The sequence below is a fragment of the Humulus lupulus genome, chromosome 4, assembly GCF_963169125.1.
Source record: "Humulus lupulus chromosome 4, drHumLupu1.1, whole genome shotgun sequence".
Lineage (NCBI taxonomy): Eukaryota > Viridiplantae > Streptophyta > Magnoliopsida > Rosales > Cannabaceae > Humulus > Humulus lupulus.
In genome coordinates, this window is record NC_084796.1 from 136,110,191 (window position 1) to 136,182,279 (window position 72,089).

The 72,089-nt window shown below is 37.6% G+C and overlaps 1 non-coding gene across 1 annotated transcript; it reads right to left on the reverse strand.

Moving 5' to 3' along the window:
- Positions 1 to 35,109: 35,109 nt before the first annotated feature.
- Positions 35,110 to 35,217, reverse strand: LOC133833433 (small nucleolar RNA R71). Its single transcript, XR_009892813.1, has one exon. It is a non-coding gene; the product is annotated as a small nucleolar RNA R71 (small nucleolar RNA).
- Between the last annotated feature and the right edge of the window lie 36,872 nt (positions 35,218 to 72,089).

The following is a 72,089-nucleotide window of genomic DNA, read 5'->3' on the forward strand; positions in this document are numbered from 1 at the left end:
ACTGACAGTATTTACCAGGGTCTCTCTTGGACCGGTCCTTTCTCATTGGTGGGGGTCTTTTGAAAGGAACTCGATCTTCATTGGTGAGGTAAATGTGCTCCCTGGTGTCTGTGAGGTCTGTGTAGTAAGTGTAAGCCGCTTGCCTGCGATCATTCCCATGTTGGGTTTTCCTCTGGTGGTCATCTCTTGATCCATCGTATGCCCTTTTCTTTTTTGCTACATTCGACCCGTCGTTAGCAGGGGCTCCTCCTTTCCTGCCTTCTGGTTTGCATGGCCATCCTCCACGCGGATGTACTTCTGCGCTCTCTCATAGAAGTCGTCTAAGTCGGCGACTTCCCTCTTCAACATGTTGTCCCACAACTTGCTTCCTGGGAGCACTCCAGCGGTAATGGCCATTTTTAACTCTCGGCGCGTTAGGCTCCCCACTTTCGCGGCCTCCATATTGAACCGGTGAATGTAGCTCTTCAGGCTCTCATTCTCCCCTTGCTTCACGTTGGCCAGGCTGGTACCTGGCATCGTGTAGTCTCGCACGGCATGGTGCTGTTGGAGGAATTCGTCAGAGAGTTGTTGCCAGGACCTGATGGACCCCGGCCTTAGTCTTTTGAACCATTTGTAGGCGGGTCCTCTCAGAGTAATAGTGAAATAATGGCACCTGGCACCACTTCCGATCCCCCTCAGTTTCATCAGATCATTAAACGCGTCCAGGTGGTACTTTGGATCCGTGCTCCCTTCGTAGGGGGTCATATTGGGCTCCTTAAAGTTGGCAGGAAGTCGGATGGCCTGAATCTCCCTCACGAAGGGCGACTCATGGTCGAATTCTTCCTCATAGATCGGGCCGCCTGATGCGGTGACGATCTTGCTTCGCAGGCTCTTCATCTCCGTGTCCAAGTCCTGCCTCCTCTTGCTTAGAGAGTCCTTCAAAGCGGACGGGCTAAGACCTGCCTTTCCCTTGCCCTCCCGAGGCGCTATAGGGGGTATGGTGCCTTTGTCCGCCCTCTTTTTATTGAGCTCCTCTCGTAAGTCTGAGGGGGCTTTTTTAGAGGTGACCTCGTCCTCATTGCGAGGGGCAGCGTTGGCCCTTGGCGCTGGTTTTTGGGCCTGCTTAGGCGGTTCGGGGTGATCACGTTGCTTCGTTCGGGGGGTATTACTGGTTGAATGTCGGGTTCTCCCATCATCTACCGGTACAGTGGTCTCCACCCCATCCTTACCCTTCTCCTTCCTCTTAGGCACAGTTACGCTGGACTTACCCTGCAGCAGGCCATTAAGGACCTCTTGCATGTTTTCTAAGGTGGTTTCTAATCTTTGGTTTTTGCGGTGGAGCTCACGTATCTCCTCTTCGTAGAACCGGGATTTCGAACTCGAGCTCACGGAGTGGACCCAGGGGTGCTTATCATGCCTACGGGCAGAAGGGCCCGGGTCTTGCCGGCCAGAGTTCGGTGCCTGCGGCGGTTTTGGAGGAGGGAACTCGTCGGCGTTTACCAGTGGTGCTCTTGGAGGACTTCCTCCAGGTGGAAGGGCTGGTGATGAGGCCACCCTATCGCCTCCGTGAACCTCAGGGTCTCCCGGGGGCTCCACGTCTCTTGGTGGAGGAGCGTCCTTCATGGAGGCCTTCAGTTGGGCTCCGCTCAGGTGAACCTCTACCTCTCGTGGCTCCCTCAGCCGCTTTGAGCGTCTTGGCATCTTCTTCTTGCCAGAAACAATGGTGGAACAGTAGCTTGAAATTAACGTTCCCACAGACGGCGCCAAACTGTTGACGGTAAGAACTCGTCAACGAAATTAAGTTGGAAAAATTATCAAATCAATATCACTGATCTGAAAACTATAAAAACTTGAACAATAACTCAAGAACAATGATAGAACAGTTATGGAGAATTCAGTCTTTCATTCACACTCAAACCTCTGCTACAGTCAAATTTCCAACCCCCTTTCAGGTGGTTTTAGAGTTCATTTTATAGTAGGCTCTAATGGCCTTAGGTACATAGTGGTCCAGGGGACCAAGTGGTACATACGTACTGTGTCAGGGGAGTGGCTCCAGAGGCTGTGGTTGTACACCCCGTACAGGAGCAGGTGTCAGGAGGATGTCTCCACTACTTGTCTGTATCCATGTCTGATGCGTGGTGGCAGGCGTAGTGGCGCAGGAGGTAGTGGTGTCGGCTCTGACCTATGGCCGTAGACGTACGGACCATAACTCCTATCCTTGCATACCCACTCCTGGCATTCCCACTACTTTTCTGGTAGGGGTACTATATCCGTACTCTGACTTCTTTAGGTTTGTAGGCACATTCCATATTCATGCATGTACCTTGCCCCTTGTGAGTATTCTCACCTCCAAGGCCATGGACGAGGCCGTGGGCGAGGCCATGGGCGAGGCCACGGACGAGGCCACGGACGAGGCCACGGGCGAGGCCACGGACGAGGCCACGGGCGAGGCCACGGACGAGGCCACGGGCGAGGCCACGGACGAGGCCACGGGCGAGGCCACGGACGAGGCCACGGGCGAGGCCACGGACGAGGCCACGGGCGAGGCCACGGACGAGGCCACGGGCGAGGCCACGGACGAGGCCACGGGCGAGGCCACGGACGAGGCCACGGGCGAGGCCACGGACGAGGCCACGGGCGAGGCCACGGACGAGGCCGTGGGCGAGGCCATGGGCGAGGCCGTGGGCGAGGCCATGGACGAGGCCGTGGGCGAGGCCATGGACGAGGCCGTGGGCGAGGCCATGGACGAGGCCGTGGGCGAGGCCATGGACGAGGCCGTGGGCGAAGCCATGGACGAGGCCATGGGCGAGGCCATGGGCCGGCGAGGCCACTTGGGAGGTGTGGCCTAGGCATCTCGCGAGGCCCTTTGGGAGGTGTGGCCTAGGCGTCTCGCGAGGCCACATGGGTGGCGTGGCCTAGGCATCTCGCGAGGCCACTTGGGAGGCGCGGCCTAGGCATCTCGCGAGGCCGCTTGGGTGGCGTGGCCTAGGCATCTCGCGAGGCCACTTGGGAGGCGCGGCCTAGGCGTCTCGCGAGGCCACTTGGGTGGCATGGCCTAGGCATCTCGCGAGGCCACTTGGGAGGTGTGGCCTAGCCATCTCGCGAGGCCACTTGGGAGGCGCGGCCTAGGCATCTCGCGAGGCCACTTGGGTGGCGTGGCCTAGGCATCTCGCGAGGCCACTTGGGAGGTGCGGCCTAGGCGTCTCGCGAGGCCACTTGGGTGGCGTGGCCTAGGCATCTCGCGAGGCCACTGGGGAGTTATGGCCTAGGCATCTCGCGAGGCCCTTTGGGTGGCGCGGCCTAGGCGTCTCGCAAGGCCACTTGGGTGGCGTGGGCTGGCGAGGCCAAGCGAGGCCATGTCGCCTCGTGCCTAAGCATCCGAGCGGGGCCGTGCGAGGCCATGACATCTTAGCACCCACACCTTGTAAACCGCGTGTTTTCCCTTGATGAGATTTTGAGCATCAACAGGCAGTACTTGCTGGAATCCCTCTTGGACTTTTGATTCCTCATTGGGTCCGGACGCCTGAAGGGGACCTGGTTTTCATTAGCCAGGTATATATTTTCCCGAGACTCATTGAGCTTGGTGTGTACTCTGTATACGGAGTAATACCTTTCTCCTTTCTTTTTCTTTCCCCCTTCAGCCTCGGGGTTATTTCCCTCGCTCTTTTTCCTCTTAGAGGGATTCTCTTTGATAGGCTGTGAAGTTGCTGGGTCAGTCGAGGTTGAGGCGGAGTTAATGTTTATTGTTGTAGTTTCGGTTTGCGAGGTCGCTTTTATCGTTGACCTCGCCTCCTCTACATTGACAAATCTCTGTGCCCGTTTGTTAAACTCGGTTATTGACCTCACCGGTTTCCCTTGCATGTCATCCCAAAGGGCGCTTCCAGGCAACACACCAGCTCGGATAGCCATCAAGTGTCCACTGTCGTCCACATCTCGTGCCCGGGCGACCTCTAGACTAAATCTTGTCAGGTAGCTTTTCAGTGTTTCGCCCGGCTGTTGCCGGACGTTAGTCAGAGTGGACACCTCTGGCTTGACTCCCATCATAGCTCGGAATTGCTTCTTGAAGTCTCTAGACAATTGATCCCACGAAGTTATCGAGTGTCTCTTGTACTTCTCGAACCAACTCTTGGCAGGTCCGGCCAATGATGTCGGAAACAACATGCATCTGAGCTCGTAACCTACATTACTGGCTCTCATAATTGTGTTGAATGTACTCAGGTGGCTACATGGGTCGGTTTTTCCTTCAAATGCTGGGACGTGAGGAATCCAGAACCCTTGAGGAAACTGAGTGTTAGAAATATTGGGAGCAAACGGCTCGAGCTCCTCATCAGAGTCCTCGTATCGACCACTCCCTCGTTCATTCTTCAAAAGCCTAAAGGCTTTTTCGAGCTGATCAATCCTTTATTGGACTGGGTCCTTAGGTGTAATGACCCACTAATCTAGACTAATTGGACCATTATCGAAACTATACATAAAACTTACATTTTTACGAAAATACCATAATTTATTGAGTAACTTGAAAATAAGAGTTATTTACAAATAAACAGAATACTAAGAAGGATTTTGGGATCCCATTGTCTTTAAAACAAAACAAGATTTAAAATAAAAGACATTACATAATAATGCGGAAAATACACATAAAAACCATAAAAACATAAAAGGAAGACTATATCCTCGAATCGAATAACGCTCGGCCCCTTGACTCCATTCATCATCGATACACATTCTCCAAGCGTCACGAATCTTTCCGCCTCTAAACTTATTTTCCTGCACATAAACAGAAAGGAGTGAGCCTAATGCCCAGTAAGGAAAATCTAACACAAAGTCACATACATAATTTCATAAGAAAACATAAAGACTTAACATAATACATATAACATACACTTATTATAATGGCCATTATTACTTGGGGTCCCATAGACTAAACAAGCATATGCCCATGGGATTAGTGGGGTCCTACTAGCTAAGTAGGTCATATGCCCATAACCCATTTGGGGTCTTGCTAGTCATATGGGTCATATGCCCAAGCCTACAAACATACACTTTTAATAACATAAAACATATAGATAACATAATCACATAACATGTTGATTCTAGCCTATTTCCTTACCAAAGTTACCGAGATTATGGACTGAGTTGGGATTGTTGGAACACTCCTAAAACCATAAGAAAGAGTAAGTCTAAAGAAAGGAGATGAAATGAAAGAGATGGAAAGACTAAACCATAGAAAACATACTTACCGACTTATATGCTTAAAAGCTTGGATTCCCTAACCAAAATAAGAATAAGGTTAGGGGACTGAGTAGAAGGTTTTGAGAAAGGAAATAACATAAAAATACAGAAAAGAACTAGAGTTATGGGTTTACCTCAAAGATTGCAAGATCAATCTAACCTTCACCGAAATACTATAGAACTCACTTCCCAAAGTGTTTGATAAGCTTATGATGTTTAAGCTTATAGTTTTTCCCCAAACCAAGTGTTTACACTCTCACACTCACTTAACACTAGCAGCCTCTGAACTTAGAGCAAAAGGTGAATAATGGCTGGGTACTAGGTCCTATTTATAGAGTTTGGGAATGAAAATATCTTGATTTTACTTGAATAAAAATAATGGCTTTTTAAGTGAAAATCATTTGAATAATCGTTCAGCAGAGGCTGAAGACTCGTTCAAAAGATGCTGGACTGTTGAAGGAGTTTGAATGGCTGAAGGGAAAAGAATTCAAAAGTATTTGAATTCATGCTGGTGGAGGCGATATATCGCCCCCTATAGGCGATATATCGCCTGGACCTTTGTTCCCGAGGCGACCGTGCATCGATTCGTGTTTTCCGTATCTACAAGCTGCGATATATCGCCCCCTATAGCTGCGATATATCGGCATACGCTGAATATTTAAACACGAATTTACACATTTTTAGCTGAGTTTGAATGGAGTAAACAGCCTTGACTAAGCCCTCAACGTGCTCAAAGCTGCTGACTGACCCTATACATTCAAACTTTTACCCTTATTTAATTTAATCCTCAAAAAATACTTAATCCTTAATTACCATTCAAAACATGTGCTTAAAATCCTATTGGTTGATGTCTAAACCTTATAATATAATAATATAATCCTTAATATCAGTCACATTAATCAAACCTTAGGTTATACTTAATATTCTTAAACTATAGGTTAAACTTAGATAATCTATAAGTACTACTATGAGTGTCCAAATAACTCCCGGTCTGAACCAAAAATCCATAGTAACAAAGATAACACTAAACATACTATAATACTACTAAACAATTAGCTAAGTAAAGTTCTTGGACTCTACATTAGGTGGTGTTTGGAATTGATAGTCATTAATCGCGATCCCAGGCTCGCGTCTCCGTGAGGGATCTCTACGCCCATTCAGATGATTCCTAAGATCCGGATTTGTCTGATCTCCCTTTCCCCTGCTCTGATTCAGATGATTGCGCAGGTCGGGATGGCTCTTGTGATTTCCAGTATTTTTACGACCCCAGTCGTGTTTACTGACGGACCTAGTTTCTCCGGACTCATCACTGGTGAAACTCATTGATCGGTCATTTCGTGGTGGATCCTTTCTACGTCGCCTTGTCTCTGCAGTGCGAGATCGGGACGTCTGACTTCTCTCGGATGGCGCGCCTTTCCGCCCCTGGAACGTCTCCCTGTTTCCTTGTCTTTCCCCTGTACGCCCTTGATCCTGATCTCGACTAGGTTGAGCGTTTCTGCGGGGAGGTGAAGGATATCTTATGGGAGACGGAGGGAACCGTATAGGTGACGGTGGTTGTCGTCCTTGCCTCGGCCTGGAGGGTCCAGAATTTGCCCGAGATGGGCCAGTTGCGCTCGGTGCACTACCAGGAACCTGAGTCCGAGCCTCGGCAGGAGCTCGGTTGTTCTCAGTTCCTGCAGGCACTTCCACAGGTGGATTAGGCGGGACCCGAGCTCGGGTACTCCTCTGAGGCCTAGAAGGAGCGGATGGCTCTGTTGGTGCTGGAGGTTGTGCTGGCCTCCTTGTGGCAGCATTTTTTCGTGGACGTCCACGGGGCCTCCAGGGAGGAACGTGCACGTCCCTTGGAGGAGGGACTTGGTCTTTGCGCGGAGGCGGGGGCTGAGCCACCTGCGCCTCTGCGGCTATCCTAGTTAACTCCTCGTTACGTTTGTTGGCTTCTGCCAACAGCTGTTTCAGCTGCCGATTTTCCAATTCTATAATAGGGACATAACGCTCAGGGTTATAGTACATGTCCTCATCCCTTGGTTGTGGAGGTGGTCCCCGGGAATCAGAGGACCCACTCCTTTCTTCAGCGTCCGGGTTCTCCATTGGTTGTTTTCCAGGACTCCTTGGGTAATTTTCTTCAGGAGTGTTCTGATTGTTTGCAGCCATGAATCTCTCAGGGATGGATGCTTGAGGCTCTCAATGAAAGCACCAAACTGTTGACGCCGCTTTTCGTCAACAGATAAAAGAAGAGAGCACGTAAACAATTAAAGACAATGGCCAAAAGAAACAAACGAATCAAACACACGGTTTTTTACGTGGTTCAGCAGTTAAATCTGCCTAGTCCACGAGTCTCTGTTATTAATCTCAAGATTATCTCTGAACAATTCTTTAGCATGAATTCTCTAGAGTTTTCTCTCAAGGATCAGAATTTCGGTCCTTTACAATGGTGCATGACCTCTCTATTTATAGAGAAGGATGCAGAATACTATCCCACATATTTTGGGTAGTTACTCTTTTGTGAATAAAAATAAATGGCTTTAAATGCCAATAATCAGATATAAAAGGAAACGTCCCCCAAAGATCAGGGGGCGTATAACTATATTGAATAATGTCCCACAATTCTTGGGGATTTACATCAATTAATGAGGACTACATCTCATAGTTATAATACTTGTAGATATTCAAGGTGGTTATAGCGTATCTTCAAGGCTCCAGCATTTCTGGTCTCATGTCACTATGCGAGCCACTGACATCCCACCGAGCTAACGTTGCTGTCGAGATGGGACATCGAGCTCAAGACCCATGCTCCGAAGTTCCTGAGGATGAAGGTGTTCTCGGAGCTACCTTTCGAGATCGAGATCATTTCGAGGTCACCTCATTCGAGATCATACATCATACTTTGCAGGCTCGACTTACAATCCTAGATCACTCTAATCCTCACAAGACCATTTATTGCGAACTCAGCTTCGAGGTCATATTTACTATGGCTCGAAATCTGGGTATAACAAGTAGCCTATTGATTGAAACAAAATGAGGGAATATATTACTTTGACACATATGCACAGATAGCAGGAACTACTTCTATTAGATTTTTATTTGCCTTATCATCTATATATAAATATTATGTTCACCAAATAGATGTCCAAACAACATTCCTAAATAGAGATCTCAAGGAGGAGCTCTATATGGAACAACTGGAGGGAATTTTTCTTCAAGGAAACAAACATAAAGTGTGTAGACTTGTAAAATTATTATATGGTTTAAAACAAGCACCAAAACAATGGCTTGAAAAGTTTGATAAAGTCATTGTTTCAAATGGATTTGGACACAACAATGCGGACAAGTGCTATAACGCCCTACTAAACCAGGACTATTATACCGTGTGTTTAAAACTCAATCACGCATACAGATAATCAATATATTACAATTATAAACAAATTGCTTAATAATTAATAACAATACTCAACAATATTCAATTTATTCACCCGAACATAGGGCCACCCAAGTTCGCACTGCACTTGTTTTGTTTAGACAGATACAGAGTTGGGCAGGCATAACTCACACTCCAGTATCTTTTCAAGCGGCCATAGAGTCATACCAGTGCTTCCTGCACTTCAAGATATTAACAAACATACAATGCATGCATAACTCAACTATGTAAAGCATAGTTTTTCATTCTCAACAAACACATCAAGACCGAGCCATAGCTAGCTCAATCACAGGGGCTCAAGCCCTAATTTCAACAAGGATGTAGTTTTCTTACCTAAGATTTGTGCGGATGACGATACGACCTCAAGTATGATCCTAATCCCGAGCCTTGTAGTAATCTAGTCACAACATATTAATAGATAATCATCAAGAATTTAACCAATTAACAACTTCAAGGTTGAGTCCTAGCCTTCTGGACAACGAATTCTACTAAACCGGGTAGTAGAATCCTTCACGTGCCCTTAAGTTTGAGTTCCCATACTCAAAACCCCTCTTTGGATAAATTTCACAATTTGAGACATGCTTCCCCTCATTATGTTCCGTGGCGCTCCACAAGTCAGAAAGCCCCAACCTTCTTTCCCTAGGCACGCGCCGCAGTGTAGCCCACCAGGCGTTGCGGCGCCAAGGCGATTCAGAGAACTGCCCTAGTTTTCTAATGTTTATTAGTTCTGAAGGCTTTTCTTAGCTTACTAACTTATCCTAAGGCTTGGAAAATAATAAAACGCCCCTAGCCTAAATCCTTACTCATTAATGCCTTTAAGGGAAAAATTGTCTTTTTCTACCATTTTCTCACTATACCTCAAATTTTATTTTTAATTCCCAATTAATCCCACAGATCTTCCAAACACTATTATTTTCCCCAAATTATAACTCGTACTCTAAATATGCCTGGTAATTCACCAAATTACTAAAATACTCCCTAGGCTCACCCCGTGCCGAGTATAAATCCCTGACGTGACTTTTCTGCCAAATTTCTCACTAGGATTGCCTCGTGCCCCACATCCATATATATTCATATAATAATATGGTCTCACTCACAAAGCATATATAATTACAATTATACCCTCAATGGGTCAAAATTACGAAAATGCCTTTTTTCACCAAAACGGCCTCATAATCACATTTAATACACATAAGCATCATAAATAGTCATATTATATTACAACTCATATTTCACATAATCACACATATATTCAATTAAATTCACATATAAATGCATTTATTCCCTCCCGACACGCTAATCAAGACACTAAGAATTATTAGCAAATTTGGGACGTTACAACTATCCCTTCCAAATGAAAATTTCTTCCTCGAAATTTACCTAAACAAATCGGGATGCTGATCCTGCATATCTGATTCTAGCTCCCAGGTCGCCTCCTCGACCTTGCTGTTTCTCCGTAGAACTTTAACTAGAGGAATTCTCTTGTTTCTCATAACCTTGTCTTTTATATCAAGGATCTGAACTGGCCGCTCCTCATAAGACTAGTCTGCCTGTATCTCCAGATCCTCATAATCCAGCACATGGGTCAGGTCTGAGACATACCTCCAAAGCATTGTGATGTGAAACACACCATGGACTCCTGATAATGACACGAGCAAAGCCAATTTATAGGCTACATGCCTGATCTTTTCTAGAATCTCAAAAGGTCCTACAAACCTAGGGCTCAACTTGTCCTTCATTCCAAACCTTTTTAACTCCTCGCAGTGGTAAAACTCGTAGAAATACATGGTCCCCTACCCGGAACTCCATGTTCCTATGCTTAGTGTCAGCATAGCTTTTCTGTCTACTCTATGAGGCGAGCATTCAAGCTTTGATCTTCTCAATAGCCTCAATAGTTCTCTGAACCATCTCAGGACCCACATACTTCCTCTCTCCCATTTCATCTCAATGAGAGGGTGACCTACATTTCTTGCCATACAATATCTCATATGAAGCTACTCCAATCGTTGATTGATAGCTGTTATTGTATGAAAACTCAATCAACGAAAGATACTTACTCCACAACACCTCAAAATATAATACACATGCCCTAAGCATGTCCTCCAATCTGTCTGAGGACCATAAGTTGTACTGAACTTTAGCTGAGTCCCCATAACCTTCTACAGACTTCCCAAAAACTTAGAGGTAAAGATGGCATCCCAGTCTGATACTCTAGATTTCAGAACCCCATGGAGACGTACAATCTCCCTCACGTACAATTCTGCATACTGGTCCATGGTAAAGTTTGTTCTCACCGGCAAAAAATAAATTGACTTGTTATACCTGTCTAGAATCACCCATAACGAGTCATGTTTCCCCACTGGCAAGCCTCCAACAAAATCCATAGTGACGTCTTCCCTCTTCCACTCACGAATACCGAAAGGCTGTAACAACCCCGCTGGTCGCTGGTGTTCAGCCTTCACCTGCTAACAGGTTAGACACCTCGCCCTATAGTCAATCACATATTTCTTCATCCCAGACCACCAATACAAATACTTTAGGTCCTGGTACATGTTCTTGGTTCCCTGGATGTAGTGAATATGGTGTAGTATTAGATTCATCAAGGATCTCTCGTCTGATACCCACAGCCATCAGAACACAAATTCGTTCCTTGTATCTCAGCAAAACCGTCTCTGTAATGGAATAATCCTTAGCTAATCAAGCTCGGACATCCTCTATAAGCTTTATCAACTAAGAATCACTCATATAGCCTTCATTTATTCTATCCAATAGAGTGGACTGTAAGGTAATATTGGCCAACCGGTCCACCACCAACTCTATCCCCGCTCTAGTCATGTCTTCTGCCAATTCCTTTGATATCTGCTTTAAACTAAACAACTGTCGTAGGCCTCTCTGACTCAAAGCGTCTACCACTACATTGGCTTTCCCTAGGTGGTAAAAAATCTCACATTCATAATCTTTTACCAACTCCAATAGTCTCATGTTTAAGTCCTTCTGAGTGAAGAAGTACTTCAAACTCTTATGATCGGTGTATATCTCGCACTTTTCTCTGTACAAATAGTGCTGCCAGACTTTTAGTGCAAATACCACCCCTTCTAACTCCAAATTGTGAGTAGGGTATCGCTGTTCATATTCCTTCAACTGTCGTGATGCATAGGAAATTACATTCCCAGACTGCATCACCACACAACCTAACCCTAATCTTGATGCATCGGAATACACCACAAACTTACCCCCATCTAAAGGAAGGCTCAACACCGGAGTAGTAATCAGTCATCGCTTCAACTTCTGCAAGTTATTCTCACATCTGTCTGACCACACAAACTTCAAGTTCTTCCATGTCAATTCTATTAGTGGTGTAGCAATCTTTGAGAATCCTTCCACAAAGCTCCGATAATACCCTGCTAACCCCAGAAATCTCCTGACCTCTGAGGCATTCCTTGGCCTTGGCCAGTCCCTAACTACTTCAATCTTGGTTAGATCTACCTTAATCCCGTCTTCACTAACAATGTGACCGATGAATGTCACCTTCGGTAACCAGAACTCACACTTCTTAAACTTGGCATACAACCGGTGCTCCCTCAATCTCTGTAATACTAACAGGAGGTGCTGCTCATGCTCTGCCTCTGAATGAGCATACACTAGGATATCGTCGATGAAGATAGTCACAAATTGATCTAAATAATCCTTGAACATCATGTTCATCAGATCCATAAATGTCGCTGGGGCATTGGTTTACCCGAATGACATGACTAGGAACTCGTAATGCCCGTACCTCGTGCAAAAGGCCATCTTCGAAATATCCTCATTCTTGATCCTCAGCTAGTGATAACCAGATCGAAGATCAATCTTCAAAAACACTGTCTTATCCTGCAACTGGTTAAACAAGTCATCTATCCTTAGTAGTGGGTACTTGTTCTTGATAGTCAACTTGTTTAATTCCTTGTAATCTATACACATCCTTAGGGTCCCATCCTTTTTCTTCATAAACAAAACTGGTGCACCCCACGGTCTAGTAATTCCTATTACTTTACCTTCAACTCCTTCATTTTTTCCAGAGTCATTATGTATGGTGCTCTAGATACTGGTACTATACCTGGTCCCATTTCAATCACAAACTCAATCTCTCGATGTGGTGACAACCCTGGTAACTCCTCAAGAAACACATCTAAGAATTCACAAACTAGTATGGTCTTTTCTAGTCCCACTAGCATGACCTTAGTGGTGTCCAAGACATTAGCTAGGAATCCTATGCAATCTCCTTGCAATAGGTATATTTCCCTCAATGTTGATATCATAGGAATAAGTGGTCCATGCACAGTGCCAAAAAAAACAAAAGGGTCCTCACCCTCAGGCTCAAAAGTCACCATCTTTCACTTGCAGTCTATAGTTGCCCCGTACCTGGCTAACCAATCCATTCCCAGAATCATGTCAAAATCATCCATACCTAACTTAGTCAGATCCATCAATAGTTCTATGTTGTCCACCACCATTGGAATTGAACTAACCCATCTCGTAGAGACTACCAGTTCCCTAGTCGGCAATAACGTCCTAAATCCCACAGTATAATAGTCACAGGGTCTACACAATCTATTAATTATTCTGCTAGAAACAAATGAGTGTGAAGCACCTGAATCAATCAATACAGTATAAGAGGTGGTGTCACTAGTGAGGGACTAGTCTCAGCCACTACCTGTGGCAAGGCGAACACTCGAGCTGGAGTCAAGCAGTCTGCCTTCTTGGGTTCCTCTTTCTTCAAACTCGGGCAGTCCTTCTTGAGATGTCCTACCACCCCTCATAGATAACATGCCTTCACCCAACATTCTCCCAGATGGTGCCTCATACACCTAGCACATTCCGGGTAACTCCTCCAAGTCCCATTGCCACCCTGAACACCCCGACCCCTCGTATCAGGATCTGCAGTGGTCGAGATGTCAGGGGTCTTCCTCTTCTGGTCACTAGGGCCTCTTCCCCTACCAGGTCCTACAAATGGAGGTACTGCACTCCAAACATCACGTCGTGCACCACTCTCCCTCAATATTTTATTCTCTGCCTCCTCAGTTGTGAGGGATTTTTCAACCACCTAAGCATAAGTAGTTTCCCCAGGTACTGACGTAATCTGAACATCCCGAGCTATCATAGCATTTAGTCCCCGAACAAATCTATCTTCCATGGCTGCATCTGTAGGCACTAAGTCAGGTGTAAATTTAGCCAGCCTGTCAAATTTCAAGGTATACTCGGTGACTGACATACTGCCTTGCACCAAACTGGTATACTCGTTCACCTTTGTTGCTCTAACTGCATTACTATAATACTTCTGGTTGAACAGATCTCATAATTCATTGCAACTCATGGAAGCAACATTTCGAGTTTGGGATGCCACCTCCCACTAAATACGAGCATCGTCTCAAAACAAAAAGGCGGCACAAGGCACTCTGTCATTTCTTACCACCCTCATAAAATTCAGGATGGAGGTAGTCAGGCTGTTCCACTACTCAGCCTTGAGAGGATCCAGACCACCCTCAAAGGTTGGAATGCGTAGTTCCCTAAATCTTTCATACAATGGTTCCCACCTATTTTCAACCTCTGATTGTTGTACCACCAGTACCATAGATGGTGGCATGACTGGTGCAGCGTCCTATGACGGAAGCTGTTGTCTCAATAATTGGATCTCCTCCTCTCGACTTTGAAGTCTGGCTTGAATATCAGCAAGCACCTGCCGCCAATTCTCAGCGGCTGGCGGAGGGTTCTGACCCTGATTATCATCTCTAGCCTTGATCTCAGTGTCGTCTAGTCGAACTGATCACCTTGGAGGCATAACTCTCCAAGTATATCTGCAATAAATGACTCAGGTTATCAAGCAATGATAAGGGGCTTTAGATGTCACCCCACGGTTTAACACCAACGATTAAGCAAATACGTGCAACTCCAATGCTAATAAGCATTTCAATAATGCTAACATACAATAGTAATGCTAATAAGCATGCCTTTTCATGTACACATAGCAGTCAAGGGCCAGGCCCTATCAGTATATTTAATGCTTCTTATGCTAACATATAAATACAAAATATCTATTTCAGTTAAGAAATTAAAATATATTCAGATCATTGGTTACCCAACAATGAGTCGAGCTTTTCTTTGATAGTGAGTGTACATGCCCATCCAATCTTCAAGAATCATTAAACATTGGCAACTATGATACCAAGTTGTAAAGCCCTACTAAACCAAGACTATTACACCATGTGTTTAAAATTGTGCTTAACTTGTTAAGTAAGACATTTGGACTAAAATTTGTAGTTAAGGTTAGTTAAATTTTGGTATAAAATTTTTTGGTTAAACATTTGTCACTTTTCATTAAAATATTTAGTATATATACATGCGATCCCAAGATAAAAGAGGAGTTTAAAAGTTAATACAAAGAAAAATAAATGAAGTACATAACAGCCGTCCTAAGCGGAAAAACTACTAAACCCTAGCTTTCCAAAAGAAGTCTCGACCATGGCAGTCGAGCAGGCTGCCTATGTACACGTCGCCCCTGAAGCTCTCCAACTCATTGCTGATCCAGCTCCACCTTGCCCTTACCTGCACCACGTAGCACCCGTGAGCCAAGGTCCAACAATAAAATTGAATCACATACAGATCGTCAACAGATTACAATTATAAACAACTTGCTTAATAATTAATAACAATATTTAATTTATTCACGCGACCATAGGGCCACCCAAGTGTGCACTGCACTTGTTTTGTTCAGAAAGATACAGAGATGGACAGGCGTAACTCACACTCCAAGCGACCATAGGGTCGTACCAGTGCTTACTACACTTCCAAATATGAACAAATATACAATGCATACACAACTCAACTACGTAAAGAAAATTTATTCACTCTAAAAAAACAGTTCAAGACCGATTCATAGCTAGTTCAATCACAGAGGCTCAATTCCTAATTTCAACAAGGGTGTAGTTTTCTTACCTTAAGTTCCGTGCGAATGACGATACGACCTCAAGTATAGTCAAAACAAATTAACGGATAATCATTAAGAACTAAACCAATTAAAAACTTCAAAGTTGATTCCTAGCCTCTGGGAACACGAATTTTACTAAACCAGGAAGTAGAATCCTTCCTGAGCCCTTAGGGTTGATTTCTCATACTCAAAACCCCTCTTTGGCTACCTTTGCCAATTCGAGCCACGATGCTCCACAAGTCAGAAAGCCCCCTGCTCTCTTTCCCTAGGCATGCACCGCAGCGCATCCCACCAGGTGCTGCAATGCCAAGGCGATTCAGAGAACCACCCTATCCTTTTAGTTCATACGGGCCGCAATGCACCAAGAACAATGCTGCGACGCAACCCCGCGAACCTAGAATTTCCAACATTTTCTCCGAGCCAAATCTCATAGAATTCACCCCAAATCATAACTAAACCAATAATTGAGCCCCAAAACCTCATTAATACACTTAAGGCAACACAAATACAAAAAAAAAATTAAAATTTAACCACAACTTTAAATTCAAACCTTGAGTTTGGGAAACTCAAGAACATCAAAATTGTAATGACCCAAATTTGCTAATAAGGCTTAGGGCCTTGATTAGCGTGCCTAGAGGGAAATAAGTGATTTATTGTTATAATATGTGAATTTGTGTGAGTATGTGATTAGAGATGAATGTTTAGGTGAATTAAATATGCATGTGGGCCACGTCTGGTTATTAGGGGCATGATTGTAATTTTAGCCCGTTGAGGGCATAAATGTGATAATTGTGAATAATTGTGATATATTTGTGATATATCTGTGTTGCACGACAGTCTTAGGGAGCGGTTAGCTAGAAAGTCACAACGGGATCGAAAATCCAACTCGGGGCGAGTCGAGGGGTAATTTGGGAATTAGACATTTTTATGGGGTTATCAAGTTATGGAAATTAATATTTGGAGATATATGTGAGGATAAGATGTTTAGGAGGGAATATTGGGGAAATTTACTATTTTGGCCTCGAGGACCTAATAGGATTTGGTAAATGAATAAATTGTCCTTGGGTTGCTTAAGGATAGAGGTTAAACTTAAGGGGCAGCTTGGTTTTTTGGCTGGGGTATTATCTGTTTTAGATGACTTAAGAATCTTCTGGAACTAAGTAAAGGAAACAACTTCTAGCTTCCCATCACTTGGTCGGTTTAGCACTTCCCTCTTGGGTGCATGATTTTGAGAGACTCTAACCAGGATTCTAAGGCTTGGAGCTTGGAAGAGGTGAGCTTTGGAGGTTGAGAAGCTAGTGAAAGCTTGAATTCATCAGCTGAGGTAAGGAGCCTAACTCTAAAATCCCTTGACTTTCAGTTGAATTATAGGTAGAGCTATAAGTTGCATGTAAACCACAATCTTGAGTTAAGTTTTGTTATGGGCTTAGTTTATATGACTGTTTTGGATTTGTTATGGAGCTTAGATGATGTGGTAGGGAGGTTCAAGCTTAATTTTGGGTTTAGGTATTGAGTTGGGGTGATTTTAGAAGGATTGGCTTGAAGGAAATGCAGGGAGAAATGGTGGTTTCCTGGGTTTGGAGGTGAGGGTCGCGGCCCCTAGGAGGGGCATGTCGCGGCCCATGTGCACGCAAGGCCCGGGGAGGCCACTGATCATGGGGCGCGCCACGACGCTTTGCCAAGCATGTCGTGGCTCGTGTGTGTTTCTAGGGAGGCATTAGGCCTCTGTTTTGAGGCAAGCTGCGACCCTTAAGGGGTTGGGTCGCGGCCCTAGTTGAAAATGCAGGGTGTCTTGTGGGATTTGACTTGGGAACCTAATTGTTAGGGCTCGGGATGGATTTTATCACCCATATTGATAAAATCCAAGGTCCTGGAGACTAGAATTATGACTATTTAATTGATTAGAACATGATGGGTGGATATTGTTAATGCGTTGTGACTAGGGTTTCGGCGAGGTTCGGACTAGGGAACTATGCTTGGGACATCGGTGGTTGGAAAGCTTGGGACACAGGTAAGAAAACTACTGTTCCCATAGAGCTTTAGTTGCAGGTCACGACCCTATATGATTAAGTTGAAGGGCTCGACCCTATATGACTATTTTGCAGGGCGTAGCTGTAACGACCAAAAATTATTAATAAGGCTTAAGGGCCTTGATTAGTGTGCCGGGAGGGCATAATTGGAGGTTATGTGAATTAATGGTGTGAGAACGCATGTTTATGAGTATTAGATAAGCATGCGAGCCCTATCTGGTTGGTAAGGGCATAATTGTTATTTTGGCCCGTTAGGGCATAATTGTTATTTTGGCCCGTTAGGGCATAAATGTGGTTATTTGCGATAAACTGTTGAGACCACATTATTATGTGGATGTATTTTTTTGCAGCTTTCGGCACGAGGCGATCCTAGGGAGCAAGTAGTGGGAAAAGTCACAATCGGACCCGATACTTGACTTGGGATGAGTCAAGGAGGACTTTGGATGTTAGATGGTTATTCGGGTTATCGGGTTATGGAAATAAATAATTGGAGACATATTTGAGGTTAGGAAGCCTTGGTGGGAATACCGGGGAATTTTTCCATTTTGCTTTCGGGGACGTTTTTGGTACCCCGAGCCTTGGGTTTAACTTAAGTAACTTAAGTAAAATAAAACAAAGGAGAGGAAATAGCTATAACTTTTCCAACTGACCCTTCCCTTCACACTCAGCACAACTCTCCTTTTCTCTCTCAAGGAAACCATGGAACCAAGGGAGGACTTGGTTGGAAACTCAATAATTTGAGCTGGAGTTGTGTGGAGGATTTCAGTAGCAACCTGAAGGTTCAGACCAGGGGTTTAGGTGAGTATTGAATTGTTGTTTAGCTGACTTAATTCTATAGTTTTGACTGGGTTCTAAGATTTTTTTGGATTTTGATATTGAAGATTGAATTGGGGCTATGGCCTGGGAATTAACTCAGCAACTAGTTGGTGGGCTTGCTCTTCAGCAAAGGTAAGCTTTTCATAATAGTTTAGCATCTGAATTCTGGGATTTCTGGTTGTTCTAAGAGGTTTTGAGTTTTTGGGTTTCAAAGATTGAGATGTTGTTTTGATGAGTTTCTAGACTAGGTTTTTGTTGGGTTATGTTGTTGAAATCATGTTAGAATGTTGGGATAATTGGATTGTTATTGGGATGGTTTAGGGTGGATTTGGGTGAGGTTCGAATGTTACAAATGGTGGTTTTTCTAGGTTCGCGGGGCTGGGCCGCGGCTCTATTCTAGAGTGCCGCGGCCCTTCAGAGCAAGGAAGAACCAGGAAGGCTCTGAGATGAGGGAGTGCTGCAGCGCCACTGGGGCAGGGCCTCAGCACATGTCTGTGTTTAGGGAGGCCTAGCCTCTGTTTCAGGGGCAGGCCACAACATGGGTTGTGAGGGCCGCGACCCTTAAGGGAATTTTTGGCCTTTTGGAGTTTTTAAGCATGGGAACCTAACCTAGGGTAATCGGGATCAATCCCGCTACCGTGTTTGGTGGAATTCGATGTCCCGGAGGCTAGAACTCTATCCGAAAACCCTTATACAATTATTGATAGAATCCTTTATCATGGTTGTGACTAGGTGTATGCTTGGGCTCTGGGCAAGATTGTTCTCAGTGGTCGTCTCTCCTAATTAAAGCACTTGGAATTTAAGGTAAGAAAACTGCACCTGTATATATGGATAGGATGGGACTAAGTGTTCCCTATATTTGTATGCATTGTTATGTGACTGTGATAAACCATGTGAGTATGTTGGGACTAAGAGTTACCTATAATTGTAAGATGGGTTGACCTTGAGTTAGAGAGCTCTGTAGGTGAGGTGTACACTGTCAGCTGCTCGGCTGCCACGTTCGAGGGATTGTACAGGGACGGGAACCTAAAACGTGTATTTTGCCATTAGAGTGGCTTGGTTATTTATTTGTTTTGGAAATTCTATAATTATGTTATTTAAACCATGATTTGGGATCCCGTGTACCAAATATTTGTTTTAATGAAAACTATTCATTTATAACCAAAATCTTTTAAACCTAACCTGTTTGTGTCGTTAAATTCACATTTTATTTAAATGACTTGATTAACAAGTCTTGCACTATTTCAAATACATAGTGTAATGGTCTTGGTTACCCAGGGCGTTACAATAGCCCTTTGATTGAATTTATGTGTTTAAGTATATGTTTAGTTATATTATGTGTACATGTAAATGAATGAACGGCGACGGCTGGGAACGGAGAAGGTCGAGAACGGAAAGGGGCCAAGAGCAGCGTTTAGCACGTGGTGTGCAAGTTGCCAGGGCGAGACCCTAAAGGACACCTGGGATATCCTCACAGTGTGGACCACGAACCCAGGGCCTGGTAAAGCGCCTGGGACGGCATGGTCGTTCATGTATAGCCTGATGATGGCTTGTTTATATGTTAAGTGTTTGATATGCATATATTATCTGCTTGTGAGGGTTTTCTTGCCGGGCTTCGGCTCACAGGTGCTCTATGGTGCAAGTAAAGGCAAGGGGAAAGTCGACCAAGCTTGAGTATGGTGAGCGTGATGAGTGATGCGTACATGTCTGGTCTGCCTGGCTGCCACGACCAAGGGTACTTTTCGGAGATGATTGTACAAAACTTAAATTTTGTTGCTTAGCCGACTCTGGTTATATTTTTGAATTGTAAATATTTCTAAACAATATTTTTGGGATCCCAAATGTTAAACGCTTTATAATCTTCAATGAATGGTTTATTTTCAATTTTTTGACTCTGATTTTGGTTTCATTACACTTTTGTCCTAAAATCTAGATTAGCGAGTTAATTGCACATTTTAAACTCACTTAGTAACGGCTCTAAGGCAGTAGGGCGTTACAAAAACTCAACAAGAATTTACCAAGAATAGGGAGAGTCCTTACCTCAATATGCTAAACTGCAACCCTAAGCTGCCCTTAACTCGATTCCTGCCTCCAACTCCTTTAAATTCCCAAGCTTAACTCAAAAATCCAAAGAACCCTAAGCACTTCAAGAGAGAAAGAGAGAAACGAGATAGAGAGAGGGGAGCTGAGTGTTTTTTCTATGTTTATTAGTCCTGAAGACTTTTCATAGCTTACTAAACTTATCCTAAGGCTTGGAAAATACCAAAACGCCTCAAGCCTAAATCCTTACTCTTTAGTGCCCTTAAGGGAAAAATCGTCTTTCGCCACCATTTTTTTGCTAAACCTCAAATTTCATTTAAAATTCCCAATTAACACACTAATCTTCCAAAAATAATATTTTCCCCCAATTATAACTCGTACTCTAATATCCCCAGTATTTCACCAAATTACTAAAATACCCCTAGGCTCACCCCGAGACGAGCATTAATCCCCGACGTGACTTTTCTGCGTTTTTGCTCACTAGGATTGCCTCGTGCCACACATCCCTAATATATCCACATAATAATGTGGTCCCACTCACAAAGCATATATAATTACAATCATACCATCAACAGGTCAAAATTACGAAAATACCTTTTTCACCAAAACGGGCCCACAATCACATTTAATACACATAATCATGCATAAATAGTAATATTGTAATACAACTCATATATTTCACATAATCACACATATATTCAATTAAAATCTCATATAAATCCATATATTCCCTCTTGACACACTAATCAAGGAAATCCTTATTAACAAATTTGGGACGTTACAAGTGCTTATACTCTAAGACTTGGGTTGACTATTTATTATTAGTGTCTTTATGTAGATGATATGTTGATCTTGAGTAATGACCCTCGCCATTTCCCCAATACACAAGAAGAGGCAGGACTCGCCAAAACTGGCCTATTTCTCCCATTGCGTGAAGCCAAATAATCCCCAGATGGCCACGATGACACCAATGGTAAGAACAAAAAGGCCCTAGCTGGACACACAAGTGAGACAAACACACATCAAAAAAATCATCTAAAGTCATCATCAGTCGTAGATGATCCGTAAGGCCCTTGTCAGTTTCTTGTCGCCTGTCGCTAGGGGCCCTCACTACTCGTCGGTGGCCCTCGCCACCCAAGCCTCATTCCGCACCAGAGTGCGCCTTCAACCATTTAATGAACATGACATGTCAGACTACCATTTTTGGTGAGACACAAATATGTCTCCAACCAAGTGTACCAAGATTTAGCCTGATTGAGAAACAAGGTGCCACCATCAACCCTTCCCATCTCCGCGTCTATAAATAGTGCAAACCAAACTTTAGCAAAGGAAAAATAATTGAGAGAAAAACAAGTCAGTTACTTTTCATTTCGAAAAGAGCTCCTTCCCATTACTATAACTGCCCCAAGAACAAGATCAAACTCAGCTTGTTCTTGAGGGTAGAAAGTTCATCAATAATACTGACTAAAGTGGACGTACATCATATTTTTTGGGCCAAACCACTATAAATCTTTGCCTCATTCATTTATTATTGCATTTATTTCTCTTTTCTCTAGTTCATTGTTCATCATTAAGATCCACTATGAGGTATTACACACAAAACAACTCTTTATTTATTGCTTTGTGCAGGTTGAAGAAAAAAACGATTCAGCAAAATCAAACACGTCTTTTCACCTTTCGATTCAAACATGAAGTTTGAAAAGAATGAAGGAACAATGGTGGCTCAATTGGAATATGCAAGTACAATAGGGATCCTAATGTATGCTGCTCAGTGCACAAGAGTAGATATTGCATATGCAGTGAGTAAACTTAGTAGGTTTACTAGCAATCCAAGTATCAAGCATTTGAAGGCTATTGAAATGATTCTAGGATACCTTAAGATTACCAAAGAATATAGCCTTCACTATTCAAATTTTTCAAGGATAATTGAAGGATATTCCAACACTTGGATATCGGGAGTGGGATATAATCTCTCCACCACTGGTTGGGTGTTTACACTTGGAGGAGGTGCTATCTCTTAGGGTTCTAAGAAGCAAACTTTTATATCACACTCAACCATGGAAACAAAATTTATAGCTTTAACGGCAACCGGCAAAGAGGTCGAGTGGCTTAGGGAACTTATGGTTGATATTCATTTTATCACGGATATGGTATCAACAATTTCAATACATTGTGGTATCAATCCACTCTTGCTAGAGCATATAATAGTTTATATAATGGGAAGTCTAGACATATTAGTCTAATACATGAATATGTGTGACAATTGATTTAAGATGGAATCATATCAATCTCATATGTTAAGACGAGTGAGAGCTTAGTAGATCCATCTACAAAACCTCTTGTGAGAAGGTTAGTAAGTTCCACTTCAAAAGGGGTGGGACTAAAACTCTAGAATAAGAGATTCACAAATGATAGCAACCCAACTCCAACCTTGATAGCATCAAGGAAAAGAGTTCAATGGGTAAGAATAAGTCATTGATAAGTGAATGGTTTCAGCACTAAAACTTTTGTGAGTTCCATCCAAGATGGTTAGTGTTGGTTCTCACCAAGTGAGGTTTAAGCCTGGGGATTTTAGTGATGTTCAATTGAACAAGCATCTATAAAGGTAGCAAAGATGTTGTAAGAACTTCACCTATGTGAACTTAGAGGTGGTGCTGTCTCTCATGTGAGCTGGAGTTTCTCCATGGAAAGTTCATGAAGGGATGAGCACATGGGCATATGAGTGCTAAGTGATAAAAGTGGGAAAACGAAGGATCTAGTGGAGGTGTGTGAGGTATCACTGATTTTATCATAAGGAAAACTTCGTTCAAGCTTTTAAGAAATGAATTATTTCGATAAGACTTTGTGGTATTTTCAGTAAGTTCAAGTTCAAGTCAAAAGACACTTTACTTTAGGCACCAATACTGTTTAGAGATAGAGGTAGAAATTTGTATTTAACCAAGTGGATGAATGTTATGAATGGTTAAAATACAAAGACTAAGTGTTATTATACAAGCTAGGAGTAAAACCCTTAATAATTTCACATAGTGAAGATGTAAAATTTGAGTTTCAATTATAGGTACTTAAAAATTTTGTTTTTGGGTTGAAAGTGATACAATGAGGTATCTAAGGATGCCCACAAATTTTGGGAGAACTTGGAGATATATTAGGTTGATTTCAGGAGTTTTGACACGTTGGGGTAGTGTTCGTCGCCACTCTTGTGGCGTAGCATTGCCTGAAACCTTACCCTAGGGTTTCAGCGATGCCAGTAGGCAATGCATCGCCTTCTCGTACGTGATGCATCGCCTGCCGTACAGATATGTGTTTTGGATCCAAATGGTGTGTTATGAGGCTCTAATCCTATTTTTTAGACCTAATGACTTTGCCTACTCTATAAATGATTTTTCATAGAGTTTTGATGGACTTGATCACTCTATCAAATCTCTCTCCAATCTCTCTCTCTCTCTTCCTTTCAAGATCTCAAGTTTTCTCCAAGAAATTCATAAAGAAAATGCTTGTCTTTGTGAATTTAAAGGCTTATTCAATCCATATTCTCATTTCCTCTTAGATAATCCACAAGCATCTATCAAGGTCTACGAAATATAGAATTAGGATAGTGATACTTCTCATGTATAAGCCTTGGTTGTATTTTGTTAAAGAAGAAGAAGTTCAAGGTGGTGTTCTAGAAAGGTTTTGAAGCTTCAAAAAGATCCTTGAAGTTTGGTCTACATACTAGGATTGGCATCCTCTAACTTAATCTTTTGTTGGCCTCTGTCAAGGATATTTGTGTGTAGATTCATAATATTTTGGTGTCGTAATCTCACTCTCCCCAACATAACGGTCCATGAACCCATTTCTTTGCAGAGCTCAAAAGATGACATAGATGGTGGAAGTGCTATACTTGTAGGTCTTATAGCATCTTCGGGATATTAATATCATTGTGTTGGTTTAAATATTAATACAATATAAATATATATAATTCTATAAGTATAGTGAAATGAAGCAAGGGAACAACGTGAAGCATAAGTATATTAATATATATATAAGTATATTTTTGAGTATTTCCCATTTTTCTCTTAAGAGTTAACAATTGTGTAACAGATATTGGGGCCATGAAACAACGTGGGGCTAAAACAGGAATTTGGGGACCCAAAAGATACAAAAATAAAAATGGGAAGCTATATGATAGATCTAGTGAAAATTGGGAACTGCACCTGCTATTTGAAAATTAGGGTTTGGATAAATTTGAAATCCCCAATTTCAAATTGAAGTCTCTTATTTTCTAATATTGAGTGGGTAAGTATTTTATTTAAGTTTGTTTATGTTACATTAATTTTTTGCTAAATTGTTAAGTTTCTATTACTAAAAATCTAAAAATGAGAGTAATTATATGATAGATATATAGGTATATATGAAACACATTCTTTTAAATCTCTATTGTTATAATAGATAGTAATTGATTGAAAATATGTCTTTGTTTTTTTTTTTTTTGAATTAATTACAATCTTTATTTTTATATTTTAAGTTATGTATTTTGCGGTAGGTTTAATTATATGATTCTTCAAAAAAAAATTCTCATTTTGTTTTTGGATAGCATTGAAGAATATCTTTATATTGGAAAAAAAGTGTTTGATTTTAGTTTTTTTTCTTCTCATTATTATATGACACTAGTTAACAATAAAATAAAATAAAAAGGAAACTGCTAGCTCAAAACACATACTTGTACACATGTCAAACTATAACTTTCATTGTTGGGTAGAATAAAAAGGGTCAAAGAATAAATATTAGAGAAAAGTAAATACGATCCATGGAATAAGATTAAAGAAAAGATTAGAGAGAAAAAAAAAGTGTGAAGAGTAGTTCTCATAAAAAGTTATAGAAATATTCATGAATATTATGCAATATATTTTTTACTAATTATTTCAGAAATATAAAATAATGTGTCTATGATTTATAAAATGTTTTAGTGATTCCTTTAAAGAAAAGATTTACTGATTTGAAACACATGGTATAAGCTCTCTAGGACTCAACATGATTTCTATTTAAATTATATTTATGTAAACTTTTTAAACTTAAATGTCAACATCTAACATTTTCCTTTTATTATAATGTTGACAATAATGTTTAGTTTAATATTTTGATTGGTCTTAAAGTATTGGATTGGTAGCTAATTGCAAAAGGTGTGTTGTATTCAATTTTAAAATTTTTTTTAATCTTTTTTAATTTTGAATGATAATTGTATAACTTTAGTGGAGTTTGAATATCTTAGATATTCATCCGTAGTGAAGTAAGTCCTGAGAATTATGTGTGTTGCTGTGATAATAGAAGGTTGAAAACTTGCATGTCTTAGTGAAGTAGGTCTGGGAATTGCGTGTGCTGCGGTGATATATGGGTGAAAACTTGTGTGTTGTTTGATTTGTTTTAATTGTTGGTGTCACGACTCGAGCCCTAGGTTGTGGCAAATTTATAATATCCATAACTTGGGTGATCAAAGATCAAACTTTGACCCTTGGTGGAAAATAGTCTTTATAAATGATCCTTTAGTTTATATTAAATAGTACTATAATTATAAGTCAAAACAATGGAATAACTCCTATAATTATATATAAAAATATTAATGATAAAAGCAGGATCATTTATCATTATACATAGAACAATAATATCCCCACAGTTATGTAGTCACCAAAATAAGTCATAAACACTCAATATAATACTTAGTATCCACCATACCTCATTCCTAACTATTACATAGATAATTTAGATATACAGACCACTAGGTTCCAAATTGAATACATATATAACATCCAAAAGATAGGACAATGGCACTAAACACATTAGCTTCATCAATAATTCACCTTATCCACAATCATGTCACTAGGATCCTGGAACGGGAGAGATATAGAGGGTGAGCTTATAAAGCCCAGCAGGAAAGCAACTAATAACATAGGACCCAAATGTTTAATACAAACCCTGCATGGTTAGCTTTGAAAACAAAACATACATCATCATTTATGAACCAAAATAGAGAGAAATCACAAATAATCATAAGAGCATAGCTACAAGTGCACATCACACCGTCCACTAGATCCCTAGTTCCCGTTACCCACCATAGAAAAACCGACATCCTAAACCGGGCAGCCGGACCTGATAACCACCACAAGGGGGAGGCTCAGAACACTTTCTGTATACAGATGCTAGGTCTTTACACCTATAGGTAAGTGGACACCTGATCTACCTATGATGACATAGAGACTAGGTCGTAAAACAACAACATGCACAATTCATGATCACTATGGCTCTCATCACACTATACCGATTAACCCTTTCTACAACACATGATGATAACTTTTTGAAAAAAGTATTATAATAAGCGATGTAAAATAGCGGCAGAGTAAATTTTTTTTTGACCAAAAATTAGGCGGTAACTTTTCCTAAAAGCCTGGATAATCTAAAAAATTTATTTACTAAAATTTTGTACAGTCACATTCCTCTTTTGCTATCCTTCCCCTTTCATTGTGAAGAGACTCTCTTCGTTCCCCTTCTCTGCTAAAATTTTATAAATTTGTGCTTCGATTCCTCTTGTTGTCTTCACCATCTACCGTCATGTTCAGTAGCTCCGATTATCTTTGCAAGTCTCCTATCATAAAAGAGAAACAAAGTGACTTTGGTCGAACTTGATGCTGGGCTTCTTCTCAGTGGATTGCCATTATCCTTTACTAGGGATGCTTCTCTCTTTACTAATTATTAATTAATAGGGCTGTTCATGAAATCCAGAAACCTAGGTCCCGAACCCCAACCAATCCAGACCAAACCGTCTGAGACCGCACCAAAAAAATTCGACGCTGATGGTCTGGTTATCTAGACCATTTTCCTTCACTGTGGTTCGGTCCCGGTCTCAACATTATACTTGCCAGTTCAAACCAGACTAGACCGATGATTATAATTTTTTTATACTATATATATACATATATGTTAAGAGAAAATAAACCCTAAACATACATGCGCCTCCCTTCTTCCTCTTCCTCACACTCTTTCTCGGTCACTCTCATTCTCTTCTAGTTCTCACTGTCTCACTCACAAATCGACGGCTACTGTAATGAGAAGTATGATAAGGGAAAAGGTGTTGTTGGCACCCAGCTTTTGGGTGAAAGAGCACAAATTATTCTAAATGAAGTTCGAGATTTGTCCCATTTTAATCGTATCCAATGTCTAGAGCATGTTGGTATTTTCTATATTCTTTGTGTTTTTGTAATATCTGTATCTTTTTGAAGTGTATTCCTTGTTAGAACTTATAGTGTTACCTCTGTGAATTCTCACTTTCTCCCAAATAGGAGAGCATTTCCAACCTATTATGCAGGGATTGGAAAATGCAAGTCATTCTGCTGCAATTGTCTGTAGCCTTCTAATGTTGTTTTGGTATGAGGCTAATTATAATTATTTGGTTATGTGGTGAATCAATACTATTAGTTCAAGTTTCCAATTTTATTTTTTTAATGATCATGTTTATAGTCTTTTTTTTGTCATTTGTAGATTGTTGATGTTGTCCTGAAGGACTACATATCTGTTCACCTTGATAACAATCATGACAAGTTCAATTTGCTCATGTTAGCTACAATTCCCCATTTATTTTTTGTGTTTGCATCTTGTTCCTAAATAGTTATTTTTACTTTAATTGTTATGATGTGTTTTAATCTTTTCTTTTCTAGAATTACTGAGCTTGTTTTTTTTCTTTTTTGTTTCTTGTTGTTTCCAGTTTTATGGTGCAACAACATTTTTCATTCATAGATCAGACATCAGTGTCTCCTTGATTATCCTTTATATGAAGGTAAGAGCTTAATGGCTCATTATTTTGAAATAAATTTTAGTACTAGAAATTTTTGTTAGTACTTTCTTTAAAATTACTAAAGAGATGTCAAATAAGAATATGAAATGAATAGTGTGGCACTAGAATATTGAAGTGCTAGTGTGGTAGTGAACAACTAGCAGAACATGTTTACTAACTACTCTAATACTTGTTTTCAAGTAACACTCTCTATTAGTACCAAGGCACTCAAAGTACTAAGTCATTTGCTCTAGAATGATTAATTGCTCTGTACTGATTTTGAAAAGATACATAATCTAACAGGGAAAAGTAAACAGGGGACAATTTTGAATATTGAGATGAACCAATAGAGGGAAATTCAAAATCTGTAAAGTAAACAGTCCAACATTAACATGTTTGACAACCAAACCCCATATGTTGTTCGTTCACGTCTGCAGTACGAGAGACAAGCAGTGGTTCTAATAGCGGTACTACTCATTGAAACCCCAAACCATCCCATACCTACATTCGAATCATCAGTAATAGCAGGAAGATGGATGTAAAGGCCATATAGTTGAACTTTATTTAGTAAACAAAAAACCATAAAATATATATATATATATACAGATCGATCATCTTTAACGTAAATTATAAGCTAGTGTGTATCATTACCTAACCCAATGGCTTCTGAACTTTTCATCAGTCTGATGCATTTGCATGATTCTGTGAACATTTTTCCCCATATTGATAACAAAAAATTAAAATAGAAATCTAAATTATGTGGAGGTCATGTCAAGTTAGATAATGTCTACTAGCAAATCTTAGCTACTTTGGTATGGTCTCATTCCATGGCAACTAATTTCCAAAACCAAAATGATGAAAGTATAATAAATTATTTAATGGCTACAAAATAGAGAGAATGGGGGATTACACTATTATATTTTTTTTAGTGGACAAATCTTAATGAATAGAAATCTAAATTTACAATTATATGCTTCACTTTTGTCCCACTACTTGAAAATTAGCTAAAAACGTGTACTTTGAAGACTGAATATCTTTATTCAACTCTAATAAATCAAAATTTAATAAACGTCTCTTTTTGAGCTATTTTTTCTTGTTGGTTTCAGTTCTTTCAATTAAATTTTCCAACTTTTGACTTGTGTTAAGGGTGAGAGGGTTGTGGTATGGTTTTTTTAGTGCAACATAATTGAAATTAATGAGTTTCGCACTGTTTCTATTATTTAGTTGTTTTAAATTTAAGAAAAAAAAATGGCTAAGCTTAGTATCTAATTAATTAATAAGCATGGATCTTATTATTGTAGTTGGGATTCAAAATAAATTTGGGCATCTCTATTATTTGGACCATTTTTGTAATTTATTTACATACTAGAGCAAATTAATTATTTGGACCATATTTGGGTTGTATTGAAAGTGTAAATTTGGCAATTGTAATCTCAATAAGTTTTCTTATAATGTGGGTAAGCTATTTTGGAGAATGAGTCCCGAATGAGTTACTATGCTAGTATATTTATTCTATTTATATTGAGTATTTTTTGTCTTCTTTTTAGTCAATATTATATGGGTTAATTTTAATTTGTTGGTTATTTCATTGCATTGACTATCAATTTCAAAGTTTATTTTTTGGAAGTGAGACATAGATTACTTTCGTGGATTAGTAAGATAATGTTATTTGGATTTATTTGATATGCTATGTTTGTATCTATTTATCTGTAAAAAAAATTAGTCTAACTACTTAAGACAATCTTTTTTGAAGAATATATTACTAAGCTTTGCTCAAATAATGCATAAAACTACTTGATGGAATGATTCTATTGATTCTCAACCCTGTATCATTTCTTAATTTGGCATATTTTTTAAGAGATAACGATTGCCAATGTTAGAGTAGACCATTATTTCTATAGCATTGGAATAATTTTTTGTAAATTATTTGGCTATCCTAGAATTTATTTTGAGGACCTTAGCTTATGATTTTATGTGTTGGAGATACACAACAATCATATATTATTTTGGAGTATAGATTATTGTGTGTACAAAATATAATATGCATTTTATGGAAATTAGACCATAGTTTAAATTTGATTTCATTTAAATGCATTGTTCACTCATTATTGGAGGTAATGGGTGGTTATTAGTGTTCAAGAGCATACTTTTTATATTATGGAGAAAGAAGAGAGAATTTAAGCACATGATTAGTGCACCAAGCACTATGTTACTCCACCACTTAAGATAATGGAGGGAAAATGAATATTTCAAATGGTGTAGTGACTAGTGTAAGGGAGAGTAGAGGGGGCAGTTACCATTATTCTTCACAACCCTCATTTTCAAAATCTAAAGAGAGAGAATTAGATAGCAAAAATAGAGAACTTGTGCTCTCAAGTGGTTCAACCAGCCTAAGAATTCTTCTTATGGTAAGTTTCAATTAAATTTTCTTTAAGGATTTTAGTATGAATATGTCCTTAGAGATCTCTTGATGTTATAAGGAATTGGAAACCAACTTTGGAGAAGGAAACTCCATAGTCTCGGCTAAGAGAATTCAAGAGCAAGGGGTATGTAACACTTTGGTTTTCTGAAAGGGTTCGACCATGATGGTCTCTCAAAGAATCGTTGTTCTTGATTATGGAAACTAGAAAACAAATAGAATTGGAGAAAACATAGATTCGGCTAGTTAGTTCACTGATTCACTAGTTAGTTTATCAAATATATATATATAAATCAGTGTGCAAATGGGAGAGCTGTTTGCCTAAAGGTTTGAAAAATATATTTACATAATTATAGCTTTGAAAACCGTAACATCCACCCTCACCGTCCCTCTCCTTCTTTGTTTCTCTATGTGTGAGGTATGATTTTTTTGTTTGCTATTTCAATTTGAATATAATCAATAAACATATATTTTTTGTATTATATGTTTGTGTGTGTTAGTAGTTTTTTGTATTATATATTTTTTGTATTATAATCAATAAACATATCTCTATGTGTGTGTTAGTAATTTTGTATTATATATGCTACTATGCTAGTATATTTATTCTATTTATATTGAGTATTTTTTGGTCTTATTTTTAGTCAATATTATATGCACTAATTTCAATTTGTTGGTTGTTTCATTGCATTGACTATCAGTTTCAAAGGTTATATTTTGGAGGTGAGAGATAGATTACTTTCGTGGATTAGTAAGATAATGTTACTTGGATTTATTTCATATGCTATGTTTGTATCGATTTATCTATAAAAAAGATTAGTCTGACTACTTAAGACAATCTTTTTTGAAGAATATATTAATAAGCTTTGCAAAAATAATGCATAAAACTATTTGATGGAATGATTCTATTGATTCTCAACCCTGTATGCTTTCTTAATTTGGCATATTCTTTAAGAGATAAGGATTGTAAATGTTAGAGTAGATCCATGCATCATGTTGTCTATATATATATATATAAATGCTTTTATGAGAAGAAGACTGATGAGTATGTTTTGTTTTATTTTATTCAGGTTACTGGAAAACTTATAGCCTTGAATGGTAATGGTTTGGATGCATGCTTGCGAGATATATGTGCTTATCTAGATCTTGTTATTGATGGTAAGCTTCCTTTAAATCATGATATACTTTAATATTTGCTGGTACTCTTTTCTAATATTTCTTTAACTCCCCCATGACATGTCCTATTTTACATATTCTTCTTTTTGGAAGCATTGCTTCTTCTTCATTTATCATGATTTTGTTTTGAGCGTAAGAGGCTTATTAAGTAGAAAGTATTGATTGGTGGTGAATAATGCATATTTATTGATCTCAAATGTTAAATTAAATTACATTTTAATTAATATTTTCAGGAAATTAATGAAAAATATTTTTTTACAATTGAAAATATTAAGTATGAATTTAATTTGGTTTATTTTGCAGGAATTATGTTGCATTTTGGTACAAATAAAAAGAAAGAAATGGAAAATTGATATTTTTGCAAAGAAAAGCCCATAAAGTAGCAGCCCAGTTCGCCAGCCTTTCTCCACGCCTAACCCGGGTCCGCATGAAGCTTCCTGGAAGAGTTGATTGCACACAAGTCCAAATTTAGCATTAATTGTGTTGATTTATGCGGATTCTGAGGCAGCATTCACAAAATAATAGTCTTGATTCTCTCGACCAAATTCAGATTGATTTCCATCACAAATTAAAGAATATTAAGAGATTGAATTCTGATGCATTTTCATTGGGATAACCGAATAAGCTAATTTATTTCTATTTATTTGGAATTAAATTAGTTATTTATTTTCCTTAAGAATTTAGGTATTTCAAAACACTATAAAGGGGAGAATGTCTTCTTTTTTTTTGGTGTGTAATTTTTCATTGGCAAAAATTATAGTAAATTTTAGTCTTATTTTGTCTATCTCTTCTCATATTTTCTCTTTAGATTATTGTGAGAATGACTAGCATTTTTGGCTAGTTTCTTCGATAAGGTAAATGATGATCCTATATGCAAGGTGAAATTTATTTGTGTTTTGATTCACCAAATACTTAAAGTTTATACATTTGAGTAATATATTTTTCTTCTATTTTTCTCTATCTCTATATCAATATATTTATCTATTTAGTATTATATAGAAATAGTCATGCTTTTTCTATGTGAATATAATTAGTACAAATATATTGATATTGTAATTTTATGATTAGTCTTTTATTGCATTATTGCCAATAAGGTATATTGTCATTCTTAGATTTTTCATAAGATTATTTTCTAAGTTCCTAATGTGAGAATTGTTATTACTCGAATACATTTTATTATATATGTTCTTCATGTTTTATCTTCCGATTAAATTGTTGGGAAGTGAACGATTTAATTGTGTTATATGTGTGAATCAAAATCCAAATAAATAAGCCAAACATATAGGTGATTCTTGAAACCTTATCACTTTTGTTATTGAATTTTTCTACCAATTTTATTTGCTTTAATTTTATTTTCAACATTTTCTCAAAAACTACCAACGATTTATTTACTTTTTGCGCTTAAAGTTCTACTAATCACTTTTTGATAAGATATCTCTCTGTGGACACGACCGCCCATACTACACTACAACAACCGCTTTGTGAAGACAAGTTTGGGCGTAATCAAATTTTGGCGCCGTTGCCGGGGAGATAAATATCAAAAGCTTAGTGGAATACATGGCCAAGAGGTAAGTCATTTTAGTTTTATTATTTGCTTTCTTTGTAAGTGTATATAATATTAGTGTTACCACATTATTGTTAGCTACTAATTTTGTTTATTTTGAATTTGTATTCTATTAATACGTTTTATTTATATATATTTTATATTAGTGATTTTTTTTTCTTCTCTTTCCTTTATGCGTTTTCTTTTCTTTTCCAATTATAGCTCATTGTCATTAGTTTACATATAATTTGTAGTGTTTATTTTGATTTTGATTTTACACCTTTTTTTTTTTTTTAATTCGTTAGGAATAATTAGTGTTGCATATAGGACTAATTTGTGTTTTTTTTTTCTTCTTACAGTATTAGTTTCATTATATATAAAAAAAAATTTAGTCATTAATTTTCTTTATATGTTATTTTTATTTTTAGTATTAAATTTTGTTTAATTGATTGCTTCCAAATTATCATTCATTGTTAATATAATAACTATTTGTCATTTAATTATTTTGTTTCTAATTTTACTTTTTAGCTTTAAATTTATAGATTTAAAATTTTTAGATAATAACTTAGGTCTCATAATTTGTGTAACATTAGGTTTTAGATTAGCTTTAATTTAGGTTCTTCCTCTTTAACTCTTGTTTTTTTTTTTTTTTTAAAAATCATAAAATTCAAAAAAAAAAAAAATCAAAAAAAATATCATAAAATTTAGCATAAAACTTTTAGTATTGGGAACAATAGTGTAATGCTACAAGTGGTAAAAATTGAGAGTATTCTGTCTAAAAAGATTGGCTTTTAAGGTTTGTGATAGAGTACCCTCTACACTTTCCTGGGAACTTGGTTCTGTCTAGGAAAGTGTGGGACGAAGCGGTACCTTGGCAACCTTCTCAATCGGCCTGGGAATATTTCTTGTGTATGCCCTTGTATTATTACATTTTTAAACTTGTTACTATTTAAAAAAAAAAAAAACAAGCTTGTTCTTTCAAAATAAGTAAATTATTTTACTTATTGGTCATTTGGTTGAAAAGGTTTGAATTGTGATTTTTTACACTCATCTAGTAACCTCGGGGAGTTCTGGTGAGGCATGTGAGATCATTTCAAATTGTCCAAATTTACCAAGGAACAAGTTTAACAAAAACAAAAAAACAAAAAAATAAAAAAAGAAAAGAAAAGAAAAAGGTCTCGTTTTTGAAAGTGGATGAATCGTCATAGAGATGAACTAGGGAGATTTGTTAGGAGACCCGACACCCCTAGTGACAATTCTTCTGATACATCCAACATTTCCTCTCCCACCTCAACAATTGCTCATAATCCTTTCGCAATGGCTCATCATGAGGAAATTCAGCAGAGAAGTCTGAATGACTATCTCCATCCTACTCGTACTCCCACCCCTTCTTGTATCATCTTTCCACCTAATATGCCCAACTTTGAATTTAAACCGGGCATGATTCAACTCTTGCCAAATTTCCATGGTTTAGAAAATGAAAATCCTTATGTGCATATTAGGGAATTTGAGGAGGTGGTAGCCACTTTCTATAACCAAGCTAATATCGCAGATACTGTGCGATTGAAGTTTTTTCCTTTCTCTTTGAAGGATAAGTCTAAAAGCTGGTTATACTCTCTGAGACCAAGGTCTATTGGAACATGGGATGAAATGACATCGTCATTCTTCCACAAATACTTCCCTAACCACAAGACCAATGGCTTAAAAAGACAGATTTCTACTTTTTCCCAAAAAGACAATGAAACTCTCTATCAAGTCTGGGAAAGGTTTAAGGAACTGTTAACTCTTTGTCCCCACCATGGCTATGAAAAATGGCGCCTAGTCAGCTATTTCTATGAAGGCCTCACTATTCGTGAACGCCAGTTTGTAGAAATGATGTGCAATGGTGAATTCCTTCAAAAAGATCCTGAAGAAGCCTTGGAATATCTCAATGAGCTTGCAGAAAAATCTCATACCTGGACTGGTCCAAGTGCTACTGAAAGCACTAACCGAAATCGACCAGCAGGAATTTACCAATTGAGGGAGGAGGATAGCCTTAAAGCCCAAGTTGAGTCCTTAACAAAGCAACTTGAGACATTTAAGACAAAAGGTGGGCAAAGACTTCATATGATTGCCCGAGCAGAAACACATGAGCCATGTTTTGTGTGTGGAGGAACAGATCATTTAGCTAAGGACTGCTTAGCTTTTAGTGAAATGAGGGGGGTTTATGATGAGCAATGCAATGCCTTAGGGGCCTATAATAAGCCATTCTCTCATACGTACAACCCTGATTGGAGAAACCACCCAAATTTCAGCTGGAGAGATCCCAACCAAGCACAATCTTCTGGAGGGCAATGGAGAAATGAGCACCAGTCTCAACCATCAAAAGCTCAACTTGCTCCTCAATATAATGCTCCTCCTCAAAGGAGTTCTCTTGAGAACGCCCTTCATTCATTCATGGAGGAGCAAGCCAAAATAAATCGTCAAATGATGGAAGAAATCAAGGAAATGAAAAGTCAATTTTCAAAACTGACTGGATCCTTGGTTAATTCTGAAAGAGGCAAACTTCCTTCTCAGCCTCAATTCAATACACAAGGGCAACATATGGCTTAAACCTCCAACTCTAACGATCAAAACGTTAAGGAGGCTAATGCCATCACAACTAGAAGTGGTAAAGCTTTGGAAGATCCACCAATACCAAATACTACTTCAAAATTTCCAAATGTTGTCTCTGAAAGTGTGCCAACCAATGCTTCTGCAAAAGTTCCATTTCCCCAGGCTCTAAGACCTGCTGGGAAAATTCCTGAGAATCGAGGATAAATCCTTGAGCACTTGACACAAGTGAAGATAAATCTTCCTTTGCTTCACATCATCAAACAAGTGCCAGCCTACGCTAAAATCATCAAGGATCTTTGCACTGTAAAAAGGAAGCATCATGTCAAGAAGACTGCTTTCTTGACTGAGCAAGTTAGTGCGGTAATTGAACAAAAGACACCGCCAAAATACAAAGATCCTGGTTGTCCCACCATTTCCTGTCAAATTGGGACTCATGAATTCAGCCAAGCCTTGTTAGACTTAGGAGCGAGTGTCAATCTCATGCCTTATTCTGTCTACTCGCAACTTGGTCTTGGTGAAATCAAGCCTACTTCTGTAGTCTTACAACTGGCTGATCGTTCTATTAAGAAGCCTCGGGGTATTGTTGAGGATGTTCTTGTTCAAGTTGACAAATTCTATTACCCCGTTGACTTTCTCATTCTGGATACTCAATCTGTGGTTAACATGGAGTCAAAAATCCCTATCATACTTGGAAGACCTTTCCTTGCTACAGCTAATGCCCTTATTAACTGTAGGAATGGTCTCATGAAAATATCTTTTGGGAATATGACTCTCGAGGTCAATATTTTTCATGTTGCAAAGCAACCACATGATGATGATGAATGTTATCAGACATTTCTGATTGACACGCTCATTCCTGAGGAGATTCAATTGCAAAGCAATTCTGATGATCTTGATGAACTCCTCTCTTTTTCTGAAAGTTCTGGTTTTGATGAGTCGATTAATGAAATTTCTTGTTACAAAGACTCACAAAACAGAAGAACAAAGTTTTGGCAACCTCGCTTTGAAGAGCTACCTAGTGAAAGGGAAAAGCCAAAACCTTCTGCTGAAGAGGTTCCTATTGTTAAGTTAGCCCAACTACCTGAGGGTTTAAAACATGTCTTCTTGGGAGATGGTGATACCTTTCCTGTAATCATTTCGTCCAAACTCGATCCTTCACAAGAAATTAAGCTAATTAAGCTACTGCAAAAGCTTAAATCTGCATTAGGTTGGACGATCGCTGATATTAAAGGCATTAGCCCTTTAATTTGCTCCCATCGAATCAATCTAGAGGATGGGGCAATCCCTCGAAGAGATCCTCAAAGAAGACTAAACCCCACAATGAAAGAAGTTGTGAAAAATGAAGTGCTGAAACTTCTGGATGCTGACATCATTTATCCAGTGGCTGATAGCAAATGGGTTAGTCCAACTCAGGTAGTGCCTAAAAATTCGGGTGTAATTGTTGTTGAAAATGAGAAAGGGGCCCTTGTCCCCACAAGAACTGTGACGGGTTGGCGCATGTGCATTGACTATCGAAAATTGAATTCTGCCACCCGCAAAGATCATTTCCCACTCCCATTCATCGACCAAATCCTTGAACGTGTGGCTGGTCATCCTTTTTATTGCTTTCTTGATGGCCATTTAGGCTATTATCAAATTGAGATTGCAATGGAGGATCAAGATAAGACCACTTTCACATGTCCTTTTGGTACTTATGCTTTTCGGCGTATGCCATTTGGACTGTGTAATGCACCAGCCACCTTCCAAAGGTGCATGATGAGTATTTTCAGTGACATGGTTGAAAAATGTATGGAAGTATTCATGGATGATTTAACAGTCTTTGGAAACTCTTTTGACGCATGCCTTCTTAATTTAGAAGCTGTTTTGACACGATGTATTGAGAAAGGTCTTGTGCTCAATTGGGAAAAATGCCATTTCATGGTATCTTTAGGCATAGTCTTGGGACACATTGTCTCTGAAAGAGGAATTGAGGTTGATCAGTCTAAGATTGATCTCATTTCTAATTTGCCCACTCCAAAAACCGTCAAAGATGTGAGATCTTTTCTTGGGCATGCTGGTTTTTATAGGAGGTTCATTCAAAACTTTTCAGCGATTTCTCGTCCGCTATGTAACCTCTTAGCCAAAGATGCTACTTTTGAGTGGACGCCTACGTGTGAGGATGCCTTTCGAACACTTGTTGCAAAATTGACCTCCGCCCCTATTATGCAGTCACCTGATTGGGATTTGCCTTTTGAAATCATGTGTGACGCAAGCAATTTTGCTGTAGGAGCTGTTTTGGGACAACGAAGGGAGGGGAAACCTTTTGTTGTCTACTATGCAAGTCGAACTCTTAATAGTGCTCAAATGAACTATTCCACTACTGAAAAAGAGTTGCTTGCCGTTGTCTTTGCTCTTGACAAATTCTGAGCATACTTGATTGGCTCACCTATTACAATCTTTACAGATCATTCTGCCCTTAAATATCTCCTTTCCAAAAAGGATGCTAAGGAGCGCTTAATACGGTGGATCCTTTTATTGCAAGAATTTGACATCACAATCAAAGACAAGAAAGGTGTTGAAAATGTCGTGGTAGATCACTTATCCCGACTTGAATTCAGTGATTCCGCTGATGGTCCACCTATTCGTGATGATTTCCCCGATGAACAATTGCTTACTGTTACTAAGTTACCATGGTATGCACATATTGTTAACTACTTAGTAACAGGTGAACTTCCTTCTGATTGGAGTTCACAAGACAGACGCAAGTTTCTGGTCGAGGTGCGCAATTTCTATTGGGATGATCCATACTTGTTCAAGTATTGCCCCGACCAGATCATGCGGAGATGCATCCCTGATGATGAGGTGTCTAGTGTTTTGAACTTTTGTCATAATGATGCTTGTGGTGGTCACTTCTCTGTGAAGAAAACTGCTGCAAAAATCTTACAGTGTGGTCTTTATTGGCCCACTTTGTTCAAAGACACCAATGAATTATGTCGTTCATGTTTGAGGTGCTAGAAGTTAGGCTCTTTGTCCCGTCGTCATATGATGCCTTTGAACCCAATTCTTGTGATTGAGATATTTGATTGTTGGGGGATAGATTTCATGGGACCATTTCCATCGTCTTCTGGTTACATTTACATTCTCCTTGCTGCGGATTATGTTTCCAAATGGGTCGAGGCTGTACCCTGTCGAACCAACGATAATGCAACAGTCACCAAGTTCTTGAAAGAGAATATTTTGTCAAGGTTCGGTACGCCTCGTGCCATCATTAGTGATCAAGGCACTCATTTTTGCAATAAGTCTTTTGAGGCTCTCATGCGCAAATATGGTGTACTTCATAAGGTTGCTAAATCCTATCATCCGCAAACCAATGGGCAAGCGGAGTTAGCCAATAAGGAGATAAAACAAATTCTGGAAAAAACGGTAAATCCCGACCGAAAAGATTGGTCTTCTCGTCTTCTTGACGCACTCTGGGCATACCGTACTGCTTTCAAATCCCCTCTTGGGATGTCTCCCTATCGGCTTGTTTATGGGAAAGCCTATCATTTGCTTGTTGATCTTGAGCATAAGGCATATTGGGCTGTCAAAACCTTTAATTCTGATCTATGTGCTGCAAGCATTAATCGCAAACTCCAGCTGTCTAAAATTGAGGAGTTGAGAAATGAGGCATATGATAATTCCAGGATCTACAAGGCAAAAATGAAAGCTGCTCATGATAAACAGATCTTGCGAAAGCATTTTGAGGTGAATCAAAAGGTGCATCTTTATGATTCTCGGTTGCATTTCCATCCAGGTAAGTTGAGATCGCGGTGGACTGGCCCATTTTTGGTAAAACAAGTTTTTCCCAACGGTTCTGTTGAAGTTGAGGACCCAACTGATGGGAGAATTTTCAGAGTCAATGGCCAAAGATTGAAGCATTACATCGAGAGTGTGAGTCATGTTGAAGAGGTCCTTCTTGAGGACCCTGTTTATACACTCTGAGTTGTTTATTTCTTTTACATGTTTTATTTTATTTTATTTTTCTGCTTTTCTTTTAGTTTTGTGTGTTTTCGTTTTTTGTTTGTTTTTGGTTTGTTTTGTTGCTATCAGGTTGTTTCAATTATCGCCCCGTGGATATTGTCATCTTCTAGGTGTTCTCTTTCCCTATCTTTTTCATTGCATATTTGTTTTGACATTGAGGACACTGTTTGATTTTCGGTTGGGGGTGGTGAGCTCTCGTGAGCTTTCATTTGGAGAATTACATTGTTGTGCTGAATTTTTAAGTCAAATTTTCTCAAAATTTTCTAAGCATGATTGAAATATTTTGTTTGAGTTGGTTTTTGCTATGTTTAGCTATTAAGGAGTGATTTCCAGAGTTCTTTAATGCACTTTCCAAACATGTGGTAAGATGGTTGTTAACACAAATAGTTGAGAAAATTTTCAAGTTTAAAGTTTTCCATTTTTTTTGGTGAGTTGTGAGAGTTGAGAAAACGACTTTTTGAACTTTTATTGATCATTTGAGTTGGTCAAATCAGATTTTTGGAATTTAAACATGACATGTACTGGAGGGATAATTTCATGTTTAAAAGAGCCTTTGTTGTAATGTTATTTTCATGTTTCTTTTTGTTCATGTATTTAGGTGTTGCCTCTTGTCAAAAAATTAAAAAAAAAAAAAAAGTGTTCCATATACAAAAAAATGAATGAAAGAAACATCACTTCATATGTTTCTTAAAAAAAAAAAAAAGTGTTCTTTTCTATATTTATAATTTTCTTTTAGTTGGCTCTTTATTCTTCGAGTTTCTTGTGTAAATCCCAAAGGTTGTTTGTCATTTGAATTTTAATTATTTGATTTGTCTATCTTGTGATCAATATTTGTTCAAATTGTTTGTCCTAAAAAGTTTGTCTTCTCTCATTTGAGCGCTAATTGTTACAATTCCAACTCCAAGAGTGTCATCTCTCCCATTAAAAAATACTTTCAATGCCTGTGAGGAAATTGGAGTTGAGACCTTTACGCTTTTGAAGTTTTTCGATACTATTTGTGTTATGGCTTGTGGTAAGAAATGGATATGGTTTGGTGCACACACACACAACTCTGGGGTTACAACTGAGTAGCTTGCATAACACTTTCTAATTTCTTGATGATATTTTAAAATGCATGGCTAGTTTTGATTGGTTTGACTTGATTATTCAGCTTGATAATTTTCTTCTCCGCTTGAATTTCTAGGGACTAGCAATAAGCTGGTTGGGGGTTGTGATTGGTGGTGAGTAATGCATATTTATTGATCTCAAATGTTAAATTAAATTACATTTTAATTAATATTTTCAGGAAATTAATGAAAAATATTTTGTTACAATTGAAAATATTAAGTATGAATTTAATTTGGTTTATTTTGCAGGAATTATGTTGCATTTTGGTACAAATAAAAAGAAAGAAATGGAAAATTGATATTTTTGCAAAGAAAAGCCCATGAAGTAGCAGCCCAGTTCGCCAGCCTTTCTCCACGCCTAACCCGGGTCCGCATGAAGCTTCCTGGAAGAGTTGATTGCACACAAGTCCAAATTTAGCATTAATTGTGTTGATTTATGCGGATTCTGAGGCAGCATTCACAAAATAATAGTCTTGATTCTCTCCACCAAATTCAGATTGATTTCCATCACAAATTAAAGAATATTAAGAGATTGAATTCTGATGCATTTTCATTGGGATAACCGAATAAGCTAATTTATTTCTATTTATTTGGAATTAAATTAGTTATTTATTTTCCTTAAGAATTTAGGTATTTCAAAACACTATAAAGGGGAGAATGTCTTCTTTTTTTTTGGTGTGTAATTTTTCATTGGCAAAAATTATAGTAAATTTTAGTCTTATTTTGTCTATCTCTTCTCATATTTTCTCTTTAGATTATTGTGAGAATGACTAGCATTTTTGGCTAGTTTCTTCGATAAGGTAAATGATGATCCTATATGCAAGGTGAAATTTATTTGTGTTTTGATTCACCAAATACTTAAAGTTTATACATTTGAGTAATATATTTTTCTTCTATTTTTCTCTATCTCTATATCAATATATTTATCTATTTAGTATTATATAGAAATAGTCATGCTTTTTCTATGTGAATATAATTAGTACAAATATATTGATATTGTAATTTTATGATTAGTCTTTTATTGCATTATTGCCAATAAGGTATATTGTCATTCTTAGATTTTTCATAAGATTATTTTCTAAGTTCCTAATGTGAGAATTGTTATTACTCGAATACATTTTATTATATATGTTCTTCATGTTTTATCTTCCGATTAAATTGTTGGGAAGTGAACGATTTAATTGTGTTATATGTGTGAATCAAAATCCAAATAAATAAGCCAAACATATAGGTGATTCTTGAAACCTTATCACTTTTGTTATTGAATTTTTCTACCAATTTTATTTGCTTTAATTTTATTTTCAACATTTTCTCAAAAACTACCAACGATTTATTTACTTTTTGCGCTTAAAGTTCTACTAATCACTTTTTGATAAGATATCTCTCTGTGGACACGACCGTCCATACTACACTACAACAACCGCTTTGTGAAGACAAATTTGGGCGTAATCAAGTATAAATGTGCAAATTTCAGGATGTGTCATTGTACAACCAAATTTCAATGTTACCGAATTAGTCAAGTCATTTGCAGGTATTTTACATAGAAAACTAATATCCTGCATTTGTTATATACTGTGTTTTCCTATCTGATTATAAGTTGAAAGTTGTTTTATTAATGGTCTTATTGTCTTTTGCATTAAAAAAAAATGATATGATGTTGGTTATCTATCATTGGTAGAGATAATTGAGCTTGTACCACATATATGCCACCCTTCCAATGACTATCCCGACAAAAAGAAACTATTCTCTGTCCAAGATTTCTTTAGATTTTGAGGTTGTTCAATAATTAGCATTGCAAATATTATGAGGGTAATTCTCAGTTTGCATAATCAAGTTTTTTCAAGTACTTTAAATTATTGCACTGTAGTGCATAGTCAAGTTTGAATGATGATTCTTCATTTTTATTCAACACTGTTATTTTCGACTATTCTTTTCCTTAGTCCCTATAATAATATGATAACCATATATACTCAAAAATTAATATATAAAAGAGTTTTTTTACTGATTGTATCATTTTATTTTAATTTTGTATTAATCTTTTAGATATTGATTATATTCTTTAGGTTGTGGATCGAATTGGCAAGGAGCATTGCAAAGTCAATTAACTTGATTATTAATTGCTAGAGGTACGCAAGTATGTTCTTTTAACTCTTTTATTAATATCATACAAATGTTAGAGGAGTTTGAATATCTTAAATATTCATCCGTAGAGAAGTAGGTTATGAGATTTAAATTGTGTGTTGCGGTGATACCGGAATGTTGAAAACTTATGTGTCTTAGAGAAGTAGGTTCTGGAAATTTCGTTTATGTGTTGTGGTGATATAAGAAAAAAAATTTATTGTTTGTTGTTTGAATTGTTGTACTTGGTATTGATAGATGGTTAGGTCACTATTATATGAGAATTGATGTAAGATTTTAGTTAGAATTATGTATTATCTTCTTACAAATAAATTGTGTTTGCTTGAGTTCAAACTATATGAGTTCAAGCTTTTACCAGACATAGCCATTAGTTATGTTTTAATTGTCATTAGTGATACATCTTTTGTTGTTGGTTAATACATGTGACAGTGAGAATCCATTTCTTACTGCTTCGGCTTCTCCTTTGTGATTTCTTGTTACAAATGATAAAACTTATAGGGTAACTCTTAATGGTTTATTCTATTGTGCTATGTGTTTTATTTCTGCTGCAATTGTTGTAGTAGTTATAACATATATATCATCGGAAAAGTAGTGTTCTAGAGGGCAAATATGTTTTGAAAAAAATTATGCAAGTTTTATTTGTTTTCATTAAGCAACAAATTCCTAAATGGAAAACAAAATTTATGTTAGCGCCCATCAAAATTTACAAGTTATTTTGAGTGTGTTGATATTATGTTCTCTAGTAACATATATTTAATATTAATATTTGTTTTATTTGATTTTTACTTTAATATTGCAGATTTTTCTTCTTAATTATTTTATTAACAAAATGACATTTTAGTTTGTAATTGACTATTGTATAGCTGGTTTATAAGTGGATATCTAATAATTATTATTTTGTCTTTTCTTTTGCTTATGTTTGTTTCTTTATTTTGCACTTATGTTTGCTTCCAGAATATTAGTTTAACAAGGTCTATTTAATGCCTTTAGATTTATGTTTGTGTTTATATTCAAATTTTTGTCAATATTTAACTGTAGTTGGAAGTATTGGCTGCACTAAGGACCTTGATAGAGAAGTCAAAGAGGTTGCACAAACTTTTTCTTGAAAATGTTATTGTTTTTTTATTTGCTATATCATTAACTTGCATCCTAATTATGATGGTGGGAATAAACAAGTTAGGTTGAGAATTGCAAAACCAAACTATAATTTAGTTAGCAAATGGTTTCAAGTGTTCTAAGGATAGTTTCAAGTGTCATGTATTGCAGGTGCAGAAAAGCTCATGCAATTTCATTACATTCACAGATCTTGTACTTAGGTGTATTTTTGCTGTTATGGATTCCCCTCTATTTCATCAGATTTAGAAAAACTGTAAATATGATATTTGTGTATATATTTTGTCTTAATAGTATTTGTTGTTTTGCCTCTTCCACGTTTATCTATTTTTTCACATTACCTTTGAGCTTTGGGATATTGGGTTTATATTATGTCTTGACTTAACTTTGATGTGTTTGGTTTTTGTAAGTACACTTTTAACTAGCTTATGTCCTTCATAGAAACATTGTCATGTTGGAATATACATATCAATATGTATGTCATACATTATTCTCTGCCTTTATTTTTAATTAATTCATAGCTTTCTTACCTAATTATATTTTATAATATTTGATTGGGATTAATTAGTAGCTTAACTAATCTCTGCCTCTTTTTTGGGCATTGAAAGATTTTTCTTATGGGACTGAGATTTTTGTTATATTTTAAGTTTGTGATTTTTTTTAAGTGGTAGTCTTTCTTTTTTTTCTTGGAAACATTGACCTAACTGATTAATTGATTTTAATCCTTTTGAATAAAATATTTGAGAAATTGTTACCATATTTAATCAATGGCAAGAGAAAGATCTAGTAGTCTTAATAAGAGATATAATAAGTTCTTGTCTACATGAAGATACAATCTTGGTACAAACAATTAAATATGTTGAGTAGCTTAATTGTAATTGAACTGTGTTTAGTTGTTGGGTTATTTTCTCTTTTTCTATTCATTTAGCCATTTTGCCAAGTAAAACTAATGGCCTATGTGTAGACTATGATAACCTTTTAGTTAGCATTTTTTGTAGCATTGTCTGTTTTTTATTTTTTACTAATTTGTTATTTTCGTTTTTTATTTTGGAATGCTAGTACTGGATCTAATTTTCATTGCTGCTTTGTGTCCTTTCTTGTGTAGGTGTATATTTTTTTTTAAATGATATATATTGGTTTGCTAAAGTAACCTGAATGGAGTAACTAAATGAGATATGATTGGTCATTCCCTGAATAGTTATTTATGTTGGTGATGGTCATTCATTTTATGGTTTTGCTTATTGGTTTTATTGAAGATATGAGACTATTCTAAGTATGAGACTGCTCTTGCTTTTTCCTAGTCTACTCTCCCTAATAAATCAGTTTTGTGAAACGTCTTTGCCTCTTTTAGTGGCCAGTTTAGACATTATACTAGTAAGCATGACTTCTATTTCTGACATTTTGTAATTGATTGATTGTTTATAAGCTTGTCTTTGACAAGTCTAATGTTCTTCATGATTAAAGGACTTTTTTTTTTTTGCAATGTGCAGGTATATAGAGATGTCTTTCTTTGGAGCAATGCTAGACAAAGTTTGCGGTTGAAGTTTTTAGAATCAAAGAATGTATTTTACCAACTTTGTATACATTTCCTAAATTGTACCGATACTCAAAAATATATTTATACAATTTTAAGGGTGTTTTAAGTATATTAAATGAAACAGGTTTGAATTAAAGCAATAAAATATAATTATAATGTACAGTGTTATATAATAATAATTCAAGCTTATCCAAATATTAGAATGATACAAAAAAAGTGTTATTGTATCTTTTACAATAACACTGGTTTATAAGCATAAAATTATGCTATGGAAACTATTTTCTATAATGCAGAAAATGTGTTATTATAAAGTGGATCATAACACTACTTTATAAGTACAAAAAATTGTTATATAATCTATTTATAAATAACATAATGAAATACTTATCTAGTTATTAAAATAACACAACAAAAGTGTTATCGTAGGCTATACCATAACACATGTCTACAACTATGGAAAAGTGCTATGCAAAGTGCTCCCACCTACTATAACACCACTTTCCTTAAAACATCAAAAACTGTTATGGTATATATTTGATAATACTTTTTCAGTCTTATTGAAAGCAGTTTTTCTTGTAGTGTCAGTATAACCAAATGCAGGTAAACATGAAAATAAAGAAACATATTCCCTTTATATTTTAGAAAATTGGGCAAAATAACAGCTGCATTTGAATAAAACCCGAAAATCATAACCTACATAAAATAAGTGAACAAAAATATATTCGGCAATCAGTACCCTCAGAGCATATCAGAAAACATGTAGATTAAGTTTTCAATTTTTCAAACATTTTATAAATATCAAAATTAGAATATGTTTAACGCAATTCAATACGAGTAAAAATAAGTCCAATAGTTAAGTTGAGTCCCTACCTCCTTAGAATTTTCAATTCGAGCCCAAAGCGACGCTCCTAAACTTAACGATGATCCTAGAGTGATTTAGTCTGATTTTAATATCACGTTTTTCCTACGTGCACCAAATTAGCAAATGATTATCATCATTGCATTCCTTATTCAAAATCGCGTCCAATGACATATAATATGACCATATTGAAAATTTCAAGTTCCGGAACCTCACCCAAGTGGTACACAGTAGCGGTTGGTGGTGGCAGTGAGCGGTGTACCGGAAACGTCGACGAATATATGCATGGCACATATCAAAATGATCCCCTCGATGAGTACATCACGAAAGTACAGCTCCTTCGCTCAAATGACCTCCGGTGTCGGCGGAAAATGCTTCCAAAGGGGCGAAGATACCTAAAATATCACCGGAGAAAAATGGTGAGTTGTCCGGAATGGTTTAGTGGGTTTTGTTCCTCTCTCCACGCTGGTTCCAATGGTACCAACTACTCGTCGAGAAGTGGTCGGAAAACACAGTCAAAGTTGACGGACCAAAACTTTGACTGGCGATTTCGAACGATTGACAGCGAGTTGGGCGGTGCCGCTTAGTGGTAGAGGTTGCCGGAGCAAGGTGAATCCAATGAGCCGCCACGTGTCAAAAATGGTTGCCGCCGAAGTTTGGGTCTTTGTGGTGGTGGTGTGTTGCCGTGGAGAGAAGAGAGAAAGGAGAGAAGAGAAGGAGAGAGAGAACAGTCGGGGAGAGAGAGAGAAAAGAAGAAGAAGAAGAAAAAGGAGAAAGAGTCATTTGACTATTTTCACTTAAAGTGGGTCCCACCCATTAAAAAAAATTTTATTTTTTTTATTTTTTTTTCTTTTCTCTGAGTCTTTACATTCTTCCCTCCTTAAAGAAATTTCGACCCGAAATTTTCAAAGTACAATTTCAAGTTGAAATTAAACAAATGAGGATACTTCTCACACATCTCCGACTCTAACTCCCAGGTAGCCTCGTCTTCTCTATGGTTTCGACATAAGACCTTGACTACTGGAATCTCCCTATTCCTTAGCACCTTTAACTCTCTCTCACCAAGATTCTGATAGGTTATTCTTCATATGTCACGTCCTTCTGAAGAAGGATAGCCTTTTACTTAATGATGTGCGATGGGTCTGGAGTATACTTCCTCAACATCGATACATGGAACACATTTTGAACATGCCCCAACTATACTGGTAAGTTCAATCGATAAGCGACCTCCCCAACCCTCTCGATAACCTCGAAAGGTCCAATATACCTTGAGGCTAGCTTACCCTTCACTCTAAATCTTATCACACAACGCATAGGAGTAACTTTCAAGAATAAATAGTCACCAACCTCAAACTCAACTTCTCTTCGGTGGAGATCGGCATAACTCTTCTCACAACTTTGAACAACCTTAAGTCTCTCTTGGATGTCTTTGATCTCCTCTGTGGTACTAGCGATAATTTGAGGTCCAATTATGACGTGCTCATCTGGTTCTACTCAACACAAAGGTGATCTGCATGGTCTCCCATATAAGGCCTAATAAGGAGCCATGCCTATACTAGCCTGGTAGCTATTATTATAAGTGAATTCCACCAATGACAAGTGTTCTCCCTAGCTACCCCCAAAATCCAAAATACAAGAACTAAGCATGTGTCTGTTGTCTGAGGGTGGTGAGCGGTGCTCAAGTTAAGTTCAGCTCCTAAAGCTTTTTGCAATGCTCTGCAAAACCTTGATGTAAATCAAGGATCTCTATCAAAAACAATGCTGGAAGGCAACCCATGCAGTCAAAGTATATTACCCACATAAAGTCGAGCTAGTCTAGAAAGCTTATAATCCTTCCTAATTGGAATGAAATGAGCAGATTTGGTCAAACGATCGACAATCACTCAGACAGTGTCATGCTTTAATGGTATTAATGGTAATCCCGTCACAAAGTCCATCGTGATCTTGTCCCACTTCCATTCTGGTATAGGTAAAGGTTGAAGCAACCCTGAAGGTCTTTCGTGCTAAACTTTATCTGGCTGGCAATCCATACACTTAGCTACAAATTTAGCCACATCTCTCTTCATACCTTCCCATACCACCAGTATTGTCTTTTCAAGTCTTGGTACATCTTTGTGCTTCCAGGATGTATAGCAAATTTAGACCTATGAGCCTCAATCATAATAGACTCTAAGATGAAGGATTTTTGCAACGACCAATCATCTGTTATTGTATACGAATCCTTCAGCATTTACTGTCCATCCATCTAATTACTCACCATTTCGGATTCGATTCCAGATAAGTTTTAATTTCTCATCTTGCCACTGACATTACTTAACTTGCTGAAATAGCACTGGTGTAACCATTACGTTTGAAACAAAAACAATCTCTTTTCCTTCATAGTACTTCAAATTATAATCACCCACCATGATTATTCTTTTCCAATCATCAAGAGCCAAACAAGCCAAAGTACCATGAGGTTTTTTACTTAATGCATCAGCGACCACATTTGCTTTTCCAAGATGATATTACAAAGTGAAATCATAATCTTCCATGTACTCGACCCAACTTCGTTGCCTCCAATTCATGTTTCTTTGTGTAAATAGATATTTTAAACTCTTATGATCGAAATATAATTCAAACTTTTCCCCATACGTAACATCTACAAATCTTCAAGGAAAAAATCATTGCTGCAAGTTCTAAGTCATGTATGGGGTAGTTCTCCACATGTGGCTTCAATTGGCGTGAAGCATAGGAAACAACCTTGCCCATGAGAAATCCTCCTAAACTGTACCACAAGCATTAGTGAATACCACATACGATTCATCACTATTATTTTCAGTGAGAATAGTCGTCGTAGTAAATCTTGGCTTAAGTTCTCTGAAAGCTTCTTCGCAACTGTCATCCCACACAAACTTTAAATCCTTTCTTGTTAGCTTTGTCAAAGGCATAGCAATTTAAGAAAAATTCTCCACAAAGCGACGATAGTAACCTGCAAACCCAAGAAAACTTCGAATCTCAGTAACGTTCTATGGTCTTTCCCACTGCAGGATAGAATCTATCTTTGTAGGATCCACAGTAAAGCCTTCTTGAGATATTACATGCCCTAAGAATTTGACCTCAGTCGTCTAAAAATCACATTTCTCTTTCTTAGCATATAATTGATGTTCGCTCAAAGTTTGCAACACAATTGTTAAATGTTCTGCATGGTTCTCAGGTGTGTTGGAATACACCAAAATGTCATCAATATAAACAACCACAAACTTATCCAAATAGGGTGTAAAGATTCTATTCATAAGGTGCATAAATGTTGCAGGTGCATTCGTCAATCCAAATGGCATCACCAAAAACTCAAGGTGTCCATAACATGTTGTGAATGTAGTTTTAGAAATATCATCTTTCTTAATCCTCAATTGATGATAGCCTGACCTTAAGTCAATCTTGGAAAAACACTTTGAACCTACTAGTTGATCAATAAACTCATATATCCTTGGCAAGGGATACTTGTTCTTAATTGTCATCTGATTCAGTTTCTTATTATCGACGCACAATCGCAAGGATCCATCAGCTTTCTTGGCAAACAAAACTGGAGCTCCCCATGGGGGAGTACTATTCCTGATGTACCATTATCCATTAGCTCACCCAATTGCTTTTTCAATTCTGCCAACTCTGCATGTGCCATGGGATAAGGTGCAATAGAAACTGGTTGAGTCCCGGGAATCAAATCAATGTAAAACTCAATCTCTCTATCAGGTGGTTGTAGTGCACCAAATTTTTTTTTTTAGATTATTTAAATTTTTGTGATTTATTTGATTTAAATGTTAAGTGTGATGAATTGTTTTATTTAAGTGTTGTTATTTTATTTGGATGATTATTTGTTTTATTTTATTTAATTGTTAGAATTGTTTGGTTAATTAATTTAATAATTGTGTAACATGTTTATTTTACTATTAGTGTTACATTTTAATTAAGTGTGACAATTGAGGTAATTATGTGAGATTTGGTTGAATGCACTAAGGTGCATGGTAGATAGTGATGCACCCTAGTGATTTAGTGTGTGCTACTGCATGGTAGCATGGTACACATGTGTAGATTTTCTACACACTTTATATTTCCTTATTTTAGATTTTATTTGAATTAATTTATAAAAAAAAAAGAAAAGAAAAAGGGAAATAGAGAGGTTGGACGTGTGAACCTAATGGGAAAGGAAGATTGAGTTCTTTTGTATTTATTTGAGTCAATTATAGTTATCATTTTATTTCCATATTTTTTAAGATAAAATAAATTAAAAAAAAATAGGTGATAATGTTATTTTGGGAAAGGAAGTGATCATCTTTATTTTTCCACCTATTGGGATATAATTAAATAAATATGAATTAAGAGAAAATATGAAGAGAATAGGAAAGTTACCCTTTTTCTTTTATTGTGTCATTATGGGAAAATTAGGATAAAGAGGGAATGGGGAAAAATGGAAGAGCATTATGCTCTTGGGCTGCCAAAATATAGAGAGAAGAGAGAGAGAGAGAGAGAGGGCGTGACCTAGAGAGAGAAGGAGGAGAAGAAAGAAAGGAAGAAGAAGAAGAAAAAGGGGTTCAAGCTAGGGTAAGGTTTTTGGTTATTTTTCCTTATGATTAATCTAGTATTATTATTGGGTTGTCTCTAACCTTGTTCATCTTCTTCTTCATCTTGATCATTCAAATATACAACCCCTAGGGTTTGAGCAGGGAGGATTATTGGACTCTTGGTTGGTTTTGATTCTTGATTTTCTATCAAGAAGAGGTATTGAAATCCTTTCTAAATTTTGTGATGGTTTTGATGAATAGATTATTTGAGGGATTATGGTTAAAAAGGGGATTCATGTTTCGGGTAGAAAAAAATGGGTACTTTGTGTTCTTGATATCTTGTTGATTATGAGTTGTTTGATCTTGCATGAAGGATATTATGGTTTAGTGTATAAAAGGGTTTTGGTGTTGATCTTTCTATGAATAATGATTAGTGATAATTTATGAATGCATATGTGGAGATTTCGGCCTAGGCATACCCAAGGATGTTCTTGATATTTTTGTTTGATGTTGTGTGATTTTCAATATATTAGATCCATGTTTTAGGACCTATGTAATATGGGTAAGTTGATAATTGGCAATCTTAATATTTGGATCCATGAAATTTTGATAGGATGCATGTTATATTGTGAATGAATAAATTATAAGATGCATGAAAATAATGATAGAAACATGTTAGGTTAATATAAGGCATATGTGAATATGGTACTTATGAATTAATATATGTTATTGTTATTGTTAGTGTTTTGTTGGATTTCATGTGTAGATTCAATGGAATAGAAAAAAAATGGTTTTAAAAGATTTCATGTGAATATGTTAGTGATATTAGAATCATGCATATAATAAGAGTATGATGAGATTTTGGACATGTATGATTTTATGTAATTTTTGGGATAAAAGTTGAGTCTCATGAAGAATTAAGCTTGCTGTTTTTTTGTAAATAATTGGGAAAAGGTTGATAAAAAGATGAATTGCATGCATAAGTAATGTTCTTGATGTTATGTTAATTTATGAAATTAAAAAGGGGATTTTAAGTCCCATTAAAATGATATTTTACTCAATCAATTACCTACAGAATTTTTATTGAATTTTTAGAAAAATATGAGCTTTTAAATTGATTATGGTGATTTTTAATGATAAAAATAGTTGCTGGAATTTTTGTAAGAAAATATGAAGTAAATTTCACTAAAATTAATTTGATGAGTTTTTGGAATAAATTATTTTTCCTAAGTTATGGTAATATTGAAAAATGGTATTTTTAATGGTATGAATGCATATTTTGGTAAGTAATGATTTTTCCTTTATTTTGATTGAGAAAAATGTTTAGATTCTATTTATTTGTTATTTTTGAAGAAAATAAATGGTGGCTGAAAGTTTGTTTTAAAAAGGTTAAAAATTGTTATTAAATTGTCACATAGGGATTTTTGCTACATAAAAACTAAGTCTTAAATAATTTAAATCAAAATGTATTTTTTTTCCACACTTAAAATATATTTTTCACATCATTTATGTAACACAATGATAAAATATATTTTTTTAAAGAAACATATTAAAAATAGGTATTTTAATTAAATCCAAGCTTTTTGGTTAATTCTTTGTAATTTGAGATTTATTAATGAAGATGTCACATATTTTATTTTTGAGCTAAAATAAAATAAAGTTTTGAGAAATTTAATCAACTTAGAAATTTTTAAGAAAAATAAAGCATGTAATATGTCTATTGATTTTAAAACAATAAAAGTAAGAAATGTAGAATTATCGTTTTTGAAAACGTCTTTATTACGCAATGTTCCCACGTATGCATGTTACATGCAAATCCACTTTTACGTCCAAAATTATGTTTATTATTCAACTATGTGGTGTTTATAAAACGATCATGCTAGTAAAATGGGTAAAACGAGCGTTATTCTATTTTGGCGATAATTGCATGTTTTGTGTAACTGTTATCATGAGTGCATGGCCCATGCACACATGAGTTGTATGGAATGGCAAAATAGTAATTTTATGAACCTAAGAAATGTTATTTTGATTATGATATAGGCTCGTTGAAATATTGTGAAATTCTTAGCTTGGACCTGAGGTAAGGAAGTTAGATAGATTCTATGATTTTATGCTATGAATGGTAAGACTGTTGTATGAATGAATTGTTATGAATTATGAATGCCTTAACGTGATGATATGTTGAATGTGATATGTGTATGGATGTTAGATACATCAAACCAGTTACGATGTCAGATACATCAAACAGAATACGATGTTAGATACATCAAACAGATTACGATGTCAGATACATCAAACGAGTTACTAAGGACATTGAGACGTAACTCCTAGGGCGGACGCGCCGAGGTTATTCAAGGACCAGTGATCTCCTGTTTACCTCATAGGGTGACATGGACAACTAGCGATCCATGCTCATCATGTATGCTGTATGTTTGTGATATGATGATATGTCACGTTTATGTTATGATATGATGATATGTTACGATTATGTTATGATATGATGATATGTTACGATTATGTTATGATATGATGATATGTTACGATTATGTTATGATATGATGATATGTTACGATTACGTTATGACGTACCATGATGTTTTAGATGAACGTTAGTGTTTGTTTTTGTTGTATTCTTACTTGCTTATTTGTTTGTACTTCCTTACTAGGCTTTTAGCTCACCCCCCTTACTTTCCTTCCAGGTAGCAAATAGGATTTCTCTATGGCACGCGTGGTGACGTGAGGAGTTCTTTCATCATGGGGTGTATGGCGTGGGGTAGTCCTATGGACGGAAAAACGATCAATGTAGAACGCCATTTAAATTATGTTTTGTTTTTAAGAGACTTTCCTAAATTATCAGTGGGACTCAGTTATTTTAAATTTTTGGTTTCTTTGAACTTTGCATAAAATCTATGTTTTATTTTAAAACTTGTAGCGCCAACTTGCATGGTTTTAAACAAGTCCCCCTGAGACTTTGATAATGAATGGTATTCTTTTATAAACTATGTTATGCGAATGTTTTGTAAGTATTAGCTTAGGGCGTTCTTTACAGTGGTAGTCCTTGCAAATCCTGAGGAAACACATCTGGAAAGTCACTAACCACTGACATCCAAGGAAACTTGTCTAGAGGCCAAGACTCATCCTCAATTGCAAATAGACTCCCGTAACACTCTAAGTTTCTTTTCCCACCTGAACATGCCTTAAAAAATAAGATTCTACCTTACTGCATTCATGTTGGCTTGATATACAATGAAATCTCCACTTGGAGTTAAAAGAGTCACCCTTTTGCGTGAGCAATCAACAATGGCTCGGTACTTAGACAACCAATCCATGCCAAGAATCACATCAAATTGTCCCATAGGTAACACCATCCGGTTTCCTAATAACTTATGCCCTTCAAACACAATACAAATCGATTTGAAGATGGTTGATACTTCACCATACCCTCCCATAGATACACTCAACTGCAATGTAGGACTAAAAGTTTCCCAACTCAAACCCAACATGCTAGCAAACATTAATGATATACAAGAATGTGATGCACCAGCATCAAATAATACAAGAGCCCAAGAGTGTGAGATAAGAACCATACCATCCACAACTCCTTGGCATGTTCCTCCTTGCACGTCATCACCACCAAGAGCATAGGCTTGACCAAAGGCATTTACTTCTTCTTGATCAGATTTCTTTTTCCAACTGTTTTCCTTGTAATTAACTTTAGTTCACAAGGCTAACATCACACACTCGTTCATGTCTGTAAAGGTTGGGGTAAAGGTTTCATCAAGTGTTGTAGTCCTCAATCGAATCATGAACTTTTGAATCAAAAGAGACTGATCAACGATACCGACATAAACATAGAAGGTCAACTCTACAAACTCTATGTAGAATTCATTCACTCACATCCATCATTATCTAGTAATTTTGTGATCTCATCCACCTATCATTGATCTCAAGCAATCAAATGATCCAATCAAGTCCTCCTATGAGATGGGTTTAAAATTTTGTTCTTTGAAAACCCCTCTCAAAATTTCCTCAAGTCATCCCATCAATTCCTCTCATCCTACTTAAGGCATCCTACCAATCTGGTGCGCTCCTTTCTAACTTGAGCACATTAAAATTAACATGATACTCTTTAGGTGTTCCCATAATGTTTAAACTCTTCTTTATCTACCTCGACCATCTTTCAGCCACCATGAAATCTTTTCCACCTTTAGACTTAGGCATTTGAATCTGATGGACAATCTGGAAGTGATTGCTTTGTTAGGAAGATGGATCCATCTGTTGGGCAGGAATTCCTCTTATTGCCTCAACAATGGCGTTCACAGGGAATGCAATTGGCAGAGAGGGAACCTCAGCCTCTAGGACATCAGAAGCAAGCCTTCTCCTTGTTGTCCTTCCTTTTGGATGCATTTTCTTAGGTCAGTAAATCAAAAGCTAACTAGTTAGTGATGAATGGATGCTATCTATATACATACGCCTTTATAGATCAAAATGATTTATTTTAAAATAAATTTAATCTATTTGGAGACACACTCTGAGGTATTTAAACCTGGTGCTCCGATACCATTTTTCTGTTACAACCCGAGCCCTAGGCTGTGGTAGATTTATAATATCCATAACTTGGGTGGCCAAAGGTCAAACTTTGACCCTGGTGGAAAATAGTCTTTATAAATGATCCTTTAGTTTATATTAAACAATACTATAATTATAAGTCAAAACAATGGAATAACTCCTATAATTATATATAAAAATATTAATGATAAAAGCAGGATCAGTTATCATTATACATAGAGCAATAATATCCCCACAGTTATGTAGTCACCAAACAGTTAAATTTAATAAGTCATAAACACTCAATATAATACTTAGTATCCACCATTCCTCATTCCTAACTATTACATAGATAATTTAGATATACAGACCACTAGGTTCCAAATTGAATACATATATAACATCCAAAAGATAGGACAATGGCACTAAATACATTTGCTTCATCAATAATTCACCTTATCCACAATCACGTCACTGGGATCCTGGAACGGGAGAGATATAGAGGGTGAGCTTATAAAGCCCACCAGGAAAGAACTAATAACATAGGACCCAAATGTTTAATACAAACCCTGCATGGTTAGCTTTGAAAACAAAATATACATCATCATGTATGAACCAAAATAGAGAGAAACCACAAATAATCATAAGAGCATAGCTACAAGTGCACATCACACCGTCCACTAGATCCCTAGTTCCCGTTACCCACCATAGAAAAACCAACATCCTAACTAGGGTAGCCAGACCTGATAACCACCACAAGGGGGAGGCTCAGAACACTTCCTGTATACAGATGCTAGGTCTTTACACCTACAGGTGAGTGGACACCTGATCTACCTATGATGACATAGAGACTAGGTCGTGAAACAACAACATGCACAAATCATGATCACTATGGCTCTCATTGGTATAACCAAATGCAGGTAAACATGAAAAGAAAGAAAAATATTCCCTTTATATTTTAGAAAATTGGGTAGCATAACAACTGCATTTGAATAAAATCCAAAAATCATAACTTGCATAAATAAGTGAACCGAAATATATTTGGCACTCAGTGTCCTCAAAACAGATCAGAAAACATGCAGATTAACTTTTCAAATTTTCAAACATTTTATAAAAATCAAAATTGGAATGTGTTTAATGCAATTCAATATGAGTAAAAATAAGTCCAATAGTCAAGTTGAGTCCCTACCTCCTTAGAATTTTCAATCTGAGCCCAAAGCGACGCTCCTAAGCTTAACAATGATCGTAGAGTAATTTAGTCCAATTTTAATATCGTGTTTTTCCTACGTGCACCAAATGAGAAAACGATTATCATCATTGCATTCCTTATTCAAAATTGTGTCCAATGACATATAATGTGACCATATTTAAAATTTCAAGTTCCAGAACCTCACCCAAGCGATGCATAGAAGCGGTTGGTGGTGGCAGTGAGAGGTGTACCAGAAACGTCGACGAATATATGCACGACATATATCAAAATGATCCTCTCGATGATTACATCCTGAAAGTACAACTCCTTCGCGCAAATGACCTCCGATGTCGTCGGAAAATGCTTCCAAAAGGGCGAACATACCCATAATCTCGCCGGAGAAAAATGGTGAGTTATCCAGAATGGTTTAGTGGGTTTTGTTGCTCTCTCCACACTGGTTCCAATGGTACAAACCACTCGTCGAGAGGTGGTCGTAGTTGGCCAGAAAACACAGTCAAAGTTGACGGACCAAATCTTTGACTGGCGATTCTGAACGATTGACAGCGAGTTGGGTGGTGCTGCTTGGTGGTTGAGGTCGCCAGAGCAAGGTGAATCCAATGAGCCACCTAGTGTCGAAAATGGTGGCCGCCAGAGGCTGGGTCTTTGTGGTGGTGGTGTGTTGCCGTGGACAGAAGAGAGAAAAAGAGAAGAGAAAGAGAAAAGGGAAGAGAGACAGAGAGAGATCACTCGGGGAAAGAGAAAGAAAAGACGAAGAAGAAAGAAAAAGGAAGAAAGAGTCATTTGACTCTTTTCACTTAAAGTGGGTCCCACCCATTAAAAAATATTATTTAATTATTTAATTTTTTTTCTTTTCTCTGAGTCTTTACAGTTGGTGTTGATTATGACAGATGGCTAGGCTAGTAAATTAGAATATATGTTATTCAATTTTTAGTAGATTTTTCTATACTTAGTTTTGTTTTGTATGTTTATTTTATTTTCTTAATTTATATTTTTTATTAAAACAAATAGGCACAATATAGAAAAGGAATGGATGTTAGCCGATATGTTGTCAATGGAATATATAAAAGGAGTCGATGCGTTTCTTAAATTTAGTTTGGATCATGCCAAATATCCAAACTATATTTGTTATCCTTGTAGTAAGTGTAGAAATATGAAAGCAATACCTTCATTTTTGTTTGTATTTTTGTTATTGTTTTCACTTATCTTCTTACTACTCTTAAGCATTTGCTAGCTGCGCAAAGCGCTTGTTCTTTATTGAAGATCATCTACAATTTTAGTGATTATATCTATGATTTTCCTATTTAATTGATTATCATTGAAATCTTTTTGGAGTTTTAGAAAAGTTATTGCTGCATTGTAAAGAATTTCAGATTTGATGAGAGGTGGTTCTGAACATTTGCTAGCTACATAATTTGGTTTGGATTGTGCTAATTGTGTATGCTGAAATGATTGCTGAATTTCAGATTTGATGAGAGGTGGTAGTGTGAAATTTATTGTAGTGTTTCATTGAAGATCAATTAAAATTTTGGGGAATATTCATATTAATAGTTTTTATGGTTATTGCTAAAATTTTGATGATTATTGGGATATTGATGGAGATATTTTTTTTTGCTTGACTGCTTAATAATATTGAGTAGAAGTTATTTGACTTTTGATGATGAAAGGTGCTATAACTTTTGATGAAGTATGTTTTTTTCAACATTTAATGTTGCCTTTTGTAATTGCACAAGATCCTTATATATTTATATGTATATATATTTTATTCTTGTAGTGAAAATGACATTTTGTTAACATTGGACCACGGGTAGAAACGAGAACGTTCATCGTGATATTGATGAGGATGAGATTTTTCAAAGGGAAGAAGAAGTTGCTTGAAGAATCCATCATCAAGTCAATTTATGATATTATGGGATTTCATTGTTAACTCAAGTTATTATTATTAGATTTTCTAGTTTTGTATTATAAATGTGATAAGAATAATTATTTATATTTGTTCCAAAATTTGTTTTTTTTAGATTTGTAACTATCTCATTGAATGTACAAGTTTTGTTATTTTAATTTATAAGTTTTCAGATTTTTATATAAATGCTTCATGCTAATCTTTAATTTAAATAAATATAAATTATTCTTTAAAAAAATTAAAATATAACTTTTAAGGACACACATTGCGAGCCTTTAAAAAGATTCATTTAAGGCATGCGAAGAGAGCCTTAAAAAATTTATTTAAACGCACTCAATGAGATCTTTTTGGACAGGCATTGCGAGCCCTAAATACATTCTTTTAGGGCTCGCAACGCAAGCCCTTAAAAGATGTGAGCCTTAAAAAATCCTCATTTTTTAGAGCTCTCAAATAGAGGAACTTTTGTAGGGCTCGCAATGCGAGTCCTAAAAAATATTTTTTGTAGTAATGGGTAGTTTGGGAATATAGTGCTCTACTGTTGTGGGGTGGTGGTTGGGGGTGCCATCGTGGTAGAGAATGAGAGAGGGGTTGAGAGAGTTTGAGAGATAGTTTTAAAGAGAGAGAGAGGGGTTGTTAATGGGAGGGGAAATTATGTCCAAAATTTATAAAATGACATATTTTGGGGATTCTTGATTATTTTGGCATGTATAATAATTATACTATATTATGATGCATAATACATGAAATTTCTATTGTGGCTTAACATATATATTCATTCTCTCACATATTTTAACAACATCTATTCCCATTTATCTTTTTATATATATTCTTTCATACCATTTGAGTGGAAGAAAGTTTAAACATTAGCAACATTTGTAATGAAAAGTTGTTAAAAGTAGAGTTTACAAAAAAACAGTACCAAGTTTACAAACCATTGCATTAGTTAGAAGCAGCATATCTATTTAAATATATATTAATTAAAACTTACTATTAAAATAGTTCCCAACTTTACAAACTATTGCATTGGTTAGAACCATCATCTCCTTAAATACGCATTAAAAATAGGTATTTAAATGGTATATATTATTAATAGCTATTGTTCCAAATTGAAAAGGCAACTACAAACATCTGTTGAAATGTCACCGAAATAGAAAGAACACACTATTATTCTAAAGTTGAAGTAAATGTCAAAATTTTGAAAAACATTCGTTGCATGCAAAGGTACCTTACTTTCCACCTACATGGTTATAGAAATGCAACTAACAAAACAAATTATTCTCTCTAAACTTAGCATTTAAAAAATTAGTGTACTTTTAAATATCACACCTACAGTAGCATTTAAAAGGTTAGTGTACTTTTAAATATCACATCATACATAGTTAAATCTTGAATCTCAGGCACTCTTAAAAATTGGATAAATTATTTGACAAACTTTCAAACTGCTTGAAAACACCATAAACTAGATTTTATTTGGAGATAATTTTCCTATTCAATATTATAATGAATGTCACTAAACATTTCCTCAACACCAACCAACATGACACCTGATGACCTAAATATCGTTCTTTCTCAGAGCCCTAGATATAGAATTCTCCTAAACTTAAGCACATCACTACAATAAAACTCCTCATTTAATCATTTCTAACAAGACAGATTAATATGAAATATTAGCATCAAAATTACAAAAATTCATATGTTCAATAAAATAACAAATTTTTTTTTTCCACAAAACTCAAAAATCCAATTACGAACTATTTGGCGTGAAAAGAATGATTAAGGAAAGCAAGCAAGGAACAAATACCATAGCAGCAACAGACTTAAATGGGGTTCGTATTATGTAAACATAAACTTCTTTTTAATATCTAGATTTTAGCCTAAAAATGTGTAACCCCGTTGAACAAAAATCACAAAATTCGATACCTACTTAAAAAATGAAAGTTTATTTGGCCATAACGATTCTCTAATAAAAAAATGACAAAAGAGGGGGTGAATGCAGAAGATGTCATCTTCGGCATGATCTGAAAGGCAATGGAGGCCAAGACACTCAAAATCTACAAATGATTCACACTACATTTGCTACATGTAGTCTCCAAATCTTGACTTGGCAGAAGAAATCAAGCTCAGCAACGAGGAATGGAGACTTAGTCACTAATGTGAGAACAAAAGTAATAGATCGAAGGGAGGATGTCGTGTTTGCTTCCCTCTAGTAGCCAATTGAAGATAATGAGAGAGTGAAAAAGAGTTCAAGATAGAAAATGTCAAAAAACCTAATAGAATATTAACACATCATGTTGTTTTTCAAACTTTATTTGCAAAAATCACCTCAGAAATTTTATTTATAAATATCCCTAATAACATCATCAAAATATACCTGAATTAAAAAAAAAATACTACCTGAAACTGAAAAAAAGGAATTTTACTATCCCAACACAGAAAAAGAGGCAACAATCTTGCTACTCATATTTTTATATTATTTTGGATTTTTAAAAGTAATCTTTTGGTTTCTTACGATATCTATAAGATACTGATTGATTACCTTTTTATAAGAAGCTTCATTTTTATATCATATTTTTTTCATGTACATTTTGGTTACCTTCAAAACCTATTTTATAGAAAATTAATTACTTAAGAAACCGATTAGTTACCTTTAAAAACATGACTTCATTAATTTTATTATGGTGTCTTATTCTCTAAGATACGTTTACGTTATCCAAAACCTATTGTAGAAAATTAGTTATCTTAAGATACTGATTAGTTACCTTTAAAAATATGACTTCATTTTTAGGTTATAGTATGGTGTAATATTATCTAAGGCACCAAAATGTGTATTTTTAATTATACTTTGAAAGTAACTTCTAAGTTTCTGTACGCCCTAATTATCCGCGGGTTATTAGAGGCTGAGAAATGGCATAATTATATATCAGCCACGTGGATGCCATGTACCCGGAGCTGCCATTACCAGGTCTCACCTCTTTAGCTCGAGGTAACCAAAGGCTTACTAAGGTTACTAAGGAGTCGGGTCAGAAGTACGGACATCGCGGGCTAAGAAGACATCCAGCTCGAGGTACGAGCTTGAGTTGGCAACTGTGACCCCTTATAAAGTCAACCACGCAATGTAAACGTGCATATATCAGACATCACGTGTCTGATATATCCCTGAATTCTCGGACACGCAGCATAAATGTGCGTGTTCAGGCACCCACGACTGGGATGGGCCGTGCGGCCCATTATCCCCCTTACCTACTAATTAGACCACACTTCATTTGTCAGGTTTTAGGAATTAATCATGAATGTCACAGAAGTGACATGATGGGTAAAAAGGTCACGGGATAGGCCCCCTTGCCAACCCCCAAGTGCCCTCTCCTATAAATATGGAGACCCTGGGAGTTGCAAAGGGTTGGATTCTATTGTATAAAGAAATACCCTGAAAAGAATACCAGAAGGATAGCAATAATATTGGCTGGTGGAGTAGAAGGATTTTAACCTTCGAACCACCTAAAAAGATATTCGTGTCACCATTTATTTTAAGATCATTCGTCTGTTATGATTCATTACTTAGCACTAATCCCACTCTCTTATTCTATTAATTACCTGTTGGCGAAGAACCGCGTCAACAGTTTCCTTTCTATTTGGTTAATAAAAAACTACTATTACTCACATGTAAATTATATGAGTGATAAAAAAGTGTATTAAAACCTTTCATTCAATAGTTACTATGTAGTATACCGAAATAAAATTTTCAAATAAGTTATATGGTAATTTTTATACTATATGACAACTCATTAATTTCTTAAATATGCTTAAAGATAACCAAAAAGTATATTGAATAATAAGACACCATAATATAATCTAAAAATGACTAATCATTATGATAACAAATTTTATACAAATATGTTTTGGAGATAACCAAATTGTATATGAAATAATATTGTCTAAAAATGAAGTTTTTTATCAAAAATTAATTAATCGACATCTTATCGTTATTGTAAGTAACCAAGATGTTACTTTTTGAAAATCTAAAAAGCTTTAAAACTAAGATTTTGTGAACTTTTTCATTCTAGGCATTTTATTTTTTAAATTCAATATTTTTTTATGATGTGACAAGGCACTTTTGTAAATAAAATTCATTAAACTATTCTTGTAAGTATTATATGTTATATTTATATGAATAAAAAAAATCCCTAACCTAATATTATTTGGGCTTATGCTTTTGTTTTTGAGAAAAAAATGACACAAAACAAGTCCCTTGGCAAAATGACCTACTTTTCAAATCATTTTGCACTCTAGTCTAACTTTGATAATTTTGTGCGAAATGACATTTGACAATTTAGACTGTTGGTCAAAAAATTCACACACTCAATCGAAGTTTTGAACAGATGCCATTTTGTAAAAAAAATATCAAAACTAGGTTGGAGTGTAAAATCACTTACAAAAAAAAGAGGTCGTTATCATCTATTTCTCTATTCATAATCAAAACGTTATAATTATAATTTGTATAAATAAAAAAGTCAAATATAAAATTAATATTTATTAAAATAGGATATAGGATATTAAAAATAGTAGATGGATGACATTAAAAAAAAAATTTCAAATATATACGTAAAATAAAAAATAACTTCAAAAGTACTGTTGACTCTGATTTTAGCCAACTGACACGGAGTCAAATTTTCTTGATGTGGACAAACACGCTGGAAAGAATGTGATGGCGAAATGATAAAGAACACAAGGGTTTATAGTGGTTCGGCCCCAGAATCTGGTAATAACCTACGTCCACTTGAATTGCTATTGATATAGGATTCAAAGGAGTGATCAAAGAGCTAGGGTTCAATGAGTTTCAACAACCTCTGAAGATAAATACAATATATCAAATAGGATAACTCTAATCTCTAATGATTCGAAAGCAAGAAAGAAGAAGAAGCCCCCTTCCCTTGAGCCCCCTTTCTCTATTTATAGGCTCAAGGAGGATTTACATTAATTTGTTACAGATATGATTTCCTAAATAGTCGGATACTCAGGAAATCATGGGAGATAATTTCGGATACCATCACAACGACATAAGATCTTTTCCGCGTATATCGTTCGTACGACCAGGCTGGTCGTATGAAGAGATCGAACATTGTGACACTAGATGTATTCCTGGTCAATAGTCAAGCATGAATTCTGCCAGATGTTAGCCACGTATACTAAATATTTTTTCATGTCATCCATGCTTGTTTTTTGGATAACATTTGCCCCCCAAGTTTGTTTAGTGCGACCAGCAATAAAGAAACTTTAAGGAAGTAACCGTTCATATCCCCACGATGCCTGTCAGCATCCTCGTGCGTTTTTGAAAATTGTGACATAATTATGTCTAATCAAGCCTTTTCAGTTTTCAAGAAACAAATTGACGGCTTATGCACTTCCCCATGTTTCGAGAATTAAAAAATAACGATTGTTACTTTTTAGCCATACCTCGGTCCCCATAAATACCTCCTTTTTCTTCTCAAAAAGGTTTTCCTTGCCGTCTTTGCCAAGAACTTTGCCTTCAGAGTTTCGAAAACAGACAGTCGCCTAGTTGAGGATCTTCTTGACTCGAACTTTTTCATCCTCTTCTGAACCTCCATCTTTGCTCAGGTAATCACTGTCTTTCTAAATTTATGTCATGCACGCCATTTCTATGCTCTGTGATTTCTGTGTTCTCGAATAGGGTTTCTCGAGGATTTTTTTCTTTTGCATAAACCTTCCATTGCTAAGTAATATGGCGTCTTTATGCTTTGTACAGGTTAGGACTTAGTTTGATAGTAAGGATCATAGGCTTAGGGCGTAAGATCGACGTAAAAATTCAACCTTTAAGCTAGTGACGTAAAAAACTGAGTTTTTTCCCGCCCTTTAGGAGTCGAAGCAGTTCTCTTTCAGAAAACGGTTTATTTCCTCTTTGATCCGTTTTTCAAACTATAAGTGCCGAATCTTAGTGTAGGAGTAGGATGCTGCTGGTTTTTTAGACGCGACCAACGTTATCCCAATCTTCCACACTACTTCGCAAATTGTGTCTTATCTCATCCATTGTCTGTTTGCAATTCTTATGCAAGACCCTTGGGGAGGAGAAAGACCTATTGAAGACGATCTCTTGGACCAACTACTCGAAGGCGAAGAGAACCCATCTACCTTGATACAGGAAATCCCTTTTTCTCGCCCTAGTTCAAACCGTCCTCCAGTCCCCAACCAAAGAATGGCCTGAATCAAAACAAAAGATCGAAAAAGGAATACCCCTAACTCTTCAGGCCAGCCTTCTACTGATGCCCCCTTGACCAGTGGTCGAGGCGAATGTGCTCCAGAGATCGATGTCCAAAGGCGTGCCCGCCCCTGCCATGTCGACCAGCCAGACGTGGTGTGGCACGTCGTTCCTCAAAGTACGGTGACACTGCGGATGATTGCCAACTATCTAAACAGATACAATCTGACGGGTGTGACCTTAGTCAAACCATCTATCGACCAGCGCGCCAACCTGCCAGGCGGGGCCTACAGCGCCTGGTCGAGGTTCCACATTGAGGCAGGTGCCACCCTGCCTTTCCACTCGTTTTTTCAGGGGGTGGTTAATTACTTCGGAGTATCCCCCTTTCAAATCACTCCGAATGGATATAGAATGCTGGCCACACTCTATATCCTTTATAAGCTCAAAAAATGGCCAGTACCTTCCCCCCATGAGGTCAATTTTCTCTTTGACCTTAAATCCAACCCCAACCAAGATGGTACGGGGTTTTTTCACTTCTGCCATCAGGAGTCCGGACGCACTTTTTTGTCCGACACCACCCACATTTCTAATGTGGGGAAGTATCACCACAAATACTTCCTAACACCTAACCTTGCTGTGGACAACCTGGCTTTCACCCGAGGAGGTAAAAATTCTTACACGAGCAACTTCTTTACTTAGTGCCTTTCTGTCATAATATCTTGACATCTATCATGTTCCAAGCCCGTGGCTACGTCCAACCCCTACTCCAGGTATGGAGTCAAGGGCAACACTCTTAGCCAACATGCCAAATGCTGATAAGAGTGTAAAAATCCTAGTCAATGAGGCCAACCTTAGACTGGTTGGCCTTTGGGGATCTCAATCTGCGATGAACGAACCCTCGGTGGGCGATGTTCAAGCTGGCGCGGAACCTGAATAGGAACCCAAGTAGGAACCTCAGGCGCCTCCTCGGAGGCGGCCAACTGGGGTTACGATTAGGGAACCTGCCATCCCCCCCCCCCCCCCGAGCAGAGGAACCTTCAGTCCCTAAGGGCAAGGGAAAACAAAAGGCTGTCGAGCCTACCGAACTTTCTGACGATTCATCGGATGTAAACGGTACAATAATCTCGCTTTTAAATAATTTGCCAATTCCCTCTCTTCTATTTGATGGGGACGGCAACTTTAGGAATGCTCCCTCTTTAAACTCAGATTTCTTCCAGGAACTAGGTAGTTCAATAAATATTGCTATGACCAGTAGTTGTAGCTCGGGAACTTTTCTTGTTATCCTTTTACTTTTATCTCTGTTCCCCCTATGGTCACTTAATATCACTGCTCGAGTTGTTTCCTTTTGTGTAGGTATGGACTCTGGAGACGTCTTCGCTCATTACGAGGCCGCCGCTGCTTCTTCTGTCCCGAAGAAGGATAGCAAGAGGGCTCGAGGGGAAAGTAGCAAGACCCCCTCGAAGAAGGCTCGAACAGAAGATACTCCAACCGCCATCCCTTCTAAGGAAAACATGACACCTCTGCCCCCCACCGAACAGTCGACGCCCACGCCTGAGAATCCACAGCCCTCCTCTAGGGCCGCTGGCAAGGAGACTTTGGACAACCTGTCCGAAGGCTCCCTGTCCAGCCTCGTGGTTGGGTCGGCCAGGGAGAGGATATACAAGCTCTCGAAGCACAGACGCAGCCAGGCCGCCATCAATGAAACTGCCTCAATGGAGGTCGACCAAATCATCAACAGAGGGTTGAATGAGATAGTCAGCGTAAGTCTTCTGCTCTTTCATCATTTATGTCTGACTTCTTTTCCTTACTTTTTCATTTTTTGTCTTCAAGGGCTGCTGTCTTTAACTGCTAGCTGGTGTCGTGCTGGGGCGTTGGTTTCCCGTGGACAGAACTTCGACTCCCGGCTTGCTCAGGCTAAGCAAGCACTTGAGGATGAGAACAAAAAGCTGCTCGAGGAGAACAAGGAGCTGTCCAAGCTGAATGAACAACTGTGCGAGGACCAAGCCACTCTCACCCAGGAGCTTCAGGACAGCCAAGGGGCCTTGAAGAAAGCCAACGAGGAGCAGCACAAATGGAGGGAAAGTTCTGTACTTATCACCCAAGAGTGTAAATAGCTCAAACTCGATATGACCGCCAGCAGGGATGAGGCGAAGAAGCTTGAAGAGCGGGTGCGAGAGCTCGAGGGGCGAGTGCAGGAGGTTGAGGAGGAAGGGGTCGCGAACTTGAAGAAGTATAAGGAGGCCACCCTCCTCTGCTTTTATGACTTCTGGAAGCACAACCGGGAGGCCAACTTCAACTATCTTTCCGAGCGGTTAAAGAGAGTTTGATGGCGCAGTGCGCCACCTGGTTGGAGGCAGAGGCAAAGGCTCCTTCTGTTAATGCCGAAGCTGGTCCTCCTACCGACCAGGGCACTCCCCCCAATCCTCAAGACCCTCCTACCCAGTAAAAATTTTCTTTTATTTTGCTTTCACGGCCCACGGGTCTGTTTGTAAAGACAATTTATTTTTATTGCTGCAAGGGCAGCTTTTTTACTTATAACTGAACAATTGCATTCGAGCAATATTGCTCGCGGTGCAAAAGCTTTTTACTTTTAATTAAACAATTACATCCGAGCGATAATGCTTGTGGTGTAAAAGATTGCTTTATTGATATTATAATTTCTTTTATTATAATATCTGTTCGCATGACCGAACTTAGCATAGTACTTTGGTTTGATTTAACAAAACATAAATTTTGAAAAATACTCTAAGTACCGTAGCATGCTTTCACTCATCTTGTTCATGTGTTTACATACCCTTTGGTATGCTTTGCTATCGATGTACCTTATGTGCCCCCGAAGTGATCGAGGAGCTTTAGGTCCTTGCTCACTTGCCTTGACCACGACCTGTGCGAACATTATTGCTCGATAGTAAACAACATAATACAGCAAAACAACACACGTAATGAACAAATACTTGTAAAAATAAATTTACAAAGTTTGGCAAGAATGACTTGCTGTGCACAGTCCCTTATAATCTTGTATTATAAATGGACTAATCATGTCTTTACGAGTGATCTTAAAAAGATCTTACATTGTAAGCGATTAGCCATACAACGTGGCTAACCCTTTTTCAAAACTTGTAAAAAGTAAAAATTAATACAAGCCAGTCCTTTAGGAAGGACTGTTCACTGATAATACTTGCACAGGTGTTCTCCATTCCAATAGCGTGGAACGAGATCTCCATTTAAGCGTGCAAGTTTGTAGGTGCCCGGATGAAGGACTTCTTCAATCTGGTAAGGTCCTTCCCAATTTGGTCCGAGTACTCCAGCAGTTGGGTCGCGGGTATTTAAGAAAACTCATCGTAGCACCAGATCATCGGCGTTGAATTTCCTTTCTTTCACCTTTGAGTTAAAGTACCGGGCGACCTTTTGCTGGTACGCAGCAACTCGGAGGTGGGCTTTTTCTCGTATTTCTTCAATTGAATCTAGGGACTCCATCATTAGTTGGCTATTCTGGCTCTGGTCGTATGTAATGCGTCGATGTGAGGGGGGATCTAATTCGACAGGTAACATGGCTTCATATCCGTATGCTAAGGAAAACAGGGTGTGACCCGTCGCTGTTCGATGAGAAGTTCTATACGACCAGAGGACTTCAGGCAGCTGTTATGGCCATGCTCCTTTAGACTCTGATTTTAGCCAACTGACACGGAGTAAAATTTTCTTGATGTGGACAAACACGCTGGAAAGAATGTGATGGCGAAATGATAAAAAACACAAGGGTTTATAGTGGTTCGGCCCCAGAATCTGGTAGTAACCTACGTCCACTTGAATTTTTATTGATATAGGATTCAAATGAGTGATCAAAGAACTAGGGTTCAATGAGTTTCAACAACCTCTGAAGATAAATACAATATATCAAATAGGATAACTCTAATCTCTAATGATTCGAAAGCAAGAAAGAAGAAGAAGCCCCCTTCCCTTGAGCCCCCTTTCTCTATTTATAGGCTCAAGGAGGATTTACATTAATTTGTTACAGATATGATTTCCTAAATAGTCAGATACTCAAGAAATCATGGGAGATAATTTCGGATACCATCATAACGGCATAAGATCTTTTCCGCGTATATCATTCGTACGACCAGGCTGGTCCTATGAAGAGATCGAACATCGCGACACTAGATGTATTCCTGGTCGATAGTCAAGCATGAATTCTGCCAGCGTGTACTAAATATTTTCCATGTCATCCATGTTTGTTTTTTGGATAACAAGTACCTTAAAAAAATTATTTACGAAAATCCTTTGTCATATGGTGTACCCTAAAAATACGAGCTAAATCGTCTTGTTCGGGGTACAACTATCAAGCAATAGATGAAGGTTACAAGACTCTAAAGACATTTTACTAACTCTAGATTAAATAGCTTGAGATTACGTCATTGAGTTGGGTTATCATAAGATCCTCCAGATTTCCCTAAATGTTTGTGATTGAGATCAAATAACACAACGTCCAGATCGCCCTCGTCAGTGTTCGAGCATTACTCGGGTCAGATCGCCCTGGTGTATAACCCCCAGTTCGAGGAATTCATTCAGCTCGCATCATAAGGGTGAATCCACATAGACTCAGAGATTCTTTATACTCAATTAATACTTGTAATTGTTATCTAATAAATGGTCGATATCAAGGGAATTAGCATATTTGAAGAATTTATGTAGTTACCCATTCTTGTAAGTTAGCAAACATTGTATGGTTACCCAAAATTGTTCATCATCCCTCTATAAATACAGAGGGAAGTGACAGTAAAAAGGAGCGAATTTTGTATGCAAAAACTCTATAGAAATTTTATTAAACAATTTATCCAAGAGTTCATAAACATAATAATATAGACTCGTGGACTAGGTGAATTTTAACCACTGAACCACATAAAATCTCCTGTGTTCTTATTTTTACGGTTAACAAAAGCCTAATCATATTTTTTTTCAAATTTCTTAAACTACTTTCGGCGAAAAACTCCGTCAATAGATTGGTGCTTTCATTGAGAGCTAGATTAGGCTTATTGAAAATTTTAAGAAAACTTTCATCCCAATATCATTATGGCGATAACCTGTTCAAAGCGCGACAATGAGCCTGAGAGACCTGGAGATCAAGGAGAATTTCGTATGGTTGACCCTGCTGGGGGGGGGGGGGGGGGGCCTCTATACCTCATCGTCTTTGGAAAATATCCCTAAACCAGGATGACAACCATGACAATACTGGAAGCTCAGCTTCGCGCCCCCACAACCTTAACCCAGGATATCTCATTGCCATAGAGATGGAGAATGCTCAACTAAGAAGCCACCTCACCAAGGATACCGCACATCTCTCGATCTAATAGGCACCACCTACAACTATGAAAATGTATAACAGCTTCAAAATTATATAAACACGATAATAATTAATAGAAATGGGAATGAGAAAGATTGAACATATATATAAAAAAAATATCAACATATATAAGGAAAATATGTGTAAATTATCTCAACCTAAAAGGCCTCCTTACAAGGGTTTGCAATACCCTTAACAATAAAAAATAAAAAAGATATGGAAGTCCTCTTATCACTGAGCTCTGGTTGTTTGCTCACAGGAGACACGTCTTCCTCTCCTCCATCAGTTCCGGCCCTAGAAGTCGTCTCCTCCGTCTGTATGGGCTTCTTTGCCTACTGGTCCTAAAACATGGCAAGGTAATGCTCCCAGACCTCGGCATCAAGTAACGAGAAATCCCCATCTTGATTGTACGCCCAAAATCAATAGAACATCTCCTCCAAGGAGCTCTCAATCTGAGCCCCGTGGCCCTTCACCTAAAGCTCAAGCTCCTCAATTCGGCCAACATCCTCATTGGCCTTGGACAGGGACTTCTCCTCGACCTCTGAAATCTTTAGCTTAAATTCCTCAACCTCCTTCAGAAGCTGATCGCGACTCTGGATCACCTCCATTGTTTGTGCTTTAGAAATTTTTTCGTTGTTCTGAGAGGTTTCCACCTCAACTCAGATTCGAGCAATACCTTGGATCTGGGCCATGCAAGACTACAACTAATGATAAATGAGTGGTCAATTTGTGAGAACATGGAACTAAAAGAAGGAAGATCATGATAAGACTTATGGACCGAGACATCCATAACGCAGAAGTCAAGGGCGGTCACCTAGGGTCTTGCCTCTATGGCATGCAACTCTTTGGTGCTGACAAGGTTGTCATGCTTCGTTATATGGCTCATGATCTCCTGGAGTGAACCGAACAGGAGTTCTGGATGTTTCCCATCCTTGATTGGAGGACCTGGGATCACAGTAGTTGGGACTACGGCTTGGAAGACCTGCAGGATATGCGAAGGATCATGAGGAGTTGAGGGAGGGGCCTCTTGGTTTGTAACCATGGAGGGCTGGAGGTGCTTCAAGGTGGAACTGGTCTCCTTTTTCTTGGCTGGAGAACTAGTAGCAGCTCCAGTTCCAAATGTAGTTTTTTTTTCAAAATCCTTGGCCTCTTGACAATAGGGTCGGTGCCAAAGTTGTCCTTGAGACTCATATCTTCTTCTACAAGGAAGAACTATTAAAGTTAGAACATAGTTTTATAATTCTAACTATGTAAGCAACAAAACAAGAACCCTACCCTCCGAACGAGAGGAGGATACTACTACGATCATATATGGATTATGGACCGGGATAGACATAACCTTTAACTCTTGGATTATTGGAGGAGGAGGAGATTATAACATTACTACTTCATGGGACCTACTAGGTTCGGGATCCTCATCTAGACTAGGCTCTTATTCGGCTTGCCTCATACCCGAGGTAAAGGAACCATGACACAAGGAAAGCCATGACAGGAGGTTTGTACCATAATGTTAAAAAATGGTGGACATGAAATGTAAAGTGTTATCTACTACTACTGTATATTTAGGGTAGGAAAAATCAAG